Source organism: Symsagittifera roscoffensis, chromosome 1 (genome assembly GCF_963678635.1).
Source record: "Symsagittifera roscoffensis chromosome 1, txSymRosc1.1, whole genome shotgun sequence".
Lineage (NCBI taxonomy): Eukaryota > Metazoa > Xenacoelomorpha > Acoela > Convolutidae > Symsagittifera > Symsagittifera roscoffensis.
Window position 1 is genome coordinate 74,617,307 of NC_087062.1, and position 72,089 is coordinate 74,689,395.

The window sequence follows — 72,089 nt, forward strand, 5'->3', positions numbered from 1 at the left end:
TTTCAAGAATACAAGTTTCTGCCAAAAGGTAATGTGACCGATTTTCATTTCCAGGGGTTGGGCAGGGGAACAAGCCAGTTTCCGGTGTTAATCCCGAGATATTCTATGCAACTTTGTGGTCATAGCGCTCAAAGATCACATTTAGAAAATCTGTTGCTCACTCGGTTGCAAACTTAAAGTTCTCCCAAATTATTTGTAAGGTGACCATATCTCCTTTCCAGGAGTTGGGCTTCCGAATACGCCACTTTGCGGAAGTAATCCTGTTTTTTTTTTGCAATTTTCGGGCCATAATGCCCAATTGTCATATCAAGGTCATTCAGGGGTCACTCGGGGTCAAGCATCTTTGGACAGGTTCAGAGTCAAATTGGGTCTTCAATACCAAGTTTCCTTCATATCCCATTAATACTTTCCAAGTTATTCTTCTTTCATATGACTGGATCAAATCATCTCTAGTACCGCCCTTCTAGTGCCGAGTTTCATGGCATTATCTTTCTCATTTCCCATTTCGGGGGGGGGGGGGGGGGGTTGTTTGCAGATTTTTTTTTGTTTTCTGGCATAGGCTATGTTGTATTACTAAGCATAGTCTGATTGAATTTCTACTAAATTATCATTCTCCAAGCTAAGCTGAGCCCAATAATTACCCTGTCCACTTTGAAATGATTCTACTGCAGCAATGTTGCACTGTAGAAACTATATCATAATCAGCTTCTACTTTAGTTCCTAATATGCAAGTTACCTCCCAAAATTTAGTCAGTTGACCAACTCTCACTTCCAGGGAGTGGCAGGAGAGTGCGCCACTTTCCGGTGTCAATCCCGAGGTTTTCTATGCAAACTTGAAATCATAATGCACAAAGGTCACCTTAAGGTTATCCAGGGATCACTCGGGGTCAAGCATCTTTGGACAGGTTCAGAGTCAAATGGGGTCTTCAATACCAAGTTTCCTTCGTATCCCATTAATATTTTCCAAGTTAGCCCATTTCTAAGGTCCATTTTGACGTTTCCCGGAAAAAAGTATTAACACCAGAAGAAGTTGCCGGATTCGTTTTTTCACAAGGAGTCTTTTTTCGGGCTTTTAATCTAATTTTAATTGCCGCAAAAAACTCAATATGCCCTCACCCGTTAATTTTGTGTAAACTGATAATTTCCTGTCAAAGGGAGTAGTTTTGTAATAATAATATCTTCAAATGAAACCTTTGAAACTGGTTCAAATTAAAACAAGAGATGTAGCTTGCCACTCCTTATCATCCCTACAAGTTTTAGCCGCCTACGATCATTTGAGCAATAAAAACAACTTTGTTTACTTAGGGCAAAAAACCAGAAGTGGGAGTCCTGCGGTTCTAAATTTATGCTATCCTCAACAAGGCCTAAAACATACTAAACTTTGATCCTGTTATTGCCGCTGGTTGCCGAGTTCTGATAGGGCCTTTTAATCTTCCGGTGACTGTTATCGTTTGCCCTCATGGGTCTGAGAGGTCTCATTTTTTGTATGCCCGGGTCAAATCATCTCTACTACCTCACTTTTATCATACCTCCGAATTTTATCCGCTTGAGTTCATTGGCTTACAGAGAACGGCTTCCCTTCCAGTATTTAGGGCAGGTTTTGCTTACTTAGAGCATAAAACAGAAGTGGGGTACCTGGGTTTCTAAATTTAAGCTTACCTCAATTAGGACGACACTTTACAAATATTTGATCCCTGTAATGCCGTTATTTACCGAGTTCTGATGAGGCCACTTACGATTCCCGGGGATCTTTATGATTTGCTCCCATTGGATCTAAATAGTACTGTTTTTTGTGTGCCCGGGTCAAATCATCTCTGGTACCGCCCTTCTAGTACCAAGTTTCATGGCATTAGCTTCCTCAGTTCCCATTTGAGGGAATTCGCTGATTTCGTTGTTTTTCTATTTCCTGGCATACGATGGGTTATTTTTTCGAATAATCAAACTATCAAGGGCTCGAAATTTTGTTTGCTTTACTACTTACTTAGTCTGATCGTATTCCTATTCAAAGATTACTCTCCAAGCTTAGATGAGCCCAAAAATTACCAAGTTCACTTGAATTATTTTACTGCTCCAATGTTGCAATATAGAAATTATATCGCTATCAGCTTCTGCTTCAATTTCAAGTATACAAATTTCTGCCAAAAGGTAGGGTGATCAATTCTCATTTCCAAGGGTTGGACAGGGGAACAAGCCAGTTTCCGGTGTTAATCCCAGGATATTCGATGCAACTTTGTGGTCATAGCGTTCAAAGATCACATTTAGGAAATCTGTTGCTCACTCGGGTCCAAACTTCCTCGGACCTTAAAGTTCTCCCAAATTGTTTTGTAAGGTGACCAATTCTCCTTTCCAGGAGTTGGGGTTCCGAATACGCCTTTTTGCGGAAGTACTCCTGTTTTTTTTGCAATTTTTGGGCCATATCGCCCAATTGTCATATTAAGGTCATTCAGGGGTCACTCGGAGTCAAGCATCTTCGGAAATCTTCAGAATCTCATAGGGTCTTCACTATCAAGTTTCCTTCATACCACAACAAAACTTCCCAATTTATCCCATTTCTAAGGTCCATTTTTGCATGTCCCAGGAAAAAGTATTAACAGCGGAAGAAACGTCGGATGTGTTTTTTTCACAGGGGTTTTATTTCGCAATTTTCATTTATTTTCTATGGCCACAAACAAACAGCAAGCCTTAGCTCAAAATTTTGAGTAAATCGATATTTTTCTGTCTAAGTGGAAGTTTATTTAACGCTAGTATCTTCCGATGCAACCGTTGGAAAAGAATCAAACTAAAACATCAAATGTATCTTGCATTTTACCTATCATACCTCCGAATTTTATCCGCTTGAGTTCATTGGCATACAAAGAACGGCTTCCCTTCCAGTATTTAGGGCAGGCTTTGCTTACTTAGAGCATAAAACAGAAGTGGGGTACCTGGGTTTCTAAATTTAAGCTTACCTCAACTGGGACGACACTTTACAAATATTTGATCCCGGTAATGCCGTTATTTATCGAGTTCTGATGAGGCCACTTACGATTCCCAGGGATCTTTATGATTTGCTCCCATTGGATCTAAATAGTACTGTTTTTTGTGTGCCCGGGTCAAATCATCTCTGGTACCGCCCTTCTAGTACCGAGTTTCATGGCATTAGCTTCCTCAGTTCCCATTTGAGGGAATTCGCTGATTTCGTTGTTTTTCTATTTTCTGGCATACGATGGGTTATTTTTTCGAAAATTCAAACTATCATGGGCTCGAAACTTTGTTTGTTGTACTACTTTCTTAGTCTGATCGTATTCCTATTCAAAGATTACTCTCCAAGCTTAGATGAGCCCAAAAATTACCAAGCTCCTTTGAATTATTATACTGCTCCAATGTTGCAATGTAGAAATTATATCGCTATCAGCTTCTGCTTCAGTTTCAAGTATATAAGTTTCTGCCAAAAGGTAAGGTGACCGATTCTCATTTCCAGTGGTTGGGCAGGGGAACAAGCCAGTTTCCGGTGTTAATCCCGAGATTTTCTATGCAACTTTGTGGTCATAGCGCTCAAAGATCACATTTAGGAAATCTGTTGCTCACTCGGGTCCAAATTTCCTCGGACCTTAAAGTTCTCCCAAATTGTTTGTAAGGTGACCAATTCTCCTTTCCAGGAGTTGAGCTTCCGAATACGCCACTTTTCGGAAGTAATCCTGTTTTTTTTTGCAATTTTCGAGCCATAATGCCCAATTGTCATATCAAGGTCATTCAGGGGTCACTCGGAGTCAAGCATCTTTGGACAGGTTCAGAGTCAAATGGGGTCTTCAATACCAAGTTTCATTCATATCCCATTAAAACATTCCAAGTTATTCCATTTCTAAGGTCCATTTATACAATTTTCGGGAAAAACGTTTTATCACCAGAAAAAGTCAAATGATGCGTTTTACTCACAGGAATCTTATTTTGGGATTTGCATCAAATTAAAATACCAAATGTATCTTGCCTTTCCCTATCATACCTCCAAATTTTAGCTGCCTGTGTTTGTTGGGGGCTCTAACAAGAAGCTTCCCTCAACTAGGCCTGCAACATACTAAAATTTGATCCGGCTACTGCCGCTAGTTGCCGAGTTCTGATAGGGCCATTTAACCTCTCGTGGACCAAGTACTCTTTTTTTTATGACCGGTTCAAGTCTTCTCTAGTACCGTCCTTTTACTACCGAGGCAATACTTCATGGCATTACCTTCTTCAGTTCCCATTTGTGGGGGTTCAAATTTTGTTAATTTGCTTTTTTCTGGAATGGGATGGGGTATCTTTTTGAAGAACAAATCATCTTAAATGAAAAGATCATTCTCCCAGGTAAGCTGGGCCCAAAGTTCATCCATTCTACTTTGAATTAACTCTACTGCTCCAATGTTGCAATATAGAAGCTATACATCTATCAGCTTCTGCTTCAATTCCCAAAACACAGGTTTCCTCCCGAAAATTGGCAAAGTGACAAATTGTCTTATCTAGGGGTTGGGCAGTGGAAAACGTCACTTTCAGAGGTTAACCTCCAGTTTTTCTAGGTAACTTTGTGGTCTTAACGCCCAAAGCTCATTTGAAGTTCATTCCGTGGTCATCGGGATTAAACACCCTCGGACAGGTTCAGCAGGGTACCATGGGGTCCTCACTATCAAATTTGATTCATACCCCATTGAAACTTCCCAAGTTAGCCCATTTCTATTGTCCATTTCTACATTTCCCGGGTAAAAGGTTGTAACAACGGAAGCAATCGCCGGATGCCTTTTACTCACAAGGGTTTTTTCGGGCTTTGCATTTAATTTTTATTTTGTAAAAAATCAGCATGCACTTGCTTTTTATTTTGCGTAAATTGATAAGTTCCTATCTAATGCTAGTATATTTCAATGCAACCATTGGAATTGATTTAAAATCAAACACTAGACGTATCTGGCCACTACCTGTCGTAGTTCCCAATTTCTGCTGCTTCCCTTCATTAGGGTCCAAAAAACGACTTCCGGAAGTCAGGAGTGGTTTTGTTTACATAGGGTATAAAACTAGAAGTGAGGTCCTGGTATTTCTGAATTTAACCTTCACTCAATTAGGGCTAAAAGATATTAAGTTTTGAATTCTTAAATACCGCTAGTTGCCGAGTTCTGATAGGGCCATTTAACCTCTCGGGGACCAAGTCCTCTTTTTTATGACCGGGTCAAATCATCTCTAGTACCACCCTTCTAGTGCCAAATTTCATGGCTTTAGCTTTCTTATTTCTCAATTCGGGGGGGGGGGGTTGTTTGCCAATTTTTTGTTTTTCTGTTTTCTGGCATAGGTTGGGCTGTACTACCAACCTATACTACCAAGTATAGTCTGATTGAATTTCTACTAATTGATCATTCTCCAAGCTAAGCTGAGCCCAATAATTATCATGACCACTTTGAACTCTACTGCTCCAATGTTGCACTGTAGAAACTATATCACAATCAGCTTCTGCTTTAGTTCCCAATATGCAAGTTACCTCCCAAAATTAACAATTGACCAACTCTCACTTCCAGGGGTTGGCAGGGGTTGTCAATCCCGAGGCTTTCATTGCAAACTTGAAATCATATTGCACAAAGGTCAACTTAAGGTTATCCAGGGGTCATCCGGGGTCAAAACTTCACGGTGCGGTTCAGGGTGCAATCGAATCCTTATCTAGGTTCCTTCATATCCCATTAACACTTTCCAAGTTAGCCCATTTCTAAGGTCCATTTTGACTTTTCCCGGAAAAAAGTATTAACACCAGAAGAAGTTGCCGGATTCGTTTTTTTACAAGGAGTCTTTTTTGGGCTTTTAATCTAATTTTAATTGGCGCAATAAAATCAATATGCCCTCACCCGATAATTTTGTGTAAACTGATAATTTCCTGTGTAAGGGGGTGGTTTTGTAATGCTTATATCTTCAAATGAAGCCTTTGAAACTGATTCAAATTAAAACAAGAGATGTAGCTTGCCACTCCCTATCATCCCTACAAATTTTAGCCGCCTACGATCATTTGAGCCATAAAAACAACTTTGTTTACTTAGGGCAATAAACCAGAAGTGATTGTCCTGGGGTTCTAAATTTATGCTATCCTCAACAAGGCCTAAAACATACTAAACTTTGATCCTGTTTTTTCCGCTGGTTGCCGAGTTCTGATAGGGCCTTTTAATCTTCCGGGGACTGTTATCGTTTGCCCCCATGGGTCTGAGAGGTCCCATTTTTTGTATGCCCGGGTCAAATCATCTCTACTACCTCACTTCTAGTTCCGAGATTCATGGCATTCATTTCTTCATTTTCATTGGAGGGGGGGGGGGGGGGCGATTGCCGATTTTGATGTTTTCATAATTTTTGGCATAGGATGGGCTATCTCTTCAAAGATTTAAGCTATTTTGGGCTCGTCATTTTGTTTGCTGTACTACTTAAATTAATGACTAATCATTCCTACGCTCAGGTTACTATGGCATGTAACTCAGTGGAATATGCCTTCAGCCATCCCCACACCAATCGCCCCGTGGTAGTGGCCAATTGAGCTATATCTGTCTACCCCATACCCCCCACCGCCAAGGAAAAAAGGTAAAACACATGAAAAGTCGTTATCAATTGCAAGCAGGTGGTTGACGTTTTCAGTTGCAATCAACTGACCGACTGAAGTTTATTCCATATGAAAGTCGAGAAACGTTTTTCAAAAAAAACGAACAAACTTTTATGATAAAAGTTTTTTTCCGAATTTGTATGGTGGCTATTGCCTTGAGGAAAGCAAGTTAACAGGGTTGGTGCTCTAAAATTGTACTGAAAACCAAAAAGTTCTTTCCGCAGCTCTTTAAAATATTACGCAAAGGCTTGATATTTTTCTTTTAAGACCGAAAAAAATGGCTTTATATCCATCAGGTTTTGTATTTTTCAGATGTGAACTTTTTTTTTCATTTTGATATTGTGAATTTTGGTGTTCCACATTTCTTGTAGATTTGAGCACACGATTTCATATCATTCAAGTTAATCATGCAATTAATGGTTAAAATCATGCCTTATGCACCTATTGAGCTACCCCTCCCCCTTGCGGGAATTGGGCTGGGGAGTGGAGATTGCTCATTTGATCCATCAGCTATGCTCCATCAAAGTGGACTTCACGGCGAGTCAGGTGAGTCGATTGCCTAGTTGCAGCTCAAACAGCACTAATGGCTTATACCCTTTTGACATTAAAGAGATACATTTTGAGGTTACACATGCACGACTGCTTTGTGAAACAGCTCACAATAAAGGAAACGGTGTCGCATGCTGTGATAGTCTATAAAAGAATAAATCCTGATGTCAGGTCAAATAGCGATAGCTTGTTCTACTGATAGTAGTACAAAAAGTAAACCGAAACAGGGCTAGAAATAGGAGCATTAAAATTTAGACATTTAGAAACAAAGTGGAGATTCGCACCTCTTGCGATACAGCACAAACGTCAAAAAATGAAACTCAAAACGAAAGTCGACAAAAAAATGAAATATTTTGGATAAAATTATCATTTGAAAGGGTAGTTCTTGAGAAAAGCTAACTAGTTTCAAAAGATGGTACAATAAACCAATTATTGGCTTTTCCGATGGCCCTTCATTTTGCGTAATAAAAAAATTGGGCGTAGTGGATTATGCAAGGGAATTTTTCGCAACCTGTTGTTTTGATTGAACTCAAAATCTCCGATTTGGGAGGGTAGTTTTTGAGAAAACTCAAAAAAAATTTAAAAAAACGGTCGAAATCTTTTGACTTTTTTGAGAGCCATTACTTTGCCTATAAAAAATTGAACGCAGCCGCGCATGCACAAAGACTCTCCACTAACTTTTCCTAATTTAAACACAAAATCTCAGATTTAGGCTCGTTTCGACAAAAGTCAAAAAGAATTTAAAAAATGATCACAAAATCAACAATTTGATCACTCCGAGGGCCATGACTTTCTGTGAGAAAAAATTTGGGCGTAGCCGTTAAAGCAGGAGAGCTGCTCGTAACCAGTTTTATCCATTAAACCCAGTTCTCAGATTTAAAAGATAGATAGAAAAAAATTAAAAGTAATGGTAAAACGATTGCTTCAAAGACTGTTTTGAAGGCTGTAGACAGTAGCGTAAAGTAAAAAGAGACCAAAAGGTTATGCGAGCGTACCTGGGAGTAGGCGGTTCTTCCATTGATACGCATTTTGAAATTCAAAAGAGTAGTTCTCTGCTGATTTGAAATTTTACGAAAAAAGGTGAAAAATATATTGAAAGCCTCTAAAAAAAATTAAAAACCCAATCCTATACATTTTCATAATTGATCAATAAGACTAGTACCAGAGAATATAAATGCTAATTTAAAAAGTAAACGGATAATGAATCGACAAAAACTAGGGCGAAAACCACGAATCCGAAAAAAAATCAACATTGGGTTAACGCAAGGGTAAAAAAACAAGAAAATTTACGAAGTCAAGCTTAGTAGAATTATAAATTGCAGGACTAAAAGAAAGCATAAAAAGCTAAAGCAATGAAACCTGCTTACAGCAACAAAATGCTAAGATGTGGCAACTAAGCCGACAAAACCTAAGCAGATAAATAATAAGCCGATTTTTTTTTGAAATGAAGACTTTCCCGTTCGAAAAAAATTGTGGTCAAATTAGAAACCAGGACCTTTGCCCTCCCAAGTGTATTCGTTGCTTCAGGACTAATCGTACCGGTGACGCTCAAAAATTTGAATTCATTATGAACCAAAAAACCAAGTGATTAGTGTTAACCCGGAAAAAACGTTATTCTGATTTGATAACGCTCGCTAATCGCAAAAGAAATAATTCATGGAATTGATAAAAAAAATTTAAGCTTATGAAGCACATTGATTAAATTAAACAGCATTCACAAACTTTTACAGCTGTATCAATTTAATCCATTAGAATAGATTATGATTGGGTATACTGTTTTTTAGTAAAAACTGCGACTTTTTTTTCCAAATTTCGTTATTTTATTAGTGTTGTTGCTATTCAAAACGTTTCACAATATTTTACTGAGCGAATTTAATTTTATTTGCTTATCTTTTCTCTAATTTTCAATTTGGCAATCTAAATTTTGGCAAATCAAAAAACTTGGAGGGGAAGGTGTGTTAAACTGGGAGGGAGGTAAACAGGTGGAGTTCACGTTGATTAATCTTTCCCCCGCTCGATGGCAAAAAAAACTTGAAGGGCGGGGGGAGCAAACTGTAAACTAGGCGGGGGAGGGTGGGTTTGGTGGTAAGTTTTTAAAACATCGGATCACTTCGGTTGAACTTAATTTAATTTTTACGTGTTTTGCTTTATATGACTGTAAAAATGACAAAAAATTTATCGTAAAATTTGCAAAATTTCTGCAAAAATAATTGACTTTAGTTTTAAAAACAGAAAAATATCAATTATATTAGATTATAAATTTTATTTTGATTGATAGCCTTCATTGAAATGCAAACAATTTCTGAGCCAGATTGACTTTCTGTATGAAAATCTGTCTCAAACTGCTCGTTAAAAACTAGAAACTGTCGAATGAAAAGTTTTTCCCGAACACAAAAATTCCATTTTTCCCACGTGAGATCAATTATATAATTTTTTTGTCGGTTGAGTATTATGATAACATTGAAGAGAAGCGGCATTACTGCATTTTGCTTTGCCTTAATATTAATCTAATGAAGTTAATGAGCCTCAAGTTTTAAAAATTAATACAGGTTGGGTTCACGTTTTTGGTGGTTTTTTTTGTAAACATTTTCCAAGCATTTGCGAATTTTTTGTAGCTAATAAAACTGGGCAACAGATCTCTCCAAAAACTCGGATATAGTCCCATTTGTCCTCTTCTTTATTTGTGTAGTCACAATTAAAGGTTGATCAAAATTTGGACCAGTTCAACTCAAACTTGCGTAAAGTGTTTGGCAGATATGAAATTTTATCATATTTTTGGGAAAGCCTTAAGGGTTGTTTGATAAGAAATGCTTTTGTGAAATAAGACCGAGTTGGATCCCTATTGACTGTGGTTTTTCATTCTTTAAAAAAAGAAGCAATGAGATGCCCCGTAACCCTCGTTGCCCCCATTCTCGCTAAATAACAGAACTGGATTAAAACCACTTTTTTGTTGGATTAAAAAAACTACTAATACGTTATTCAATGCAGAGAACTATGCTAGTTCTTCAGTTTTGATTTCCCATGTGAGAAAATCTCCCAGAGCAACGGTGACTGTCATATAGTTAAGATTGCTTCTCGTCTCTGTTGTTGCTGTAGTAATACACAAGCATCTGCTTTACTGTGCAACGAGCCTTCTCTAATTTTTCTCGCAGCCACTCTTAAGAGATCCAAATCACGTTATAGTAAGAGACACGATGTTATTCTGTCTACTGAAACCTTAGTTGAGCGATCTTCATATGATTCAGATTTGCTGTACAAAGAGAGGCGGGGTTTGCCTGTTAGCCAATACAATCAGAAATTTCTACAAGAAAGCGCTCCACAAAAGCGCAACAAAGGCTGGAAAAAGCATCCAGATCTGCCCACGAATAAGATTTTCTTCCTGCGTTATTCTCAATGATTTTGTCTGTGTTGTCTATTTAAATAAAGAAAACTCTAAAAACAAATGATACGCCTACCTAAAATTGCAGAAATTTTGGATTAATAAAAAAATTTTTGACCTGTTTTTTTTCCCCACTATTTGGCCTAGGAAGCAAATTATTTCGACAAATTGGTCTCTCTCTTTCTCCCTCTCTCTGCAGTATTTTGGAAGAGCGCCGAAAATCCATTTGCTCGACCTAAAATACGTGGACACAATTTCCTCCCTCGTAAAATTCCTGCACACGCATCTTTTTAAGCAAACGGCATTGAACAAGCTTTTAATCTGACAACATTTTTTGTGTATTTCATAGATAACGCGGATTTTGGATTTTTCGGATGCATAAGCTTAGCTATGGTTATTTTGGAATACCAAGACTAACGCGGTTCGGTTGGTTTCCCGGATCATTTTGAGCATTCCGCAAAAACCTTATCGAGTCTCATAAATAGAGCCTTTAAAGAACTTTAGTTTGGATCAACCGTACATCCCCAGGAAACTAATTAAATTGTCAAGAATAATTTCAAAGTTTTCGTGTTCATGAGTTTAAGTCAATTCACTACTGTCTTTTTGGAATGTTTTCATTTTCTTGTCGTTTTTCGTCGTGACATATATATGCGTGCAACATCTATATGCCTTGATGTTGTTGAAATTAAGCATCAAACAGTAACGCACTGTACACCTAAGTGAGACTTACAAACCGTAGAATCTCCCCCTAGCCGCGTATTAATTTTGAAAATAGCTTTTGTATAAAATATTCATTAAACAAAAGCGCAGAATAGACTGCTTGAGATAACTTTTCAAAAGTAGTGCCTATTTATACTGCTAATTTAACCAAAATTTTATTCATAGCCTTCTAATTTAGCCCTTTAAGTTAATTTATGAAAACAGTATTTTATGCCCCATAAATCGATTTTTTGGCCCATAAAAAAATTGAGGGTTTGTCGGTTTAATCGAAAATATTTCTTCTAGATATTATACTTTAAAACGCTTAAATTACTAGTTTATTGTCTGAAATTACTAGTTTATTATTTACAGAAATCCTATTGAACAAAAAATACAGAGAGAGTGAGGATAAGGGAAACAAGACTGCTCGCACAGGGCGAAGCCCTGAATGTTTTGACTGCATTTTAAGACCTATAGAGAAGAGTTTGCCTGAAAAATTGATGATTTTTTTTAAAAAAAAGAGAAATTTTCTTTGGCGTTTTGAATCCCCCCACAGGCCATATGAAATATAAAGTGATTGATTTAGCTCCACGTAATAATTATGACAAATAGCCTGCTTCAACCAACTTGGAACGATTTCTAAGACGGAACAAGACTGCTCGCATCAGGGCGAAGCCCTTCTCCGACTATATTTTAAAGTCTATCGAGCAGAGGTTGCCCTGAACAAAATTTTGATGAATTAAAAAAAAAGTTAAAAATTTCTTAAAAATTTTAGATATTTTTTGTCATCCCTCCACACGCCCTATAAAATAAATGATATTGGTTTAGCTCCGAATAACGTAGCAGTTATGACAAATAGCCTGCTTCAACCAATTTGGAGCAATTTCTATGACAGAAAAAGACTGCTCGTATTAGGGCGAAGCCCTGAATGTTCCGACTGCCTTGTAAGGTTTATGAAGCAGTATTAACAGGAAAAAATTATAGGTAATAAAAGAAAACTATTATTATTTTTTAAATTTGAGGTTTTTCGTGAAAGTTATTGCCCCACACACCTTATAAAGTACAAAGTGATAGATTTTGCTTCTAGTGACAAATTAATATTGGCAAATCAGCTTCCTTCAACCAAATTGGAATGATTTCTAAGACGGACGGATTAAATCTCAGCTTACGAGTTAACAGCGCAAAATAAATCGCGCGTTGAATGGCAATCTTTATACCCCCATATTTTTCAAAAAAAGATCCCAGATGAAATATCTTTTTGAATTCAAGCTCAATGCAACAATATCTGTTGAATGATGTAAAAAAACTTGTCAAAAATGATTAGTTGAAAAGTCGATATTTGTCTGAGGAAAAAAAACCACCCCGAGCACAAGTATACCGTTACTCTCATTACGAAAGTCGGAGAAATTACTTTCATAACAAAAATGGAAACAATAAACTATTTTCATTTACTCGTCAATAGCGCGAAAAATATCACTCGTTAGTTGTCCCATATTGGCCAAATTGCCAATAATTAAACCCCCACAACCTAACAAAAAAAGTCACAGGGAAATATCTTTTTAAATTTGAGCTTAGGGCAACAATACCTTTTGGCTGATATAAAAAAAAATCCGTCAAAAATGGCTCGTTAAAAAGCCGAAATTTTCTGAAGAAAAAAAATCACCCCGAGCACAAATATTCCGTCACTATTTTCGAAAGTCGGAACAAAAATTTAGTAGTCAAACAACATGATGGATTCAGCGAGGAACAATTCTTGGTTCAATTTATTTGTTTTAAAACTAAAAAAAGCCACCAAAAGTGACGTCTAAAGAACCTTGCAGAAAGAATTGAGGTTTATAAAAAAAATTTGACGGGGTTCACAAAAACCTATTATTTTGACCGAATAAAAATAAACTAATTCCAATTATCGTTACAACGAAAACCATTTAGTTCGAATTAAGAAAGCATGATTGACGTCAAATCCTGAACTGCCTTCAAAACAACAAAAAAATGAACTTTTCTCATTAATGTGTGATTGAAAAAATGTATTGCAAACAATGACATGATTGTTTTTCAATAAAACTTTGGCGGTTTTCTATAATCATACTTTATGTTCATGTATCCTCGCCATTTTTTGATTTTCTAAATCAGACGTATGAATAGTATTTCAAAACCGAATCACACGAATATCATCTTCAATCAAAAACGATTATTTACAAAAAATTGAAAAACAAGCAAAAAATATTCTATGTGCTACAAAGTTATGAAATCTGAAGAAGTTCGAAGAACATGTTCAAAATTCTTCCCTTAATAATAAAATTATAAGAATCAAGTATAACCAGAACACTCAAGGTTAAAATCATGGGCGGATTTATGGGGGGGGGGAGAGATTGAGTGCGGACGCCCCTTCCCTCAGCGATTCGACCCCCTCCCAATCCAAAGGTTCCCCCTTTGTACTATTTTGAGATATCCAAATCCCAGATAGGGAGATATATTTTGAGATATCCACGCACCCTAAACTTTTTCCAAAAGGCGCAATTTGTTGGTCAAAATTTTCTAGTGCCTAAAAACGCCTGTTTTGGCCTGTTTTGGCTCGTTCTGGCCTGCGGCCCAAAATTTTTGACACCAAAACAGGTCTTTTTAGTGCTCTGGGAGAGCTTGGAAAATTTTTGAAAATTTTTCAAGCTCTCCCCCCCCCTCCTCGAGAAAATCCTAGATCCGTCCCTGCCTCTATCAAAACGAACTTAACCAAGCTGCATGATAAACATAAATCAATTGAAAGCAATAGGATGCAAACACTTCATGATGGACATCATACTTATCAAGGGTCAAGATTTTTTTCCAATGGATTGAAAAAAGTCTATTGTGAGTGTGATAAGTATGAGGCTCCAAGAGCTGAATAAAGAGAATTCTATAAGTGGTAGTTTAATGTTTAATGAAAACGTTACATTATCGCTGTAGAGTAAATTTAATTTTTATGATGCTTAAAAAGCTTATCAATATAAAACTTAAAAAGACATCTTTCAATTATTGATATCAAATTAATGAAGATTTGTTAACTTAGTTTTTATATTTTATCAAGAATAATTTGACAACGAAAGCGCCGTTAGAAGCAATCAGGCTTATTGGGATAGAAGGGATTTTTTGTTAAAAAAAGCATCAAACCCGCACCGAAGTTTCTCGGATGAAAATATATTATATTGAGAAAATGCTGCCGAAAATTTTGCCATTATAATCGATTATGTGTAACCAATTTAGGCAACATTTTCTATTATAAAAGAAAGAAAATAGATTTTTTTCAAGAAGATCATATTGCATTATAATTTCACTAAAATCTATTCTTATCTCCACATAACCTCAACAAAATTTATTTGTTCGGCCTGAAATTGCCATGAAATTGCAATAATATTGATAGTTTTCGCCATAAAATTGCTATAAAATATATTGTTTTTTTTGCCATAAAATTGCAATAAAATCTATTGTTTTTGCCATAAAATTGCTATAAAACCTAGGATCCAAAAAATCGATTATGTTGTCAAAAAAGTGATTATATTGTTTGAAAAACTGATTTTTCTCTTCTTAAAAGAATGCTATTTGAAAACTCAAAACAAAAGTTGAATTCAAACCAAACGACACAAATCATAAAAATGATCAATATAAACAAGAATCTGGGCACAAAAACTTGCAAAAAAAATATAAAAAATCATCAAGGTAAACAAGATTTTGTGCACCAAATTATGCAACAAAATAATGAAAATAAGTATAGTCCCTGCCCGCTTCCTAACACGTTTTAAGCCCCACTCACTCTCAAAACACACACAAGAACAAGAAACCTTCATTCGCTCGTCACTTAATGCATTATGGGATCATTAAACCGATTTAATGCAGGGGGAAATATATTAGGTTAAAAAAATGAAAAACAAATATTAACAAATCGACTAAAATAAACATAGCCAACTGACAGTTGGAAAAGAGTAATGAACGCAAGAAATCACCAACACCTATTTAGGAGTCTTCACTACGTTCATTACTCTTAAAAAGAACATAGAAAACAAAAATTCGAACAGAATGGGTATTTATGAAATTAAAATGCGCAAAATATGTCCTCTAGGATAAATTTAGTGCCAACTGAGGTGTCCAGGAAATGAATCTAGATGAGTCCTATGACCAAAGTTATTTTCGGGAAGAAAGTCTAGTACCCGGTTGCAACACACTTGTTATCGCAAGTCTAACAATAATCAAAGTTGACGAAGTTCTCAAAATATGAGGTAAAAAACCTAAACCTATCAAAATGAATAAAATTAGTTTCGAAATGAAAAATATAGCCATCAGAAGGTGGGAAAAAGTGAAAGAACTAGGACACCGCAATTTTCAAAAATTAGAGAAAAAAATTATCAGGTTAAAACACATTGAATTGCGAGAAATTATGACTGACACCTTCTTGATAAAATTAACTGCGTTTACAAAACTGTAAGAAAAATTAAATTTTTCAATCCGCTGGCAAAATCAAAAACCAAAAACACTTTCTTAACAAGAAGTCGTTGACGTTTTTCCGCACTATTTCCATTCTCGTAATTGCGCAGCGCAATTTACTTCAATTTTAGCAGATGAAATTGAAATGAACTCAAAAAGTCCATATATTAAATTCTTTCATATATTCATTAACTTGTATGCAATGCACTTCGGTAGTCTTTAGAGAACTTGAGGTTTTTCCTGGAAAAACAAAACAAAAATAACGATTTTCTTTATTATTGAAAAGCACTGAGTTCTTTTACAATTAAATAATTTAAAAGAATAATATGTGAAATTAGCATTGAAAGAAAACTTACCAAGCAGTAACAAAGCCGAAAATACCAAAGCAGAAACCCTTTAAGCTGAGTAATTTTTATAGAAGTTTTAAGCCCCCTCACCCTCAAAACACACTTTTATGCGTTTTTTGCGCTTATCAATCATAGCAATATGTGGCCAATAGGACTATGTAAGGCCGGGCAAAAAAATGAAAAACAGTATTTGAAAAATCGAGTCGGTAAAATTAAAAAAACAACAGAAAGCCAAAATTCGGAAAGGGCGGATATTTAGGAAGCCAATTTCCAAAAAACAGGACTTTTATGTTAAACTAAGTGCCAGTAGAGGCTTTTAGGAAATTAGTCTAGATGAGTCCTGTGACCAAAGATATTTAAGGGAAAAAAGTCCAGTTGGAACACACTTGTTATCGCAATTGTATTAATCATCAAGGACCACGAAGGTGTCAAAAACGAAGTGAAAAACCTATATATATATATCAAAATGACTAAAACTGGCTTTGAATTAAATTCTGGTTTTGAACATAGCCAACAGCAGGTAAAAAGTTTTGTAAAAATTATCTCAAAACAAAGCTCAAGGAATTGAAAGAAAAAATATGATTGTCATCTTTATGATAGAGTTAATTTCGTTTGAAAAAACTAGATCAAAAAACAAAGTTTTTATTCCGCTGGTAATTCTAAAAAGTCAAATATACTTTGGTAAACAAAAGTCGCTCACGTTTATTCGCGTCATTTACGATGTCGTAATTGGAGAGCGCAATTTACCTAGATTATAACAGATTAATGTGAATTGAACTCAAAAAATGCATATATACCTAAGTTATTTCATAAATGCATAAATAGCTTTGAATACCTTTCTGTAGTTCTGAGAGCCTTTGAGAATTTTTTTTGGAGAAAAAAATCAACAAGACCTACATAAATGAAAATCACTTCGTTCATTTTAAGACAAAAATTGCAAAAAACGCCCTAAAGGAAAATTTACCAAGCGATAACAAAGGCGAAAAAACAGAAACGTGTCAAGCCGAAAATATTAAACTAAGTTTTAAGTTTTCCTCGCATTCAAAACACACAAAGGCATAACAAACTATATTTGCTTGTCAAACAACGCAATATGAGGCCACTAGGTCGATATAATGCAGCGCAAAACCTATTAAATCGAGAACAAAAGGACAAAAAAAAACAAATCGTGTCGGTAAAATTGAAAACAACATAGAAAGCAAAATTCGAAAAGGGCAGAGAATTAAGAAGCTAATATTCACGAAAAATGTCTGTTAAGTTAAAATTAGCGCCAACAGAGGCGTCCACGAAATGCTTCTGGATGAGCCCTGCATTTTCAACTTTCGAAGAAATAAAAAACTATTATGTTAAAGCCCATTGAAATGAACAAAAAATTAAGATTGACACCTCTGTGATAAAACTAACTTTGTTCAAAACAATTTGACCAAAAAACAAAAAAAAAACAAATTGATAAAAAAGACGTCTCAAAAAAGACATCTTTTTTGATTGTTACGTTAACTTTTTTGGCAACAGATGCGTCCAGCAAGTGGGTCTAAATGAGTCCTGTGACCAACGTTTTTTATGGAAAACTGTCTAGTACTCGATTGCATGAGGTAAAAAACCTAAACCTATCAGAATGATTAAAACTGGTTTTGAATTAACGCAGCAGATTGGAAAAGTGTAAAAGAACAAGGACACCACAAATTGATGGGAAAATCTAAAATACATAATTCCACTCCCCCATTACAGTAAGATGCAAATTAAATAAATTTACGAAGTTTTTCATGCTGAGTTAAGTCATTTTTCATACCCAAGGCTCATCTCGTCGATTCAAATCAAATTGAATATTTCGAGTTCCGTCGGGTTAGAAATTGCGGTCTGTAGAGAGTGCGGTCTGTAATTAGACACGTAAAACAAGACACGTGACAAAACTTGAAAATCTGTACGATAATTAATTAAAAGCTTTCTTTTGCTAATAATCTTATATTTTCATGCTCAGGCAACTAAGAATTTAAAAAAGTTTAAGTCGCACATTTTTGTGTTTTTAATCAAATTTTTTTTGGCCATTTTGTTTAAAATGTAATTTATTTTAATTCCAATATAATCGACATAAAAATAGTTTTTGCTGTTTTTTTTTCACCATATAATGGATTATTTTACTCTGCGACCACAAAATCACCAGATAATTGATTAATAAAAGAATGCTTTTTTGTTCGATCATAAAATTACCAGATAAAAGATAATAATTGGAGAAACTTTGGTGCGGGAAGGCTACAAAAAATTACTCACATTGAGGTTTTGAAAGAGTTCCAGAGTTCACTTCGCGCTTTAATTTGAAAGAATTCATTAAAACAGACAGCTACTAAATGCTTAAAAATACTTCCAAATATTTTAATATCATAGAATAGTACTTTAACTTTGAAATGACACGCGTTATTAGAAAAAAAAATTCGAAAGCATCACCCGAGACTTGCATGTAGATATTAGATTTTTTTCGATTCTACATTTGGAAGATGCTGAGGAGGTATCTTACGGTAGATGCATTAATCTGTGAAACTTGATGAACATTTTAGGAGCTCTATTACCATTTCTTTTTTAAAATTAGGTTTACAAGGCACGTTGCATACTTGGTTTTGATTTTCGGTTAAATAGTATTCTCATTAAAATGCGAGGGACAAAAATTTTGCGGTTAACAGTTTTTAAGCGGAAACTTTTATAATTGTGTATAGTTTTTTAAATGAAATATAGAGTCTGCAGAGAACAATTTAATCGTAGTTACACGGAAGCGTCATTTTTGGAAAAGGCCGACTGTTTACCGAACAGTTTTGGAAAGGCCACAAAAAACAACTATTGTAAATTCTATCATTTTTTTCGTATGAGGTTTAAAAAAAGATATCTGTTTCTGAATAAGGCTCAGAAAATTTTGTAAGTGACCTACCGTAGAGTTTTACCCCAATTGCATTTTGTTTTTGAAACCTAATTGCGTAAAAAGTATGCATTTCAATCAAACAAGAGAGCAGATTATATTGCTCAAGAAAATTTTAAACGCGGAAAAGCTAATTTATACTGTTGATTACCGACATGATTATTCATAACTAAATTTTGATTATTTTATTTTGCTCAAAAAAATTTTACATGCGGAATAGCTAGTTGATACTGTTGGTTACCCACAAGATTATTCATAACTAAATTTTAAGTGTTTGTTTTTCACGAAAGCAGCCTTTTGTATATCATACAAAATCAATCAAAGACTCACTCAAGTATATTTTCATAAAATTAGAAACGTACGACTTTAACACTGAGGCAAAGCTGAGCTTCGCTCCTTCCGCGATACTGAATAAAATGCCAAAAACACAAGATAAGTTGCCTCAAACGAAACTAGAACAACTTGAACGAATCGATGAAAAAAAAAGAGCACGAAAAATTATACTGCAACTGTCAACAAAGCCAATTTCCTACAAAATAAGATGGATTAGGGCAACAAAAATTCACTTCATTTCTTTCTCATACACAATACATCGAAAAGCTCAGAAAAAAAATTTTGTTAAGAAAATCGAGATCTAAAAATTCCTAAAGGTATTCGAAAATTTTGCTAAAATCAACTAGCAACCAAACAATCTGATTATATTACACGAAAAGTTGGCTATAAAAATACATAAAAATAATTGCTTTAAGCGGAAATCTATCTGCAGGACAAAAATAAAAACATTTCAAACAATTTTTTAGAAAAAATAATGTTCAGAAAAACTGAAAAAAAAACTTTCCAACCTTGAAAAACACTTCAGTTACATCAAACTTATCAAATATGATTTCGATACGCAACATTAGGAGAGCTGGATCACAAGAAAAAATTTACAGAGAAAGACAAAAAGGCCCGTGAATGAAAAAGAAAATGAACAAGAAAATTTTTTTTTTCCAAAATTTTAGCCATAAAGAGCCACACTCCTGAAGCTCAACCGACATTAGCTATATATCTTTCTAGACAATCAAGTCAAAATTTACGAAAAACTTGTTAGCATTTGCTTATTGTTTTTCGAATTTTTTTTACAAACGAATACAATACGCTCAGTCATCAATTTGAATCGATTTCAAATATAGAAGCTCAAATCTCAGACAAACCAATGAATTAAAACTTAAATCAATTCAACGCAACAATTAAAATTTCAATTTTTAGATGAAATTTTGCAAGCTCAAATTTTACATAAAAATTAAATCAGAAACCTAGTATCCAAAAAACTAAAAATTTTAGGCTATTTTTTTGAACAGAAAGTTTTGGCGTTTATAAAAACCAAAAAACCATGGAATGTATTTAACTTTTTGAAAAAAAAAAAACAAAAAATAAAAATCTACGAAAAAAATAAGAGGAAATACTAGGCCAGTAACCCGATAAAAACTTGTACAATTTCTATTTGAAAATTTTGTGCAATCCAAAGGTGAGTATAAAAATATGATGTAATTTGAAACTACTAAAAATTAAGTCATTAAGTCAATAAAACATACGGCGAATTCATTTGAACAGAAAAAAATTTTTCCAGCGAAAAAAAAAACAGAAAAAATGTTGGTAAAAAAACGAGATTTCCTAATTGTACTTCCGAAGGCTTGATTTTCAAACATTTTCAAAAACAAATAACTTACAGAAAAACTTTGCCGTCCCAGGCGTATTCCTTACCTCCAGACTAAATATAACGGAGACAAAGAAATTAGAATTCATTATGAATTGAGCCTGAACTTACCATTTCTAATTTTGACCAATCTGTGAACTACGTTATTCACGAGTAAAAAATCTCAACGGTAAAGAATCTGTCATAAGGACGAATGCTATAACTGAAAACAAGAAACTGATTAACAGATGCATATTTCACTCTCAGAAACTCGAATATTTTGCGAACAGCTCGGAAACAGCTCAGGTTGAGTGATGATAATAAAAATTACGACATTAACATTTAAAAAGCCATCAAACTACTGAAAAATGCCAATAAAACCGAAGAACTTTCACTTGCAAAAAAATGCAGAAAAAAACGGATTAAACTTAGTTCGAATTTTAAAACCAAATTAGAGCTCGATTTGAAAAGAAAGGATAAAACAAACTGAATTGAAAAAACCAGATGAAATTATTTTGATCCGCTGAAGTATCCAAAAAGTGAATCAAAATTTCTAAAATTCAAAGATGAACAAAAAACCTCTGCTTATCTTCACATTTCTTAAGAAAAAATTTATCAAAAGGACTATTTAAAAAAGAAAAGTAAATTCGTTCATATATGTTTAACAACTGAATACATCATCCGTAAATTTACACAATACGGTACAAATTATTATCTGATTCTGATATGACTACATGTTCATTTACTAATTTTTGAAGATGTACTTCAATGTTTTTTAAAGCTAAAAGTTTGAGCTTTTGATCAAGACCAACATAGACTGTTTCTAAGATCTCTTCTAAAGTTTTTGGTCCAGTTTTTAGACAATCAACTATATGGTGTTCTCTCTTCATTCGGTGGTTGATGTACTCTTTAATCTTGGCGGCTCCGTCTTCCACCACTGGGCCATGGCCCGGAAATATTTTTTTGACCGGTTTGTCCAAATCCAGGTACGACTGCAAAGTCTGTATAACCAGGAATGAATTTAAGTTCGGTTTTCTTTCTTCATATCAATCAATCCTCTCTTTTATTAGTATCCCCTCTCAAAAATTCGACTCCCTGTCGACCCAAAGGGCCCCCTTTTGTACTCTTTTGAGATATCCATTTTTGGCTGACGGACCCTAAAATTTTCCAAAAAGGGCCTAAAAGCGCCTTTTGAGCCTGTTTTTCCCCACAATTTTGCCTGCGGCCAAAATAGGGTCTTGATAGACTGTCAAAACAGGGTGCTTTGCGAGAGCTTGGAAAATCAAATTAGTCAACCTAAAAAAAGATCGACAAAAAAATCTACAAAAGGGGTCGACATTGATTCAGCTTCAGATTATTTTCATTTTCACATACTGCTACTGGATCTACTTAATAAGAACCCTCTTTCAAGAAAGGGGGGCAAGTGTAAAGTAGATTAAACTATTCCAATCAGAAAGCAGCAAAATTTGAACTTTAGACCAATCAGAAAGCAGCAAAATTTGAATTTTAAATATAACGCTCAAGTGCTAATTTACTGCTTTTTATCTATCGGGGTGGAAACTCTTTAGTAGATACCATAGGGTGGGGAGAGGTCGTTAAGTAGATCCCTGTGACTTAAATATCGCACGCCCCAAAAACCTAGACAAGCTAAATTAATTTTTTGAGGTAAGCCAAAAATTAGGTAAATGACAAATATCCAGTTAAAATTGGTTATCAGCATGTTTAAAAATTTTTACCCTTTTTCAGGCTTGGATCTAAAACTTCTTTATGGTCGACCAAATTGATTTCCCAAGCTCTCTTAAAATAGTTCAAAAGCCTTATTTTGAGAAATTTTTTCTAATATCAACAAGCTAAAATGACAATTTTAGGCACTTTTTAGAAAACTTCAACCAAAAATTTGCTTTCTTTGGCGCACGCAGCCCCTCAAATTTTCTATATAATGGCGCCAAAAGCGCTTGTAGAAAAAATATTTTAGTCGGTGAGTCAGTCTTAAAATAGTACCAAAGCGGGGTAATCATTTTGGTGTGCAGGGTCCCCTTAAAATCCGCAATGCCCTTTTTGCCTGATAGGCTTAGCTTAACATAGCATATAAAACAACGTAACGCTTTTATTCGAGAAATTTTCAGTTAGAGGCGGAGTTTGTATAATTTGTGGGCACCAAATGGGGAGGGTATATTTACTAGATACGATTATAATAAAATCAAATGAAAATCGGAGTTAAATCAGGCATTCCTGCATGTAGCTGGCAAGATCTTCTACGATAGCACTCGTTTCTCCAAGAATACAGTCCCCACTGAACAAGACTGACTCTTCCTCTAGCAAGAGGCTGGCATGATCTGTGACCAGGAACAAGTGTGATATGAGGGCGAAGGGGAAAACCTCATGTCAATTAACCATTCAATTATATGATACGCTTGCCCAAATTAGCCTGTTGCCCAAAATGATCCATCTGAAGATCCACAAAACAACTAAAAATTCTACCCGCATCAATTTAATTCGGATTAAGTCTGCAATTGCTCATTTTTTTTTGGTAGACCAAACACACAAACACATTTGCTGGGTGGTTCTTTCCCTCGAAATCAGTATATATTTGCACCAAAACAAGGAGGAATTGAAATTTTTGGCGTTCAATTAATTACTTATGTTTTGTTTTGAGCTTCATTGGTATTGCTAAACTTTTTCGGTCTCTAGGTTTAAAGTTGAAACCGTTTTTTGAGCAAAACCTAAGCTTCTTATCACTCACTATACATAGATTTTATGAAACACGATTAGATGAACTGAATTTCTGGCTTTAAATTAGCCACTTTTCTTTTTTCTGGTACTTTTTAATCAAGTGACATCCAACCCTTTAATTAATTGATTGCCAACTCTTAATAAGCGTCTTCCCTTATATTATGATGGGCCTATATACCACACTTGTACCTGTAGCGTGTCCAGGCGTGTACAGTACTGTTAGAGTGGCTCCTTCTGTCAGCACAGTTTGCCTATTTCGAATAAATACTAGCATCAGTTTATTACAAACTCACACCAAGCTGATACCTTGGAATGAAGAAAAAAACAGATGAGCTTTAGGCTGGCACACTTTCAGTTTTATTGAAAAATCACTCAACAACTTTCCACCTTCCCACTCCAACTTAAATAAACAACATCTTTTGGACCATTTTTCAATTTGGATTAAAACTGCTCTATAGAAAAAGCATGTATAAAAACTTTGAAAACACCAGTTAAGATCAAACTATCATCCTCTCGAACATATCGTTTTTTTTGTAGGACGAAGATGTCCATATGGTTCAATAGTTATGACAAAAAGTAAGTCACTGTGTTTTGAAATCTGATTGTAGAGAACATTGATTACTCAGCAGGGGAATATAGTTTGAGAGTTTTAAGTAAATGGCTGAAACTTTATGTTTAAGATGCAGAAATGCACCTTCGACTGTTTTTAATCATGTTCAGTATTTGGGTTCTCTCTCGTCCCATCTGCGTGCGAATGCAACGAAAATTGGCATGCGGATTAATTAGGTCGTGGCAAAGTTATTTAGTTTTCAAACTTAGCACAGTAAAACCCATCGTTACAAGCGAGGTGCGGATTTTGAAAAATTTTGTCGACCTTTTATTAAGGTTGAGCAAATTGATTTTTCGAGCGCTCAAAGAACACTATGAAAACCTCATTATGAAGACATCAAAAATTTGAAGAAAAAAAAACAGGTCAAAAAGGCCGTTCTCTTAGGTCAAAAATTTTGGCCAAAAAAGCGTCCGCACCTAGTCATTAACATTGATTTCTGCATATCAAACAATAGCAAAACACACTTTCAATGCTATTGACCTATTACAGTCATATTCAAGTTCGATAATCAAGCCGTTTTCGGCGTCTTTACAATTATGTTGAAAGAAAGTCACGCAATCAAAAACTTTGTAGGACAGAAGAGATGCTGCAATAATTTAATTTTCAGCCACTGAAAACTCACATCAAATCAGGAGAGGATCTAGGATTTTCTAGAGGGGAGGGGCGGATTTTCAAAAAATTTAGGAAAATTTTGTCTACTTTTTTTTTGGTTGACTAAATTGATTTTCCGAGCTCTCCCAAAGCACTAAAATGACCCTTGGCGTTCGCGTCCCCCTCACAATTGGTATGATTTGGCGCCAAAGGCACCTTTAGAAAAATTGTAGGGTCCATCAGCCAAAAATGGATATCTGAAACAGCACAAAGGGGGACCCTTTGGGTCGACAGGGGTTCGGAACCGAGGAGGGCGCGTTTTTTAGATCAATATATCACACATCAATACGCCCTGCACGGTCTATTTTCGCCTTCTAATGAGAACAAACTGCAAAGCAGCAGTAAAAGTCACTTCGCCTTCCTCTGTAATTAATTGACCTCATTTAACAACTTTCAGACCATGCATCGCAGATAAGAGATCATTTGTATCAGATATCGTGGAAAACTGAAATCAAATCCCTCCCAGTATAAAATTTCTAATATCAAATCATTGCATAAAACTGCTAACAACAGATCATTTGCAAAAGATATCGTAGAAAAATGAAATAAAACCCCTCCCAGCATAATTAAAGAACGAAAAAACTGTACCAAGTTAGAATAAACTGAACAAAATAACTAATCAAAGAATTCAGCAATAAAAAAAAACAATTTCCAATCAAATGCTAGAATCAATGGTTGAAAAAAAAAGAATCAAATTGTAAAGGTCTTTCTGATATTATGAAGGCAGCGACCAAAATTTGACCCAAGTTTTGATTGAACATTGCTTAAGCTTTCATCTTTGAATAGATATGTAGTCACTTTTCCGCAGTTCATATACAGGAAAAGATTTGCGGGAACATGTTCGAAGGAGATCAAAAAGTGAAGCTTAGCCAACAGACAATTAAGGATTGACACTTTTTTGAAAAAACTAACTCAATTTGGAAAAAAAATTGAATCAATAAGTGAACTTGATCTTGGGAAAAACATCAATGTTGCATAAAACTGCTAAAATAAATAGATGAAACAAGCCACGAAAATGTGGAACAATGTAATCGCAGCTTCAGTGTAAGTTAGTGTGCCTTGTACTCCTCTTTCCTGTAAATCAGAGGCTTCTTCAGCTTGATATGCAAGGCTGTGTCGATAATCTTCACTTCTTATTTCTCAAGAGCAGAACCACATGTCTGTAAAAGCTCCCCAACCGGACTACTGATTCTGGAATGTTCGTTCAGTATTGTGGCAAGGTAGCGGGTAGTTTGCCCGACATAGCTAGATTGGCATCTAGAACATTCAATTTCGTAAACTCTATACTTTGCTGAGAAATCTAAAAATTAGATTTCACTTTCGAAACTAGAAATCGAAATCGATTTGGTCACATACTGCACTTCACAGGCGCAAAAACGACAGCAACTTTTCAATGGACGCCTCCGTGACGCTTGTATAAAAAAGAATAAATAAAGACAAGTATATCTTCTGTTTTTTGATGCGTGTTCGTTCTTGTGCAGGCGATCCTTTTCTGCTTATTTTCAAAGCCAACTGTTTTTAGAGAGTGAATTGAGAATAGTGTCCTACAGCTGAAATGCAATCATTGGTCTATTAAGGTGCATGCAGCTAAAATAATAAATGGTTAGTGTATTTTATGTCGGTCAAAAACACGTGCAGAGAGCGTTTTAGCTGCAAAATAGAATCAGTTGGGTGTTCGTTCCGATTATCAACAAGGAAAGTGTCGTTCTTTACACAGCGGGCTTTTTTCTGAAGAAGCTGCAACGGTAATTTCTGTTTTTAAAATTTTTCCACAATAATTATTTCCCATTCTATCGTTACTTCCAGAGAAAGTTGGTAGAGTAATTGGTGATGGGAATTAGACGATCAGCAGGTTTGAGAAGCGGATTCAAAAGTAAGGAGAAAGCAAAAAGAAGTAATTATTTTTTAAACTTTAGCGCGGGCAGGGAAAACAAAGCACAACCAACCAGCCGATTAAAACAAAATTGACAACAACTTAAGTTATGTTAAGTTGGTCCCATTCACGAATATCGTCGGTTGGGTGAATTTTTCATTCTCAAACCTTCGTGTAGTTAAATGTACTTCAAAACTGCTAGTTGATATTTCGATTCAAAGTTTTCTCATTTCTCTAACTCCGTTTAAGTAAAGCTCTATAACGGCTGATACCTTGGGAGGCAATCTAATTTTTTAATAGGCAGGTTTTTTGAGATGTTCGTTCTGAAGGTCTGCTGACTGTATTAGGGAGATGCTATCCATATTGACAATAGAGGTCACTAAATTTCTAAAACTCTGCGAGAAGCTGAGGTTAAAATCATTCAATTCAACGTTGAATTAAGAACCAGTTGAAACAGCAACAACGTTAGTAACTGGTTTCGAAACGTTCCACAGTCAAATCTCGATTTAGCGGACTCCCGATTTAACGTAAACCTCGGTTTTACGTAATTCCTTTTCCGGTCCCAAACTTTCCCCTTAGTAAAACCTTCATTTTACCTAGTTTTGATTTAACGTATAACCTTGTTATTACGTAACTGCTGCATCGGACCAAAACCAATGTTTGCAATGTAAATAAACCTTTATTTAACGTCACTCTTCAGTTGAGTAATGTGAAGTTTGCATGCAGTGGGCCAAAATGAACACAGCCAAAAGGAAATCTCGTACAGTGGAAGAAAAGCATGCAATTATCGAAGCATACAACGAAATCAAGACGCACCAGGGAGCAAAAGCCAAAATTTGCAAGCGATTTCAACATTAGACGCTATTCTGAAGAAAGAATTTGAAATTACCAGATTTTTCACACGTGCAATAACTGACAAAACACCTAAAGGCAAGCAGTTACCCGGAGCTTGACCAGAAGTTATATGGATGGTTTCTGCGAATACGTTGCAACAAAGTGGAAATCAGTGGTGATGCGATGTTAGCAAAAGTGAAGGAGTATGCAGAAGAATTGAAACTTACCAATTTTTCGGCTAGCAGAGGATATCTAGCAAATTTCAAAAACAGATACGGTATCAAATTCAAGAAACTACACGGGGAAGGAGGCACATTGTCAATGGAGATCGTGGATAGCTGGACTATAGTGTTGAGATCAGTTATCGAGAGTTATCGCCCGGAAGATATCTATAATTGGGACGAAACCGGATTATTCTACACCCAGACGAAAAATGCATCCCACATCACTGCTCAGGAGTCAAATGACAGCAATATGAGAGGTAAAAAAGAATCGAAACAAAGACTTACTATTTTGGTAGGAGCATCTTTGGCTGGCAAAAAACTGCCACTGATAATGATTGACAAGTCTGCAAAACCACGTGCCTTCAGAAACGTCAATCATTTGCCAGTAAAGTATTACAGTCAAGGCAAAGCATGGATGAACTCTGAAATTTTTGTTGACAAAAACGTAAAGTGATGCTTTTCCTCGATAACTGCAGAGCCCATACTGAAATCACGCTTGAGCATGTTGAACTGAAATTTTTCCACCGAATACAATATCGCGCTGTCAACCAATGGATATGGGAATTATTCAAAGTCTCAAAAGCCATTATAAGAACGAAGTTACCAGACGACATGTTACTGCTTTGGACTGTGGAGAACAACGTGCAAACATCTCCGTGCTGGATGCCATGCACATGCTGAAAAAAAGCTGGGATGGTGGTGTATCAGTTGGAACGGTTCAAAACTGCTTCCGAAAAGCGGGTTTCTGTAAAGAAGTTGACACTGATGTGGAAGAAATAGTGAGCGAGGAGACTACTCCTCCAAATGAAAGGTTTGATGATGACACAATTTCAACAAGCGAACCTTTCGCTGAGCCAGAAGCAGATAATGACGATGAAAATGATGTTTTTTTGGTGGAATCTGGAAGTGAAGCATCAACGACTAAGGAATTTACTGTTCCCGGGATCCAAACAGTTCATCATAGCATCGAAGTTTTGCGACAGTATTTCCAAGCAGAAGGTAAACCCGAGGACTTGCAACAAGTTCACCTACTTTACGAAACTATTCAACAGCACTCTATTGCTAAGAAACGGCAATCGTCCCTGCTCGATTATTTTGATACTTATGTATGCATCACCCATGAATGATGAATAAAATTCATTTAAAACGCCTTTTTTTCAAACCTCCATTTAACGTAGACCTCGATTTTACGTATTTTTTTTTGACCGCCCAAACAGGTACGTTAAATCGAGACTTGACTGTATTAGACAAAGAGGCTGCTGTTGTGGGCACACTGTACAAAGCTAACTTTTGACCAAAAGAAACCGAAAAACAATTAGATTTCGTCTGCCAATTGGTTGTGCAGGAGTTAGTCCTGTAAACTTGAGAAAAGCGCATCATTATTTGTGATGGCTCCAATTTGAAGTTGTTAATTTTTTTCTTTGTCGTCAGAAAATTGTAAATGCTTCAATAGCTACAGTATTCATTTATGAATAAACGGATGCCCAATAAATTGCTCTAAATAACAGTTGCCGAATTTTAACAAGTATCCTAGGTTGTTAGTACAATCAGTATGATAGTCATTGCACCCCCAATTTCTTTTGCAGAATCTGTTTGTGCAATGTTTGAAAATTGAGTCGAAGAGTCCAACAAAACATCAAAAACTGAAAAAAAAACAGATGCATTTTGGCAATCTTTGTCTAAATGGACTGTCGGATGATGGGTAAAAAGACACGCAGACTAAATTATTGAAGATACGACAAGACCAAGTAGATCATGCTTTCTTTTTACTTTGGTCGAGGAAGGAGAGATATCCTGGAGTACCTTGTTGAGATGAGTGTCACTGCGGCACAAACTGCAAAGCAACGGACATTTTTGTCCAGCCAGCCCAACTATTTTCACCAGTGACAAGCAGTTCTTTGTCCGAGTAATAATTTCGCTCCTGATAATCAGGTTCGTGATAGTCTTCGCAAAGTTTTGGATAATCATCAATATCAAAGTAGTCTGTCTGGTCATTGGAGCTCGACAATGTTTTCGACTTCTTCATCACTGTAATACTCTTTATTTTCTGCGGCATTGATTACATACTTTGCTTAAAAAAAGTTCAAAATTTCGACTGCTCTCTGCCTAGCCCAAATATGAGGTGTTGAGTTACATTGAACCTCTTAAGTTTTGGCTATATAACAATATCTTGAATTGCTGAGATTCCGCAGATCACGAATCTTAGAAATTCAAGAACTGCTGAGATTCCTCAGTTTTGATTTTGACAGAATTGAAATTCCGCGTGAATTTTGATTGTCATCTTAAAATCTGGGGAAAATAAAGCACAAGTATTCGACCATACAATGTCGTAAGCTCGGAGCAGGACCTTACTGTACTTCTAGGGAATTCCACCAATTAATTGCTTTCTTAGTCGCTTGTTTTGCTTGTCCTCTCGGATTATTGTTGCGTAGGTGTCATCTAAAATAGCCAAGCTAGCTAGACGATTCAAATAGTTAGAAAATCCGATGCATCCTCAGTTTCGAATATGCGACATCTATTTCGTAACTCAAAGTCATATTCTCAGATTCGGTCACGTCCTGTATCAAGATTTCGCAATTGCTCCAAAGGTCCTTGAAATCATTTTGAGCAGCTTCATCAGGATTTGAATAGAAGTTAAAGACTAGATGAAGCTGTAAATATTGATGGCGCTGATTTTGTTTTTCTGGTACGCGGGTAGAGTGATACAGGCCCGCAACAGTCCTTGGAGCTTGAAACAGTCTTTGTCAGTTTCTCCAGTGAACGCTGAGAACGAAAGTGTTGTGACAAAAAAAAATTAAGAGAAAAAAAAATCATTTAAATTGAATTGAATTATATGAAAGTATGGAAAAAATGAAGCAATTTGCGGTAGCAACAAAATGAAACCCAGATAAAAAAGTTGTCAGGTTTCAAAAGCTATTGAAAAAGAACGCTTTCAAAATTGATTGTAACTGAAATTTCAATTTAAATAATGTTACGTAGTTTGAATATTAAAACGATAGAGGGAATGACTTTTTATAATATTCAAGTGTATTTTTTTCAAAATTAAAACAAAAGCTAATTTAGCAAGATAAGGGACAGTAGCAATGCAGCAGACAATTCGATGGCAATATTTTTTGGGTTGAAGGCTGTGCATTAAGTTTAATAATTAATTGAATCTACAAATTTTAGAGTAAGATAGAATATTGCAGAAAAACGCATTCCGTTTGTTGCCATATAACACCTACTGATTTTTGGCGCGTAATTGCTTTTGTGCAAGCGATCCTTTTCTGTTTTTTTTCAAATGATGAATTGGGGAAAAGTTTTCTAAAGCTGAAAAGAAATACTTAGTATATAGTAGTGGTGCAAACATCTAAAAAGATATAAATCGCCCAGAACTAATTTGCTTAAAATATATGAAAGAGCGTTTTGGTTGCAAGATGGAGTTAGTTGGGTCTTCTTTCTGATTGTCAACAAGGAACGTGTCGTTACTTACAACAAGCAAAAAAACAACTTCACGCGTTTTACAAAAAAAATATCTCGAGAGATTCCATAAACAATCAGGGGTAACCAGTTACCGTAAAGGTAGTTACACTACAAAAAGGGCCAATCAAAGTTGCAAAAATATATTTAAATTTCGAAAAAAATCATGTCCCCTGACCCCTGGTTGTAATTTTTTTTCAAAAGGATCCCCTTTCAGAACTATTTTTGAAAGCCATTTTTGAGACAGAAGACAGCGCCGAGAAACACGCCAAAGAAAGAGCTCTAAAAAAATTGCAATGGATGACATGTCCACGCTACAGTTTAAAAATTTCGGACCAAATGCAAGAGACTTCACTGCAAGTCTCAAGTCACTGAATACGGGTTGAATACCAGCAATCTGGAAAACCAGCAAAGTAATACGCCTTTAAAAACTTGGTAAACTAGCCACAGAAACCGGAAGTAAGCGACCTGTTAGCATAATATCACCCATTGCCAGACTGGTGGAGCATAACAGAAAATATCATTCAAGGTTCCAATCCTAAAAAAACAGCAATAGGAACAGTCGCAGTTGCCTTTTAGATCTAAAAAAAGCCTTCGACACCTTGGATATCGCAGAGATTTTAGACATCATAAAGTCATCACTATGCACCAACACGAAAAAATGGTTAAACTGCTACCTACAAGGACGCGAACAGCGAACAGAGTTTGACGTCCTTCTGTAAATCGGCAAAATAAACACTGGATTCCCACAAGGCGACGTCATTTCACCTAAACTTTTCTCATGGTATTTTGCTCTAAAAATACTGTTATCGAATTCAAACATAAACTCACACTTCTGGGAGGAGTAACACTGGACCAATCACTAACAAATGAAAGAAAAAATAAACAACAGATGCAAAAAGTCAACAATGTCATCAAAGCCGTGACCACATCAACTCAAGGCATATTGAAACACAGAGGTGAAGTTGCACTTCGCATACACAAGCAAAAATATGACCGATAAAGCTACAGGGAAAAATTGAATGAGTAAAACTTTGAGTCTATAAAACTTCTTAAGTAACGCACGCCAATTATGTGTCTACATAAATGCTAAGTGACGCAAGCCAATTATGACGCATTAGCAGTACCAGTAAATTTGAAAAAAAACTTACTGAATAATATGCCTCAGTTTATAGATCGGACGCATTTTAACTAATATACGAAAAAATTCATTAAAACAGCCAGGGGCGGATCTAGGATTTTCTCGAGGGGGGGGGGGGCGGATTTTCAAAAAAAAGAGAAAATTTTGACGACCTTTTTTTTAGGTCGACCAAATTGATTTTTCGAGCTCTCCCAAAGCACTGTTTTGCCCCTATTTTGGCTAAATTTTCTGCGCAGCTTTTGGGCACTGCGCCGTTTTTGAGCACTTTTTGAAAAATTTTGACAAAAAAATCGCGAAAAACTTTAGAAAAATTTTAGGGTCGGTCGGCCAAAAATGGATTTCTGAAAAAGTATCAAAGGGAGGACCCTTTGGGTCGGCAGGGGGTCGAATCCCTGAGGGGAGGGGGGCGTCCGCCCCCCCCCCCCCCTAAATCCGCCCCTGAAAACAGTCGACCCTGCCCAGGTTCGAACCCTCTTATTTTCTTGCGGGTCTCCTTCCCTACCTCTACGCTACAGATCCATGATACCATGAAGCTGAAGTGAATATAATAGTCTGTGTTAATATCTTCAGCATTAGCTGTACTTAATAGCTGGTTATTGATCAAAATGCACACGTTCAAAATGAACGCTAATATTTGCGGCTGAAATGGAAAAAAAATAGAGTTCATACTATCACACAAGCTTTGCTTGTGAAAAAACACAGCTCAATACTATACAAAGCGCTCAGTCGATCAAGCATGCATTACGCTGCAGAGGTTTGGGCACCCAAAGTTGTCAAAACACCTAAGAATAATTTGGAAACAGGACAAAATGATGCCCTGCGCATAGCCACCGGATGCTGACGCATATCGGTGGTAGATGATGTAAGGTTGGAAACGCAATGCATTTCATTAAAGGACCGTTGAAAGTTATTGGCACCCCATTACGCACTTCAAATAAAGCGACAAAGTTTTACCCAATCATTCATGCCACCAACGAGTATTTGGACAAAAATCAGACGACAGCAAAATCGAAATATTCCTCAAAGAGTATTTAACAAAACAATGCATCGAACTTAACATCGACGTCTTATGTCAGCAGGGCCATTACAAATCTCACCCCTAATCGTGTGCTGAATGACTCACCACCATTGAAAACAAAATAAGTAGAGCACCTTGAGTGAAACTTGAATAGGGATGAACAAGTGAGACTGGCGCAACGAAAAAGCGGTTTTTGCAGCAAACTAAACTATTACTAGCTTCGCATCCAAGTATCCGACACAGAAAAAAACCACATTTGTAAAAACACAACAGGGAACGTTCATCACACAATTTCTTACCTGGAAAGCTATCCTGAAATCCTTTGGACAGACCCCGAAAAAGTCCAGAAGTTCACAAAAACAACAAGAAAACGCTGTCAATTCTTTCCAAAAATTGCTAAAAACTAACTTTCTATGTAAAACATTTGGCCAAACAATGGCATTCGGAAGTTTTGGCAGAGCTCGAAAATTTGGAAGTTTTCCCGCCAAAAAAAATCCTATGCAAACCACCAAGTTAACAGAAAGATTTTTTTGTTTTCGAAATTTTGTATATTTCTCCCAACCTTTTCGACAATTTTTGTAAGAAAAATTTAAAACATTGGCCTAAAACAATTTAAAAATTAAATAAGTTTTAACTAAAGAAAAACTAGGAATATTTAATCATTTGAATAAGTATATTTAATCATCCATTTCGTGAGCTTTAATTTATTCAGATGAACATTTTCCCTAAAACTTTCCTCGGCATTAAGAGTTTTTTTGAACAACCTTTACGATCTGAATTACAACTGTAGATTACTCAATTACCTGAGCTTGATTTGAAGTACATGAAACGGTGTGAAAAAACCTCACTAGCCACAGTTCCTTCACATTCAAGTTCCTTGACATTGCTTTATAGTGATTAATCGTATCTTACTTGTCTTGAAGTGTTGAAGTGTACTTGTTAGTGAATGGCAGCTGCTCATCCTCCCCCCTCCTGCAATTGAACTTCATTACTTCCACGCCCGCTGAGACAGTGATGAGGTTTTAAAATATTATTCATCATCGCAAACAGAATCCAAAACATCTTGACTTAGCATGGAAACTGATCTCTAAAGTGATTGTTCTAACCATACACCGTATTTATGGGATAATAAAAATTGAAGAAGTTTCAATGAGCTCAAGAAAATCAAAAATGATACTTGTTTTGAACATTTTAAAACTTTCGCAGAAAAAAAAACATTGAAGCTCTTTCAATTTCATGCATATTTTATAATTGATACTTTTTTTATAAAACTAATTTGAGAAAAATTAGTCATAAGTAATTGGTCCATTGGGAAATCTCAAAATTAAAATCCAGTTCTGAAACTTAAGCTATTCATGTTTTTTTTTTCGCGCCATTAGCAGCTTTGTAACTGAATCGACTAACTCAAACCCCTCATCACCGCCCTGGACAGACTAGATCATGTTTGCTCTGCAGAATGGCCTCTACTCCCCCAGTATGATCTAAAAATCAATTAAAACACTAACAAAAAAACAGAAACTATTTGACGGAGCCAATTCAGAAGGAAATTGCAAAAAAATTCACGAAAAATTACAGTGCTAAATTTATTAGGCACGCGCCGTGTCATTATTATTTCACTAGTTTGGAAATATGATTCAAACGCCAAAGGCTACGGAACCCTCGTAAAACTTTGCGAATGGCTCGGACAAAGACCAGGCAGAAAGCAAAAGTAAAATCTGGTTGACAGCTAAGGTAAAAAAAAATTTAAGATCTATGAACCGTCAAGTTAACTCATAAGCTGATATAAGCTTTGCATACAGCTAATAAGCAGAAACAAAAAAAAACGTTCAAAAACAGACTTTTTAGCATTAGAAATACTTATTATCGAAAAAATTTCACATTTTTAGTCGTGACATATTTGCCTCAATGACAAATAGGTAAAAAATTTACCAAAAAATACAGTGCTGATAAAAACGAAACCATTTTAAGAGTCAGAAGATTCGTCTATTTTAAGGTTATCATTTGATAGTTTGTCGCCACCAAAGACGACCAATTTATACATGATACCAAAAACAGGCGACAAGACAAAATATCCCAAAGCCAAAATTCAAGCATACCAGTAAATCCACATGAACAAAATAGCCCATACCATTGTAGCCAACAACAACCATAACAAGTTTTATTTGGTTTTCAAAAAATTAAAAGCTATGTGGTGATATAAATTAGAGTAACCTTCATCATTTCTATAAGTAATTGAAATGAGCCTCAATTCAGTTAACTTAATTTAAATGAGAGGCTATTAGGACAGTATAACTGGCAAAATACAATTCTTTAGGATTAAAATTATTCATTTAACCTATTGTTTAGTAACAACTTAGTAAATTTTACATAGAGGCGAAGTTGCATTTCGCATACACAAGCAAAAAAATGACCGATAACGCTACTGGGAAAAACTGAATGAGTAAAACTTTGAGTCTATAAAACTTCTTAAGAAACGCACGCCAATTACGAGTCTACATAATTGTTAAATGACTCAATCCAATTATGACGCATTAGCAGTTCCAGTCAATTTGAAAAAAGATCCGACACTGCCCAGATTCGAACCCTCTTATTTTGTTGCGGCTCTCCTTCCCTACCTCTACTCTACAGATCCATGATACCTTGAAGCTAAAGTGCTATGTGTAATATAATGGTTTGTGTTAATATCCTTAGCACTGGCTGTACTTAATAGCTGGTTATTGATCAAAATGAACACTTTCATAAAGAACACATTTTGTCGCAACAATATTTGCGACTTGGGTCGGAAAAAAAAGAGTTTATACCATAATACAAACTTAAATAAATCCACGTTCAAACAAAAAATCCACTATAAAAAAATCCACCATGACTCCAAAGAAAAATTCAGCAAAAAACATTCAACCGAACAAAATTATTTCGAGTCAAAAAAATTTTTAAGACAGAAAATCACTCGCACGTGTCTTGTTCTTAAATAAACTTAATTATCCACTTAGTGAGCCTCAAATTACTCAGATAAAAAAAACTTTCCATAAATTGTTCTCGCCTCAAATTACTCAGATAAAAAAAACTTTCCATAAATTGTTCTCAGCACACAAAGTTTCCTGAACAACATTCTACTATCTAATTTACCACTGTAGAGGTGTTGAATGCGGAGCAGATGCGGAGCAAAGTTTCGCATAACTTCCGATACAATGCAAGCAGAGCATTGGATGCTAGCGAATAAAAATTGAGACGGAAATAACAAAATCGAAAAAAAAATCAGAAAAACAGCCGAAAAACTCAACCAACACTATTAAATAAGCTTTAAGTATTTACCGAGCGGCTACACAGTCGACAAGCCACACAGCTGACAACAATTTGTTAGACGCCCAATGAGCCGGAAAAAAATTCACGAAAAATTGTTGTCATAAAACAATTTTGAGCAATTAGTTTCTAAGACTTAGAAATCTTGCAACTCAAACTACCTGATGTATTGTTTTGAAAATCAATCGTTTTTTGTCTTTGAAGCAATACAAAATAAGGCTAGCTAAGCCGATAAAACAAACAGAAACCATCTAGGCTGAATGAAGCTTTTAAGTAAAAAGGAAAACCAAGGAAATTATACGCCAGGGCTGTTGATTTTACAAATTACATCAGTAAATCAAAAACACTTTCATTTAGAATGAAAAATGTTTTCATTAAAAAAATTCCCCGATGTGACAACTAAGCCAAAAAAAACATAAACAGAAAAACAAGAGCCCGACAATTCAATTTTCAATTTTATACATACTAAAAAACAAGGCCCGTCCGTGACTCGATCCCCAGACCTTAGGATCGGAGGCAACGGGGTTGTCAATGGGGGAAAGTCTAGTTCCCTATTGCAAAACATTTGCTCTCGCAAGTTTAATAATGTAATTAGGTTCAAATCAACACAGCAAAAGAATGCCATCAAAACAAAGCAAAAAATCCAAACAGATGCTTTTGCCAGAGGAGCTGAGCGCAAGTTGTCAACAGTTTGCTAACACCCGGAAAAAAAGTCGCCGGACACAATTTGTCGCCGGACTGACAAATTTACTACTAAGCTCGAACCTAATTGTTTTTTAAATTATTATGGTGAATATTTGTATGGTTAAACATTCACTAGGATAAAGCATTCTACTTCCATGGTTGGTTCTGCACTGAGCAGGACCGGGGGCTAATAAAAAAAAGCAATTTACTGACCTGGGTGCCAATGAGTCAGCAGGATCTTGTCTATCTTAGCATTGCATGCCCCCAGCTCCTTCTGGAGCAGTTCATGGTACCTTAAAAATTATGGCGCACTAGAATAAACATCAAATAGAAAAATGGAAAAATATTACCGACTGCGGGTTGAAAAAGGAACTGATTTCTTCAAGCTATTTTTTCTACGCAAAATTGAGTACCACAGCTTAAAACCTTTGCTTTTAGGACACATAACTGACTATTTAACATCGGTTGGCAATATTGTTATATAATTCCAGTAATTAAAAAATGAACGTTTCAAACTTTAATGCGACTATAATAATAATATACTAGCGTTTAACGCACCTTCGGTGCTTCGAAATTTTTCGACAACTCAGTAAAAACCGCATATATTGGAAACAACATCGGCAAACTTTTAGTGTACTCTGACTGCACCCAATTAAAAACTTTAAATTTTTTTTAATTCTCATTTTAAAAGCGTCATCTCAAAAACTTAAAGGGCCTCTGGAGAAATTTGGAGGCCAGATTTGCAACCACTGAGAGTCCCTGAGAGCACCCTACTATAGGGTAAGGAATCCAAAATTTTGTGAACTTTTTTAAACCTAAGTTTCCCGAAAAAAAAATTGAAAAAAAAACGTCTTATCTAGGAAACTAAAAGGATTTGAGCATTCATATTAAGAGGCAAGATTTGAGACGCCTGGGTGTACGCTGACAATAAGGTTGTATCTTCATCAAGCTGGTAGTTTCAAACTTTTTGAATTTCTTTGTAGATAAGTTCTTTGAAAAATTTTGAAAAAATCAAAAAACGTCACATCTCGGAAACTAAAAGCATTTGAGCAGTCGCGTTTATCATTCGCATGTGGCAAGATTTGCAACTCTTTAGAGTACCCTGACAACACCGAACTATAGCGTTGGGAATTTCAAATTTCGAAAAAAAACTAATTTTAACTTTCTGAAAATTTTGAAAAAATCACAAAAAACCTCACATCTCGAAAACTACAAAGAATTGGGCAGTCATATTTGGAGGCAAGATTTGCAATCCTTGAGAGTACTCTGACAGGACCTAACTACAGGGTTGGGAATTTCAGATGTTTAAAGAATAATAGTAATTTAAGTTTTCTGAAAATTTTTGAAAAAATCACAAAAAACGTCATATCTCGAAAACTACAAAAAGAAAATTAAGCAATCATGTTTGGAGGCAAGAGTAGCAATCTTTGAGATTACTCTGACAGGACCCAACTACAGGGTTGGGAATTTCAAATTTTGAGAAAATTAATTAAAATTTTCTGAAAATTTTTGAAAAAATCACAAAAAACATCATATCTCGAAACCTACAAGAATTTGAGCAATCATATTTGGAGGCAAGATCCGCGATCCTTTATAGTACTCTGACAGTACCCAAGTTCAGGGTTGGGAATTTCAGATTAAAAAAAATCATAATAATTAAAGTAACTTGTATATGTTAAAGTAACTTGTATAAGAAATAATGTATTGTGTAAATCCAATATAAAGGCACAACGTCAATATCTGAATCTGAAAAGTGTTTATGCGTTAATATAATGATACTATCTAGCGAGTGAGTTGGCAGGTTGATTACAAGTATAATTATGCGTGCACAAAATATTAAACGCAGTGAAATACAGTCTCACACACTGCACTCTTTCTGTTAAAGGAATGAATAACAGCGGAGTAGAAGCATGATTTGAATGAATACATTATAATCACACATCAGCTCAGATACAGATTGCATGCATGCTCATTGAGTTTTAGCACGTTGGGATAATCAATGAGAAGTTGAATACTGCTTAAACTGAATCGGATAAAATGCACAAATTATACAAGCTTAAGTGAATAGACACAAGTTGGTATCAGTCAATATTGAAAGTTTTACACGAACATCGCTAATTAAGGAACTGATTTAGCTGAACAGCATGAAATGCATAAATTATAACTACACAAATACATGCACGAATCACAAAATGGAAGGAAAATAGTAAATTGTTGCTAAATATCACCATATTTTCTGTTCTTTTCTCTCTTTCTCGGAATTACCAGACAATGACACACCGTCAGGTAGCTTGGAACTAGCCATAACGTCCAAAAGGAGCTCGGGAATAGCGGTTTTCTTGGTTAGGCAGTCCGCTAATTGCAATTTACCCTCCAACCAATACACAGCAGAAACATTTCCCTGCTCCAACAGCTCTTTTATCGAACTGATATCTACTCTGAGTCTTTTTTCATCCACCGTCTTATTAGAATACAATGCGTGGAACAAGGAAAGGCTATCAGTGAAAGCTAATATCGGAATTCTAACGTTCAGTATATGAAAAATAAGTTCCTGAACATATACTGCAGAGTCCAAAGCATCCTGTAGCGACAATGTTTCGGCAGTAAGTGTGCTTTTTGCAACTCTTTTGATCCTCTTTGAGCTCCAGCAAAGAAAGTGACAATCTTTTGTATCTGAGTCGACCATAAAAACAATGTGACCTCCTTGAGACCCTCCGTCTTCCAGGTTCTGGAAACTTGCGTCAGCAAAAACTACCAGGAACCCAATCTTTAGAGCATTAGGAAACACCATTTTAATTTCACTGTTGAACTTGAGTCTTCTCAGGAGCTTGTTGGCTTCATGTACATGCGACAATGCAGTCTTTTTACCTGCGCCTGATAAAGAATTTGCTCCGAAACACACATCAGGCCTAGTTTGACCGCCAAGCCATTGTAACTTGCCTAGGAGACCTCTGAGGTTTGCGACTTCTTCATCCAATAAAACCCGCGTTTTGTCACCAGTTACACTCATTTCATGCATGTTGTGAATAAAGTGTTCTTGAGACACATTTATAGCATTTTCGCTACAAGTGATTTTCAACCCAGTGAAAGTAAAATCTCTACAGTGCTTCCGTCCGATCTTGAATGTATTCTCAAGCGTCTTGATAATGGTATCATGGAACTCCTGGTCACCGGCATATATAAAATCGTCAACATGTATACCTCTTATACCTCTGCAAGTAGAATTCTTTTTCCAGAGAAACAATGAAGGCTCAAATGGACAAGGTAAAACATGGACTTTCAAAAGCTCTTCTTTAACGCGTAGATACCATTGCATGGATGCATCCTGCAAACCGTATACTGGTTTCTTGAGCTTCCATATTTCTTTCTCGGAGCAATACTCTCTAGGGGGTAAAACATAGATTTCTCTGTCAAGAGATTTACCTTGTAAAAAAGCAGTTTTAACATCAATCGTCGAGGGTGTCCACTTTTTCACCGAACAAATCGATAGAAAAACTTTAACTGATTCCCTAGCAATCACGGGTGACTCTCTTTCCGGCTTTTCAAGGTCTTCATTGTACCCTTTAACAACTAAACGGGCTTTGGGTATAAGTTCTGATCGACCATGTGTTTTTTTCATTGTCAATATCCAACGAGTGCGCATTTTTTTCTGACCAGTGTCTGGTACAACACTATAGACATCGTTAGTTTTCCAGCTCATAACTTCATTGTCTTTTGCATTCTGGAAAACTGTGCTCTGCAAATCAGTTAGAAAAATTTCACTGTCCTCGATAGGTTCCTATGATTCAACGTCTTTTTCTAGGTCCAGACAAGCTTGCTGGCCCTGAGCCCATTCAGGTGACTCATATTCGATGTTATATGAGTTTTTATACTTTCCCGTCGCCTTACCAGCTCGAGAAAGAATTTTTGCCACAAAATCCTGCTCTTCAAAGCCATTTTTATTGCTCCTACAGCATATTCTTGAGTTGATTTTCGGTGGTTTTCCCAAATTCTGATGCGATATCACTTCTGAGCTCTGGTTCTCGTCGTCATGACTTTCAGGTTTGATCAACGGTGCATATCCAATATTGTCGCTACTTTCTTCCTCACCCATTGAATTCTTTTCAGCGGAGAGTGTTTCGGCATCGTTTGACTCTCTAATATTCAGCTTTTCAACATCTGGCGTTTCAATTCTATCGCAGGTTGACTCTGTAGTTTTCGGAACTTTATCACCACTGTACTCCTCTTCTGAATGACCAACTTGAACTTGATTCTGAGAAGAAGTTACGCTGTCAGGTGGAGGACAATGGGCGTTGTGTGGAGAAACGTCAACTGAATTTTCTAGTAGAACATCGGTTTCATGAGCTCTGACTACAGCTGACCCATGACGAAGGAAAATTACTTTACCATCTTTTCCAATTACACGAGCGGGCCCTTTCCAATTACGGCTCTGTTGACGCCTGTAGTACACAATATCGCCACATTCACAGCTAGTACTACCTCGTACGTTATGCCTTAAAGCTCTACGGATTCTTTCGGATGCTTCTGCTTCTGCGAAGCATGATTTGGTCCTGTTGAATAAAGCGAGCAGGTTCTCAACATAATTATGAACACCTTCTCTCTCATTCAAAGCCGGCAGCTTGCAACTGATGACAGAAGGGCCTATTGGGTTTCGTCCGAGCATGATCTGGGAAGGAGTAAAACCATGATTATTGAACTGATTGTTTTTTGCACAGCAAGCCAAGGATAACTTTGTGTTAACGTCGAACGAAGGATACTCCTTAGAAACCTTATTGAAAACTTCTGTCAAAGTTCTATTGTGACGTTCGCACAAGCCGTTGCTGAACGGTGAGTAAGCTGCTGTTGTCATGAGTGAGAAACTGAATGCTTCTGCAAATGTTGCCAACTGCTCATTAGCAAATTCCCCGCCATTGTCAGTGAGGATACTTTTCGAAGGTGGTCCAAATATTGAAATCCAAGAATTTACTAGACCACCGATTATAACTTCAGCCTTTTTTGATCTGATAGCAACCGCCACACTGAATCTGCTGAACAGACAAATAAAATGAAGATACCACAAATTTGTATCAAGTTGATGAAGATCCATGGCAATGACTTCATTCGGTTCACTTGCCAAAGGCAGTGATACAATCGGTTTTCTGCTCGGCAGAGCCTTCTTCTTGCACACTTCGCATTCCCCAATGACTCGCTGAACATCTTCTATGACAAATTTGGCATTTGCACACTTCAATAACTTACTCAAAGAGTTGAGACTACAGTGCCCAAACTGTATGTGAAGTTTTCTCAGTTCCTTCGAAGTCAAGATGTCGTTTTCATGCTCTGATATGAACGCAGTACTCACCAAATCACCAGGTGGTAATAGGGGCAAAATGTAATGTCCTGAAGACGTTGTTTTCAGCTTCACCTTTTTACCAAATATCAGTAAGGAGTCGTTATTCGTGTCAATTACTGCACCAGCCTTTTTCAATGCTGCCTTGCTCATTAAAAGTGGTAAATCACTGGATACCACATCGGCTGCCAGAGTACATAAGCGACCAGCAATTTCAATAGGTAAAACTACTTTAAAATCTGCAGATTGTTTCTTCATGTCTCCGAACATAATGCTTGTGTTTGAATCTTGCAAAACTACTAATTTCCGCTTTTTTTCGGGCAGGCAGTGAAGATAACGATCAAGCCATGTTTGTCCACAAATACTTCCGGTACAAGCAGTATCCAAAATGGCAAAATTAAACGCTTCTTTCAATAGACGAGAGCCTGCAATCAAAGCGATAGTTATAAGCGATTCCTCGGGGCTGGGCTCATCTGCTATATCAGTAGCTTCTGACAAATTAACTTCGCTGTTCTTTTTTCTTGTGGAGTCAGGACAGGAACCAGCATAATGGAAAATGTAACCGCATACTATACATCTCGTCACTTTGCCATCTTTTCCAATGGGATTTTTCTTTTTCGAGACACTGCTTTTACTGAACTTACTTTTGCCCCAGTTTTTTCCGGGGCCCTTAGTAGCAACAAATACTTCAGTTTTCACAGTTGTACTACTCGCACTTTCTCCATCGTTAACAAAACTAAGGGAACCAAATATTCGCTTGAGAGAAGATTGAATTTTCGGATACTCAAGTGCACAAGCAGAGCTTAGAGCCATTTGTTTCTCTCGTTGATCAAGACCAGCGCTCTCAAGGAGTTTGCATCCTCTCACGTTCACAGGAAGTTCCATGTCGTACGTTTTCATTTCATTGTATCGCTTTTCAAACTCTATGATATAATCCAACATGGATTGATCTGGCATCCTCTGGAAACCCTCGAACTTCTTGTACGCGTCAAAAGCAAGATCGCATGCTTCTTTCTTGAAATGTTTGTCCAGTTCTGCCAGGAGTATGGACATTCCATCGTCAGTATTCAACTCATTCAAATTCATGGATATTGCAATATCTCTGAGCGCACCTTTTAGTGACAAGGCTACTGCTGCAGCTTGTTTGTCTTTTTTTAAATCTGTGACATGCTGCCAAAGGGTGACTTCTCGTCGCCATACTTCGTACGTCTTCCCGACGAACTCTGGAGGTGTCTTGTAGCTCGTCATTGCACTCCTGCTACCATTGTTAAAGTAACTTGTATAAGAAATAATGTATTGTGTAAATCCAATATAAAGGCACAACGTCAATATCTGAATCTGAAAAGTGTTTATGCGTTAATATAATGATACTATCTAGCGAGTGAGTTGGCAGGTTGATTACATGTATAATTATGCGTGCACAAAATATTAAACGCAGTGAAATACAGTCTCACAATCATGTTTGGAGGCATGAGTAGCAATCTTTGAGATTACTCTGACAGGACCCAACTACAGGGTTGGGAATTTCAAATTTTGAGAAAATTAATTAAAATTTTCTGAAAATTTTTGAAAAAATCACAAAAAACATCATACCTCGAAACCTACAAGAATTTGAGCAATCATATTTGGAGGCAAGATCCGCGATCCTTTATAGTACTCTGACAGTACCCAAGTTCAGGGTTGGGAATTTCAGATTAAAAAAAAATCATAATAATTTAAGTTTTCTGAAAATTTTTGAAAAAATCACAAAAAACGTCATATCTCGAAAACTACAAAAAATTGAGCAGTCATACTTGGAGGCAAGAGTAGCAATCTTTGAGATTACTCTGACGGGACCCAACTACAGGGTTGGGAATTTCAAATTTTTAGAAAATTAATTAAAATTTTCTGAAAATTTTTGAAAAAATCACAAAAAAACATCATATCTCGAAAACTACAAAGATTTGAGCAATCATATTTGGAGGCAAGATCCGCGATCCTTTATAGTACTCTGACAGTACCCAAATTCAGGGTTGGGAATTTCAGATTAAAAAAAATCATAATAATTTAAATTTTCTGAAAATTTTTGAAAAAATCACAAAAAACGTCATATCTCGAAAACTACAAAAAATTGAGCAGTCATACTTGGAGGCAAGAGTAGCAATCTTTGAGATTACTCTGACGGGACCCAACTACAGGGCTGGGAATTTCAAATTTTTAGAAAATTAATTAAAATTTTCTGAAAATTTTTGAAAAAATCACAAAAAACGTCATATCTCGAAAACTACAAAGAATTGAGCAGTCATACTTGGAGGCAAGATTCGCAATCTTTGAGATTACTCTGACAGGACCCAACAACAGGGTTAAGAATTTCAGATTATGCGAAAAAAAATTTGGTTTTCTAAAAAAATCACAAAAAACGTGCGAAAAAAATTTGGTTTTCTAAAAAAATCACAAAAAACGTCATATCTCGAAAACTACAAGGATTTGAACAGTCATATTTGGAGGCAATATTAGTAACTCCTTAGTAGTAGAGGCAATATTAGTAACTCCTTAGAGTACTCTGACAGCGCCCAACTACAGGATTGGGAACTTCAAGTTTTTAAAATTATTTTGTTATTTGAAATTTCAGATAATTTTTGAAAAAATCTCAAAAATCGTCTTATCTCGTTAGCTAAAATGAAAATGATTCGGGCATTCAAAATTGGAGGCCAAATTGGCAACCCCTAATTCGATGTTGGGCTGCTTAATTTAAACCCGGTAAAATAACCACTAAAATCAAATTGGAAAATAGAAAAAAAATTCTTAACCATTGCAATATACGATATAGCTTAAACATGCAAAAATAATACGTTGAAAAAGCTTAAACATGGCGAGATAGTGAAGCCCGCATTTAAATATATAATATAATAGATTATAATAATAATAATAATAATAACAATAATAATCATAATAATAATAATAATAATAATAATAATAATAATAATAATAATAATAATAATAATAATAATAATAATAATAATAATAATAATAGTAATAATCATAATAATAATAAAAATAATAATAAGAATCATAATATTAATAGTAATAATAATAATCATAATCATAACAATATTTAATATAATAACAATACTAATAATATATAATTATATTAAATTTTAAAGCGACTAACTTTTTCACATTAGCAGACGTATTCTGGTCTGGATTGTCACCTGTGTCCACCAGAAGTCTTCTGGATCCAGTTCCAATGACGTAAGTGTTTGTTCCTTGTAGAGGACCTACTCCTGGATTTTGAGCCAGAACACGGATCACTCTGCTACTTAGTCTGGTGACATCTTCCAATGCCGTCAAAGTCATCTGAAAACATCCATGGCGCGAACTCGACCCCGGGCAACTAAATTCTCTTTCCATGATAAACTTGGATTGTATCTTCAATGAGGATATTCAGTGGCTTGAAGTAAAAAAAAACCAAGTTTCAATTTAGAGTTTACAATCTCCAGAAAAACTAACCACAGCTCAAAATTAATTGTTTCAGGTCAGTTGACTTCCGGGTAGAACTTCGACAAGCGCGCAATGCGCCTTTTGTTTATCCTTTTAAACTTCATATAATTGAAGGTACTGATATCATTTGCTCGAAACTAATTGAAAAAAAAAAGATTTTTGTTTGTTTCAGCATGATTTTGGATGCATAATTTCTTTTTACTCTTTCCTGCTATTTGGGAAGTCACCAAATTGACTCCAATAGATATCGCTACAAACGGTTATAAAAAATAAGCTGAGAAAATTCTGTCGTAATTTTTTTTTCACAGAGGCGTAACAGAGCTTCGCACTACTTGCGATACAAAAAAAAACAGAATGACAGAAATAGCCGATTACTAGCAGTCGATTTTTTTTTTTCGAAAACTACAATAAACCATCCAAAGCACTCATACGTCCCAAAAAACCCATTTGCTCATTTTGATGATAACCTGTCACAAAACACCATTGCCAGGTTTTAACAAAATTTGATACACAATTTATCGAACGGCAACTAAGCAGACAAAACTTGGATAGACGCACGTTAAGCCGGGAGAAATTGGTCAGCCAAAATTTAAGCTTAATCAAAGATATAAGGCTCTGTAAAATTCTAATTTCTATGTTGTCCTCGAATCACACAAACACATATGAACCTGAATTCGCTATTTAAACGACATACAAATAAGGCAACTAACCGAAGTTGAAACCATTTCAGCCGAAGCAATTAAACTTGCGATAAAACACAAACATAATAAAAAACAACAAATTGAATAAAAATATATAAAAAGCTGAAAAACTAGGTGAACCAAAAAACTAACTAAGTTTTTCCAATGTCTCGATAAAAAACAATGGCCTAGTTAAATCTGCTATACTTAAAAAGTTTATCTTTTTTAAATTTGCTATACTGATGAAGCACGAAATGCGTAATTTCGAAATTTTTTAAAATAAGTTAGATGAGTCAAAAATTTTGAGATATTGGAGTTTTCTCATTTTGAGATATTGGAGTTGAACCCCTCATAATAAATTTGATAGGGCAATTTTTAAGAAAAGTCAAAAACTTTCTGAAAAACGATCGAAAGTTCAAAAACTTGACTTTCAAAAATCGATAACTTTCTTCTGCAAAAAGCAGGACGTGGCGGCTCAAGTGATAAAATTCCCAAAGTCGAGTTTTTCCATTGAACACTTAACCTGAGAACTGGCACGGGAAAAATCAAAAAGTCTGAAAAAAATGGTGAAAATTGGGCAATGTCGAGTATGCAAAGAAGCTTCCCACAACCCGTTCTTTAGAATGAACCCGAAAATTCAAATATGGTGGGTAGCTTTTGAAAAATATTAAAAAAAAAACATTCAAAAAATCAAGAATTTGACTTTTACGACGGCGAGAAATTTTTGTGCCAAAAAATGTGAGTAGCCGCTAAGACAGGGAAACTCCCATTAGCCATTATCTCCATTGAGCCCACACTTTCAGATTGAAGAAGCTAGTTTTCGAAAAAATTCAAAAATTGCTTACAAAATCAAAAACTTGGCTTTTTCAAAGGACATAAAATTATGTGTTAAAACAATTGGGCATAGCCGCTTATGCGGTTAAGCTGTTCAAACATTTAAAAAATAAATAAATAAAAAACCAAATCCCATACATTTTCAATACACCTGTTTTTATCAAATAGGAACATTAGGCACACATGCCAAGCGAAGGTTTTGAATTCCAAACACAGAGGCAACCACCACTTGCGATACAAAAATGAATGGCTATGATTAAAATCAAACAAAAAAAAATGAAAAAAAAAAAACTCCAAAAAACCGTTTTGTCAATAAAAATTGCAAAAAACGACCCAAATATCCAAAAAATTACCTGTATCAGTGAAAACCATACAAGGAGCTTTGGGATGGATAGAAAGAAATCGAATATTCAAAAAGCCCTTTCAGTGAAATTAAGCCGACAAAAATAAGCAGACCGACAATCTAAATTAGCCGAAAATTTTATGTTTGCAAAGAAAACAGGTCTCAACTGGAATCGAACTCACGGGCTCTAAGGTGTCCAGAATGGGTGATGCAACAAATTGGAAGAAAGCTGAACCTACAAAAAAAAGTCGGGCTAAGGGAACTAAGCCGACAAAAGGAAACAGACGGATGATTGTCAGAAAAAGCACAAAGACTCTAGTTCACAAAAAAACATGTCCCGGCCAAAAACCTTTTCCATCTCAAGCAATTTTGTTACGTCTAAGCGATATGATCTGGATGGTTGATTGATTTTGAAGTAATAAATACCAAGCCGCAACAAAGCCGAAAATACCTGAGCAGAAACCCTTCAAGACGAAAAAATTCCAAATTAATAAGAAAATTTTAGGGGCCCTTTTCCTCTCAGAACGCACACACGCGTACAAAACCAAATTCGGTCCTCAAACGACGCAAAAAGCCATAAAGTGGATATAAAAAAATTATACGAATTAAGCCGATAAAAAGACGAAATTTAAAAGAACGAACATTTATCAAATTGAATTGGTAAAATTACAGCCAACGTAAATATCAAATTTCGATGCCGACAGATTTTAAGAAGTTAAACGGAAGCCCCACAAATCAGTTTTTACCAGAAAAAATCAATCGCATACATACTGAAAAAAAAACAAGGTCCGGAAGGGACTCAAACCCCGGACCTCATGATGCAAAGGCAACGACGTTACCTCTAGGCCAAGGGCAAAGACATCTAGAAAATTTTATGATTCAAAGCTAAAGCAAGTTGTAACAATAGTTTTTTACGGGAAAAAAAGTCTATTTCCCGATTACAAAACACTTGCTATAGCAACTGTAATAAAAAATTAGTTGAAAAAACTGATCGGATAATTATACAAAGACTATTTCGTAGAAAACTAAAACTAAATTTCCTCCAAGTAGTGAGTACAATTTAGAACATACCTACCTCTGTAGAAAAAAGAACGAAAAAGAATTCTAACCTGAAAAAAATGATAGTTTTTTGATGTTTTTCAGAGGAGTGCCGGAGAAGTAGTTTTGAAGCTTTTGAGAACATTTCGCGAAATTTGAATCAATTCAAATAACGAAAAAGAATTGAAATCTTAAAACACAAAAGGTCAATAAACCAACAGAACTAGAGATGACGCCTTATTAGCTGAAATTAATCCGAAACTTTTCAAAAAAAAAGAACCTTCTTGTATCATCTACAAGTCAATAGCGAACCCTAAATGAGCGGTACATGAAAGATGTAGGTGGTGCATTAGTATCTTACCATTTCTAAGTTCCTTCTAAGTTGACTTTTCTTGGAGCAAAGTTTTTTTCAGGAAAAAAGTGTTGTACCCGGTAGTAATACCTTTGCTTATCGCAATGGTAATGAAAAGCTATTCAGCAGCCCACAAAACAGCGGCAAATCGCATCTTTCGGAGAGGTCAGAAAGCCAATTTTGTTAAATTGACTCATGGAAACTCAGGTTGTAGCAAAATGCTGACTCTGCCTCATCGTCTATTTAATATAACTTGATTCCTCGATCAAAACTGAACTTAGAATAGAAGTCTGGTTTTTTCAGCAGCTAAAATATAACACTGCCTTTCCGTTCCGATCTGGAGCAAAAAAAACTAGCAAACGTTTTTTTTCCGTAGAGAAAAAATTGGGTTGGTAACTGTTCCGGTTTTGGTTGCGACATTGAATGATTGGCAATCTACATATTCACTTCTGCTAGTTCAATACAACAACAAAAAAGAAAATTCGTTTCTAGATAATGGCAAGTATTCCGCGAAGTTCAAATTAATTTCCGACTTCACCCTAATCGAAATAAACAAAATGAATACGTGTATCAACGTTTGAAGAAGATTTAAAGGTGAAAGCTTACTTGTCGAACTTTGGGATCTAGTGGACAACCCCGCCGCCTCCAGTAGTTTATTCAACAGAGGCGAAGCAGTATGCAATGTTTCATTTGTACGCAAATTTTGTATGCAATGTTTAATTAGAGAAAAACCCGTTTAGAAACACAATCGGAGGCGTTACAAATGAATTCAAAATCATTTATCAAGCAGTAAGTGGGCCGAAAAAAAATTACGTAGAGTTCCCTTGAGTCACTAACTTTTGAAATTCTTAATTTATACGCCTCTCTATCCGAGAACATAAGAGCATGAAAATCCGTTTAAATGACGCAACATTAGGTCTCTGAGCGATAAAACATAAATCAAAACATTCGAGGCCAAAAAAACTAAGCGAAAAAAAAAAGAAAATTACACAAAATTACTTTCCAGGTCAAGGAAAATAACTTAAAACACAAGAAAAATCCGTGATGTGGCAACTAAGCCGGCAAAACAAAAGCAAACAAACAAAAAGCCAACAATTTCTACTAAACTGATTTTTTTGTCGTTTGAAAAAAATGTTCTGGTCAGATTTTTGCCGTCACAGTTCTTACCTCTAAACCAACTGCGCCAGAGATGCTAAAAATTTGAATTCGTTACGAACAAACTTATCAAATGCTTCGCGTTCGCGTGATTCTGTTTTACAAGTTTTTAACCCAACAAAGCCTATATTCCGATTTGACAACAATTGCTAATCGAAAGCGTAACGAAGCATATAACTGAATTTAGCTTATCTCAGATGCAGACAAAAAAAGCGATAATTCGCACGAACAGAACGAAATTTAAAGAAATTAAGCAGGATTATTTGAATCAAAATATTTTTAGAGGTGAGATCTTACAGCATGTACCATTGGGGAGATTTCTCAATATATTTTGATATTATAAGTTATAACTTACTCACCGCTCACAACTTTTTTTCAAAAGTTAACAAACTGTGAGAGCTAGCTACAGCTACTGCACAAAGACTTCCGGGCTCTTTTCCGCTACAAATGTGCTGTTCTTTTCCAACACAGAACCAAAAAAAAATGTCCAAACACAGAGACAAAACAAAAGTTTTACACCACTTGCGATACAAATCTAACCGACAGATACTGAGATGAAACAAACGAGTGAAAACAAAAAACCTATGAAAATCGAATAAATCTAGATCTGCTAGAAATATGTTCGGCTCGATTGATTTGTCTTAAGAACACTTCATTTTTCGAATTTCAAATAAAAGATATATGGCCTTAAATCTCTTAAAATTTCAAGCACCATTCATGATTGATAAAAACTACCCCAATTTGGTAAAACTGGATCAATAGATAAAATTTAAATTTTTATTCCACAAATTTAAATCTGCAAATTAAAATCCACTTTCGAATCTTGTTTTTCGTGATCTTTACAGTTTTGCTGTTTCATAGTGGAGTTTGCCTTCTTTTCAACTTCCTTTGAAATGAAGGGAATTTCAAAAAAGAAATCAAAATTCAAACCGCAAAATTCAAACTTTAGTGAGAACAAATTTCAAGGTTTTTTCCTCAGAAAAAAAATCGTGCAGACCTAGATCAAAGTATTCACTACGTTCATGACTCTTAACAAGCTTATGCTTGTGCATTAAGTACAACGTTTAATTTTTTTTTCAAAGTTCATAAGAGGAGGTAGAAAATAACCGATTTTGCACGTGGCGTTCAGCTTGATAATAAAATTCTATTGGTGCTCCGTTATAAAATTTTCTCGATAATAAATTCTAGCTCCATCGTTCAAAAATTTTAAATGCAAACTTTAATTACTATATCAAAATCAAAACCAGCACATGAATCGTAAAACTTATCCTGAGTCTGACCGTTTTTATCAAATTTTCTCGTCAAAACTTTCGTCGAGCTAGAATTGTGACCAATAGGTTCCACGAAGCGGCGAACTTTCGATTACTCCATCTAATGAATCCGCAACTTTCCTCGCTTATTCAACCAACGGAGCTAGACCCAAACTAGCTCTTAGCTTGTTTGTCTCGCTGATACTCAAACTGTCTTTGTGATAATCATCGTCATCTTTTTTTCGCGAAGATTTCTGTTCTTCCTTGCGACTACTTTTCGATTTCTTTTCTTTCTTATCAGATTTCTTTTTCTTCTTCTCAGCTGATTTCGAGCTGTTTCCAGTTCTTTTGTCTTTGCTTCGACTTCTACTGCTGCGTTTTCTGGTAAACCATAAACATGACAAGTGTAATTATACAAAAGATATTTTCAATGATTCCTTAAATTATTTTCAATGAACTTTTCAATGACGCCTTAAAATTATTACCGCACATGAACAAGCTTACCTTTTTGTGGGAATTGGTGATGTTGACCGACTTCTAGACAATACAGCATCCCTGCCTTTTTTAGTCTAAAACGAAGAAAAATAGCATAATAATAACCTAAATCAAGTTTTTTCGGATCATATCATTTCGACGTATATCAATTGACATAACTTTTAAATTTGTTAACCACGTTGAATCTGTTTTTCCCTGCAATCAAAATTCATTTCGAATATCCGAAAAAGCTATAATTTATATCTTTAATTGCATTGAAGTATGGCTTTTAGCTTTTACTGTCTAACATTGCTAGCTGGTTCCTCGTCGCTGCTAGCATCATCCTCTTCAAACTCCAGATCTTCTTCCAGTGCCGACACCTAAGCACGAATAAAAAAAGTACAAATCAGTGTCCAGCTTAGCTTCATTTCTAGATTAGGAGAGCTTAAATTTTTCATATTTGTATAAGAGAAGCAACAAAAGATTTTGTGGGCTATAAGCTACTTACCATCTCCCCCAATCAAGAGCTTGACTCTCTAGTCACCCAAAGGGTCCGATGGTTAAAATTAAACGGTATCCCTTTTGTCCGACCTAATATCAAAATTTTCTACGTTGCTTTTTTGAACGCCAATACGACCTAATTTCTACGGAAAGCGTGCAACCTAAAGATGCATTTTTACGGTCAAGCAGCAGTTTTGCTTTTTACAAATAACTCCCAACGACTCAGACACATTTCATATCTTTTTAATATCCTAGGAAAACAATTTCTTCTACCGTTGGCAATAAGCTTCTGAATTTGTTTTGGATTTTAGTACTGAAAAACAAATTTCAATGTATACATTGTGCTAACTTCAACGAGCAGAAAAATTATACTAAAAAATACTCGGCCAAGGCTTGAGACAAACCTAATTAATTTTCTCCCAATTTCTAACTCCTTAAAGAAAAATCATTTCCGATTATGGCAATTGTCTAGGTATGAAATTGAAAACAAAATTATTCCTATGCAACAAGCCGAAGAACTTTAACTGTATACAACAAGCCGAAGATGTTTATTACAAACCAACGCTCGTAACAAGCCAAGTTAGAGGAACAAACAGTTTTTGGGACTGGGTCTCGTTGATTTTTGAAGTTTCATTGAAACTAGTCAGGGTTTCAGCGCCTTTAAAACTGTAACAAAAAAATTAAAAATGATATAGCTTTTCTGTCCAAATGCAGGCAATTCTCTGCATAATGGAGCTGATTATTAGAAAACGCATGATTTTGATTTTAATGTTATATATCTCATACATCACAAGCCATTACGCAAACAGCTCATCATGATAACTTGCAACTTATTTACAAATTGATCCATTATAGACGCCAAGGCCATAGGAGGGCCCAAAATGATTATCAGTACAATGCAAATAATTACCTTCGGCTGGAGTTGATTTAAATCCTCCAATGCTATTCGTTTAGTCAGGCGCGGCAGCACGATAGAACAACTTTTATCTTCTGTCAACAGCTTATCAATGAACTCATCAACGTACGACAAAACGAACTCTGAAACAGATAGACGCACCTAAAAACAGTCCCTTAAATAGCAATCTTTAAATGTCTGGTTTGGTTTGGTTTGGTTCGGGAGATCTCGTCAACCAGCTTCATTCTGTTTGAAATTGAACAAAAGACTAACCTCCATTTGAGTTCATACATCTGATTTTTCTGTAATCCACCAGCAGAGGTTCCAAGTACTTGTAACATTCTAACGAGGAAAACGTTAGTCTTAAGTAAACAGCTCCCAAACATCTTACGTACCTGAAATAAATAAAGCGAAAATAGCGAAAAACACCTGAAGTTTTTTTAAGGTCACAATGATTCCGATTTTTGCAAGCAACTAGAAAAGCAACTATTCAGTGTTTCATACAATTTTAGGAGCTACATCCGCATGTTATCTTATCGACCCTTGTTTCGGAGGTTCTGTCAACTCTATCCAATTCCAACAATCCGATATTTACAGGTGGAATCCTCGTCAGTTCATATTTTTTGGGTGGAATTGAGTAGCTACAAGCAAGTAGTTTGATTCTCTACAAAAAAGTACAGCATAATACTTGCAGTTAATTAATAAGGTTGTTTCGAAACGCGGTAACGAGAACAACCAATGATTACCAACTTGAAGTCTTGCTGTTTGATGAACTCGACGATGACGTCTTTGTCAGGCTGGATCTGCAGCATCTTCAGGAGCAGACACATGAAGGGGGTCACTTTGATGTTGGCCCCGTAAGATCCCCCGACGTACCTCAATTCCATCGCGCGGTCCACTAAGATCTCCGCTGAAATTCACGCCAACTTATTATGACACATCGATTTTCGTCAGTGACATATTTAACTCGATATTCTTCATATTAGAAGAATATTAACCGCATACTCATATTTTCATATATTCATATTCAAGCTTCTATCTAGGGCCGCAAGCTTAGGTAAAAAGCACAACCGCGAGCACCTTTTGATCAATAGTCAGTACGAAGCTTTGTATCTAGCTCCAAGGTCTGTAGCAAGCTCCTAAGCAATAAAAGATCCAAGGAGCACAGATTCGATTATATCAAATGTAATATCTTTTTATTGGTGCGCAACAAAAGGCCTTTTTATATTTTTTTGAAACCGAAGTTTGCATCAAATTCTTTTAGCGTTGAATTTGACAGCGCGAAACAAAGCCTTACATGTGAGAGCGAAGCAGTGTTCTTTCCAATACTTGCAGTCGTAGATTCGACTGCGTATTATCTTCTCCACCAGGTACTGTGGATTGGTACCATGGATAGTATTCGCATCCTTCACTGTCCTGTTGGCCATTACACTGTCTGAAATAAATATTCACTATTTAAAAGTAACGAAGATCAAAACTAACCATTCAACAAAAGATCGAAAACATAACTAACAGACAGTAGAAGTTTAAACGAACAAGGTCCGGTTGATTGAAAAGTGTTTGAACACTTTTCAATTTACGAAGATATAAAAATATCACGTTGAAGCTCTTTGATTTTCAACAAATAGTGTTTATGATTAGCACTTTCTTCGCTAGACTATCCAATGTAGAGAAAACTATCAATAGGTAAATTTTTTATTAAGCTGGAAATTTAAGGTCATCTTCTCTTTCTTTTGCTGTTCGAGTTCGATAGTGGAGTTTGCCTTCATCTAAGAAGTGGCATAAATCAAACTTCAGAAGAAACCATAAGTCAAACCGCGAAAAATCAAGTTTGAGCGTGAAAAATTTTATGACTTTCCTGAAAAAAATCAAGACCTATACTGGGCGACATTGAAAACGGTGCCAAAAAATCTTTCATGGTTAATTTTTTTGCAAATTTTTATAATTCATATGCTAGCTCTGATAGATTACAGCAGAAAACGACACTTTGCTTGAAATTTTTAATATTTTTTGTATTGGGCAAAAAAAAACATGAAAATGACCTGTTTTACCTGACTCAATTCAAGGAACTAAATTTAGTACCTGGTTTCATTCAGAAATCTGGCAAAACACCTCCTTTTTGAGGTCAACCAATTAAATAAAACAGAAAGATAACACAAAGGTAAAAATGATACAAGTGATTTTTAAACTAATTGTTAATACGAAAAACGTCTACATTCCGGTTTGATAAATCGGTCCACAGCCAGAATCGATCACAGAACTTACTATGAGTTATGATCTTCCGAAAAATGGAAGTTACACACAACGCCAAAAAAACCTGCTAGTAGTATAAAAAATAGCCAACTTTTAGTTGGAAAAGAGTAAGGAACGCAAGGAAACCGAAAAAGAAAGCTGAAAAAAAAAAACGTTCGAATTAAAAAAAAATACATGCCCTCAAAGCGCTTTGAATTTCAATAACAATTTATGATTGTTGCTTTTTAGATAAAGTGAACTCAATTTGAGAAAACTGGATCAATACATAAATTTTTTTTTCCGCTGGGAAACCTATCAGTTAAATTCTACTTCAGAAACGAGAAGTCGTTCACATTTTTTGCGCTTTTTCCACGTTCGTATTTGGAGAGTGCAATTTGCATAACTTTCAGCAGATGAACTTCAAGTGAGCTTTAGAGAGTGCATAGATACCTTGCGCATTCAAAATGCATGAAAATCTATGAATACACATCTGTAATTATTAGAGCATTAAGACTTTTTTCTGAAAAAAAAAATTCCAAGACCTATATAAGCCTTCACTACGTTCATTACTCTAAAAAATACCTTTTAATTACTAGCCCCATAAAGAGTAATCCCGTCCTACTAAATTACATTGCTCTGATTGTAAAATACCATGCACATCAATGAGTCCGACTCGTTAATTTAAGGATGCTGCAACTTGATTAAAAAGAATCAATAACCCGCTGGCGTCACGGGATTTTGATAACGCGATTTTTTTGTTTGATTCAAAAGAACAGTCAGTAATTTAACTTTCGAGTGTTCCCATTTTTCAACAAAGAACCTTCGTTCACGCCCATTTTTGTACGTCTGCATTTTTTGAACGAATTGAAAAAGACAGAGGCAAATTAAGAACCTGAGGTCATTTCTGTCTTTCGAAGCAAGAGTTGTTTTTCGCAGCCAAAATCGTGCTTTAAGTGGGCGGTTCTGTGCCAAAACCACTGTTTCTGCGCACCACTAAGCACTCGAGTGCAGTAAATTGTCCTACCTAGTTCGAAAAAATAATTGAGAGTAGCTTCATAAAATAGCTTCAAAACAAGAGGCAAGCAAGTTCAATTTGAGCATTTTAGGCAATCAAATTTATTTTGAAACAAGTACAAGTATAATCAAGAGCAATAAACCATGCTCTAAACTCATCAACGTTGATAAAAAACGATTACAAAAATTTAGGAATCATCAATCTAGAGTGCAAAATCAGTACAAAAAATCTACATAATTTTTTAGATACAAAATCATCGGAAATTAATTAACCTTGAGCTGATTTTTGTCCCTGTGATACTCTAATGCATCTACAATAGTCTCGTAAAGCCAATAGGGATTCAAGCCGAAAGTGAAAAGAGAAATTCCGGTGATGAAACAAGTGTAGAAAACCACACCACAAGATATCAGTTCTGAAAAGTTAGCCACGAAATAGTACACTGTATACATGAACAAAATCTGGCGAGCAGCGTACTGAAGTGGAAGACTTTTCACGTTGTACTCCACAAACCAGTGGTCATTTTTACCAAACTTTCGAAACGTCACTATGAGACTGTAACTGATGACTACTGCTTCGTTTCCAAAGTTGAGCATGCCTATATAATGAGGTCCAGGTTGATCAGAAGACACTAAAGTGTAAGAGGCACTCATAGCTATCAGATGGTGTATTAGAAGCAACCTCAGACCGTGGTCAGTAAAGAAAGCGAACAGACTGCGATATGTGATGTAGAGGAGGCCTAGTTCGAACAAGATGTAGCCAATGTAAGATTTGAACATAAAATCAGTGACTGAATCGCGATTTAAAACTGCGAGAGAGTCTTTGTAAATGAGCCCATACACGAACCCAAAGATACCCTGAAACATAATAAAATTATTATTACCATTGCTAGCATCAAGAAAAGGAGCGAACGATCAAGAGCTTACGACTGAAATAGATTGGTAGGTAATCACATCTGAGCATTTGGACGCCATGCAAAAAATCAAAATTCCTAGTCTAATTCCTTTTTCTTTAGAGCTTTACACAGAGACGAAGCAGCACTTCGCAAATACAAAAATAACCCTTTTTGAGGCCACTACTTCTCTTTTAAAATTAGCACGTAGCGGTTCCAGCAGAGGAAATCCCAATTACCTCTTTCTACAATGAAACCGTAATCTCAGATTTGGCGAGGTAGACATTGACTCAGATTTGACGAAGTAGACAGGTAGAAAACAAGGAGTTAAACATTCACCCCGTTGAAATGTTCGAAGGCCGTTAAAGGTGGATTAAGGTGAAAAGAGACTAGGGAAATATGCAGACACACATTGTTAAAGACTATAATGGTAACAATTTTTTGAAAATCGGCGAAGTAGTTGTTGAGAATAATTAAAAATTTAGCCAAAAGGGAAAAAAAACCAAATCGTCTCAGAAAATCATAAAAAATCAAATTCTTCACATTTTCAAATTATCTGAGTAGTGAAAGAAAATTTTATGTTCTCAAAACTACGCAAAATTACTTAACTAAGACAATAAAACATCAGTCGTTCACAAGAAAAAAAAATTCAAAATCAGACTTGGTAAAATGACAAAAATTTCAAGTACAGTTAAAAAAAAAGAATGAAGTAAAATCCAAGCTTAACAAAGTAAGCCGATAAACATTAGTACCAGAGAATTTTGAATCCGAAAATATTTGATATTTATTAGAAACAATAATTACTACCAGAAACGGCCTTCACCTATTCACTGCCTGAATAACAGTAGTTGTATTTGAATTTTCAAGAAAACGATCAGGTTTTAAAATTAACCATTCGTACCAAATTGATCAACCTCTAAACAAATTACTTCCAGGAAAAAGTTTAGTACCCGATTGCAGTATTCTTGCTTATCTCAAGAGTAATCAGCAATAGGATATGCTTCACTTGTTTCTCTACCAGTCGCGGCATCCAGCAATGTCCTCCAACATGACTGTGGAAGACATGTCAAAAAAAGCATCATACAGCTCATGGAAGTTGTAGCCAGACTAATGTTCACCTCAAAGCGACAATAGCTGCTCTTCAAATCCTCCGAACTGGAAGCATCACAGTTCTATCACGGGCAAACGTCAAATTTTGATCTCAGAACGGTCAAAACCATTATTTGAGGGTTCTCGTTGACAAGTGTGCTAAGACGAACGTCATCAGACTACAAGCCATGCACCAGCTTCGTATCAAACTAAAAAAAGCGCTAGATAGCATGGTTGGAGTGAACAAGAAGAACAGGTGTAGTTGATACTGATCAAAAGTCCCGAGAAAAAAACTCGCAGCGGAATGGAATCAACTTCCTTGACAGCCGATCAACCACACTTTTGGGAAATAGAAGATTCGGCCAGATTTTGGGCAAATGAAGATATTCCTTCATCTCCAAAAAGCCCACATTCATGCAAAGAGCTTGAGTTCAACCCACATTTCGATCAAACTACGGCATATGGCTCAGATGGACCAGATTAAAATGAAATTGCCCGTCAGTAAATCACAGGGGAAATACGAAATGACCAATGAATGCATGCCCAATATGGTCACTCAGCACGCAGAGATTTCCGGCAATTCAATTCTTACGCAATGAAGCTACGACAGAAATGTGAAGCCATGAACCAATGCAACGACTTCTTTCAAGAGATGATTGACATTCGCCAAATCAAAAAGTACATGTGTCAGATCAATTTCAGCCAGTCGGAAGGCACCTAGAAGTCGGATGCATGAACAACAAACTGCAGAGCTGTTTTCAACGGATCAGCTCCAACTTCAAACAAAGACATTAAACGACTGTCTGCTGGTAGGTACGGAACAGCAGTCAGATCTCTTAATCATCGTTGTCCGGTTCCAATTCTAACAAATTGATGCTCTAATGCATCTACAATAGTCTCGTAAAGCCAATAGGGATTCAAGCCGAAAGTGAAAAGAGAAATTCCGGTGATGAAACAAGTGTAGAAAACCACACCACAAGATATCAACTCTGAAAAGTTAGCCACGAAATAGTACACTGTATACATGAACAAAACCTGGCGAGCAGCGTACTGAAGTGGAAGACTTTTCACGTTGTACTCCACAAACCAGTGGTTATTTTTACCAAACTTTCGAAACGTCACTATGAGACTGTAACTGATGACTACTGCTTCGTTTCCAAAGTTGAGCATGCCTATATAATGAGGTCCAGGTTGATCAGTAGACACTAGAGTGTAAGAGGCACTCATAGCTATCAGATGGTGTATTAGAAGCAACCTCAGACCGTGGTCAATGAAGAAAGCGAACAGACTGCGATATGTGATGTAGAGGAGGCCTAGTTCGAACAAGATGTAGCCAATGTAAGATTTGAACATTGCGAGAGAGTCTTTGTAAATGAGCCCATACACGAACCCAAAGATACCCTGAAACATAATAAAATTATTATTACCATTGCTAGCATCAAGAAAAGGAGCGAACGATCAAGAGCTTACGACTGAAATAGATTGGTAGGTAATCACATCTGAGCATTTGGACGCCATGCAAAAAATCAAAATTCCTAGTCTAATTCCTTTTTCTTTAGAGCTTTACACAGAGACGAAGCAGCACTTCGCAAATACAAAAATAACCCTTTTTGAGGCCACTACTTCTCTTTTAAAATTAGCACGTAGCGGTTCCAGCAGAGGAAATCCCAATTACCTGTTTCTACAATGAAACCGTAATCTCAGATTTGGCGAGGTAGACATTGACTCAGATTTGACGAAGTAGACAGGTAGAAAACAAGGAGTTAAACATTCACCCCGTTGAAATGTTCGAAGGCCGTTGAAGGTGGATTAAGGTGAAAAGAGACTAGGGAAATATGCAGACACACATTGTTAAAGACTATAATGGTAACAATTTTTTGAAAATCGGCGAAGTAGTTGTTGAGAATAATTAAAAATTTAGCCAAAAGGGAAAAAAAACCAAATCGTCTCAGAAAATCATAAAAAATCAAATTCTTCACATTTTCAAATTATCTGAGTAGTGAAAGAAAATTTTATGTTCTCAAAACTACGCAAAATTACTTAACTAAGACAATAAAACATCAGTCGTTCACAAGAAAAAAAAATTCAAAATCAGACTTGGTAAAATGACAAAAATTTCAAGTACAGTTAAAAAAAAAAAGAATGAAGTAAAATCCAAGCTTAACAAAGTAAGCCGATAAACATTAGTACCAGAGAATTTTGAATCCGAAAATATTTGATATTTATTAGAAACAATAATTACTACCAGAAACGGCCTTCACCTATTCACTGCCTGAATAACAGTAGTTGTATTTGAATTTTCAAGAAAACGATCAGGTTTTAAAATTAACCATTCGTACCAAATTGATCAACCTCTAAACAAATTACTTCCAGGAAAAAGTTTAGTACCCGATTGCAGTATTCTTGCTTATCTCAAGAGTAATCAGCAATAGGATATGCTTCACTTGTTTCTCTACCAGTCGCGGCATCCAGCAATGTCCTCCAACATGACTGTGGAAGACATGTCAAAAAAAGCATCATACAGCTCATGGAAGTTGTAGCCAGACTAATGTTCACCTCAAAGCGACAATAGCTGCTCTTCAAATCCTCCGAACTGGAAGCATCACAGTTCTATCACGGGCAAACGTCAAATTTTGATCTCAGAATGGTCAAAACCATTATTTGAGGGTTCTCGTTGACAAGTGTGCTAAGACGAACGTCATCAGACTACAAGCCATGCACCAGCTTCGTATCAAACTAAAAAAAGCGCTAGATAGCATGGTTGGAGTGAACAAGAAGAACAGGTGTAGCTGATACTGATCAAAAGTCCCGAGAAAAAAACTCGCAGCGGAATGGAATCAACTTCCTTGACAGCCGATCAACCACACTTTTGGGAAATAGAAGATTCGGCCAGATTTTGGGCAAATGGAGATATTCCTTCATCTCCAAAAAGCCCACACTCATGCAAAGAGCTTGAGTTCAACCCACATTTCGATCAAACTACGGCATATGGCTCAGATGGACCAGATTAAAATGAAATTGCCCGTCAGTAAATCACAGGGGAATACGACATGACCAATGAATGCATGCCCAATATGGTCACTCAGCACGCATAGATTTCCGGCAATTCAATTCTTATGCAATGAAGCTACGACAGAAATGTGAAGCCATGAACCAATGCAACGACTTCTTTCAAGAGATGATTGACATTCGCCATATCAAAAAGTACATGTGTCAGATCAATTTCAGCCAGTCGGAAGGCACCTAGAAGTCGGATGCATGAACAACAAACTGCAGAGCTGTTTTCAACGGATCAGCTCCAACTTCAAACAAAGACATTAAACGACTGTCTGCTGGTAGGTACCGAACAGCAGTCAGATCTCTTAATCATCGTTGTCCGGTTCCAATTCTAACAAATTGTATTATCTGTCGTCATTACCAAGATGTACCGGCATTTAGAACTTAACACTAGATAGAGAAATCCGAAGAAAAGAAGAAAAGGATTCAATAGAGAAGTACCGATGACTCTTGTCATCTACGATATAGCTTCTAGTTGCTATCACGCCATTCAAGTTTTAAAAAAAACAGATGAACAGACAGCTAGCAATTCGCAAGTCCTTCTATGTGGCTGATTACATTGGTGATGCAGATACCGAGGAGCAAGACATCAGAATGCGCCAGAAACTCGCGAACACTGCGGGCAAAATTTTCTGACAGATTCTAAAGTGGGCAAGCAACAGGAAAATAGTCATGAACAGCAAGATAGTCATTTCAAGAGGCCCCAAATCAAACTGTGGAAAAACGTCGGCTGCTTGAAAAATACTGAAAACAATGCGCGAAAGTTTTCCGGACGCCAATTTTTATTAAGATCTAGAATTAACACCAAGTTTTATCAATTCGCAGAAAACAAAAAACATGACTCCTTCCAGTATCCCGTGGCCACATAAAACGCGCTATAAAGAAGAGGAAAACAGAGGAAACCATCTTAACTTCTTGGGACCATCTCAAAAGCCTATACATCTTTGTCCGAAAACATTGAACTGTCTACTATCACACGTTGGAAGATAGCAAGCCAATTGAGACAAATTTTTGATCTCCTTGGACTATGAAAAATGTCACGATAATAACAAAGATTATTTCATACATGGAATTGGAAATTTGGAAAGGAATGACTGGGACATATACTAACAAACAGCAAACCAAATCAAACACTGGATAGAGAGCTAATGTATTGTTTTTCCTGGCTGTAGCTCGTTACTTGGCCAAGAATAACTTTCAGCGAGGCATTAGAGATGGCTTACAACGCAGCTAAAAATGCCAGAACAACTTCAGACGCAAGAACCCACACTTGATAACCGCCAAGTCACGACTTGCACCAAAGAAGACATTTTGCATTCCAAGACTTGAGTTCAGTTCAATGGTTCCGGTCTGTAAACTCGAGATATGTCTTGAAGTGAAAATAGCACTTGGTTGGATCAGATCAACTTCAATGAGGTTTTTGTGGCCTACCGTATTTCCAAGGTTCAATAGAACATACCAGACGAAAAAAGGAAAAACGTTCCGGCTCATCACAACCGAGCTGATCATACAAATCGACAAGTGGCAACAGCAGAATTGAAAAATTTCCAATTTCAGCGTTCCGGACCCTATTGGTTGCAAAAAAAAATCAAGTTTTTACTCCTGCACAAAACAAAATTTTCGAAGCAAAAGTAGTGAATAACGAGCTCAAACGATCATTTGACAAAACCATCTTGGTGACTCAGACAGCTCGTCAGGAGGAAACCATGAAAGCGGCAAAAGCAACTAAGTCTAAAGGTCAGACACACAAAACGAGCGGAAACGATGGGGATCTTTAGGCATTGGAGCTTTAGTAGCAAAATCCGAACTGAAGTTTCCGAAAAAGAACATAGAAAAACGCAATCAATTTTACCTTTGATGTTGAACCAAAAAATAGTATTGAACCTTCAAGAGGGAGATGTTCAAGAGCAGCATTTCGACAAAGAAATGAAAGCCATCAAAAACAGACAAGATAGTCGCTGGATTCAAGCATCCATCAGCTATATGTACTCATACAAGATGATGGATTCCAAAAACTTAGCTGACCACTTAGTCTGATTACCTAAACGAGAAATCAAAATTTTAGATGATCTTGCCTCCGAGCACTCATTTCTCGAGAATTGTCATTCGCCATAGTCGCCATGTTCAACCACTGTGGGGTGAATGCCATTGTGGATCACATTCAACAGCGGATCTGAATCATACGAACCAAGACAATGGCGCGAGCTATGATAGGCAGCTGCATCACTTGCTACAGGTTTCATAGCAGAGCAAGGAGTCAGCTAATGGCAGAGTATCCTGGTGAGATAGTCAGCCTATCACCATCATTCTCCCACGTTGATATCGACTTAGCCAAACCAATTTTTTTTTACAAAGAAGCCGATCAACTTCTTGAAAAAATTCAGCAAAAATCATTGTGATTAGTCATAAACGTCTATTATTCAAACTGTTACAAAAAATAATTTTTCATTTTTTGAGATCAATTCAAATAAAAAAAGGCCAAATTTGAGAGCAAAATTTTCCTACCAAAAAAAAGAAAATCCTTCACTGGTTTGCATTATTGACAAGACTCATTTGCAAGTCTCATCCAGATGCAACCTATAGAGTTATTCACTATAATCAAGCCGGTTTCACAGGGGCCATAATTTGGTCAACTTCGAAAGAAATTTCCAGAGTGAAAAATCAAAAATCAACCAGAGTAAAAAAGGCCAGAACGCGTTCTAAAAATACGCAAAAAAATTTGTAAATTTAGAGTTAATTTAATCAATTTGTCGAATATCAACATGGATCTTTCCAGTATCCTGCGGCCAACTAAAACAAGCCAAAAAGATAAGAGAAAATCATCTCAATTTATTGAGAGAAACTCATACGCTTTGCCCAAATGCATGAAACCGCCTACGATTACTCGCTGACTGATAGCGAGCAATTCAGGACTATTTTTTGTTCCCTTTGGACACGTGACACATGTAACGATAAACCCCAAGATTCTGTTCTGAAAAACATGGACAGAATGACGATAATTGGGCTAAAATAGAAAACAAATTACAACACTGGTTGGAGCGCTTAAATGTTCTGACTTCCCTGGCTATACCTCGAAACTTGATCAAGGATAGCTTTCAGCGACGCATCGGAGATGGCTTACGGAGCAGCTAATTACGCGAGAAGAGCTTCAGACGCAGGAACCTCCACTTGATTGATAGCAACCAAGTCACAACTTGCACTAGCACTCCAAGACTTGAGCTTTGTTCAAGGATTCCTGGCTGTAAACTCGTTGTATATGGCTGAAAGTGAAAAAAAGAACTTTCTTGGATGAGATCAACAAGAAGTTTCTGTGGCCTACCGTATTGTCAAAGTTCAATAGATCCTACCACACGACAAGTGGAACACGTTACGACTCCTCCCAACCGCGCCGATCATACAAGTCGACCAGTAGCAGCAGCTGAATTAAAAAAAATTCTATCTTTCTTTTTTCAATCTTTATCTTTTTCAATCTTTCTATTTCAATCTTTATCTTTTTCAATCTTTTTTTTTCTATCTTTTTCTATCTTTTTTTTCAATCTTTTTCTATCTTTTTTTAAATATTTTTCTATCTTCTTTTTTCAACCTTTTCTATCTTTCTTATTTCAATCTTTTTCTATCTTTTTTTTCAATCTTTCTTTTTTCAATCTTTTTCTATCTTTCTTTTTTCAATCTTTTTCTATCTTTCTTTTTTCAATCTTTTTCTATCTTTCTTTTTTCAATCTTTTTCTATCTTTCTTTTGTCAAACTTTTTTTATCTTTTTTTCCAATCTTTTTTTCAATCTTTTTCTATCTTTCTTTTTTTCAATATTTTTCGATCTTTCTTTTTTCAATCTTTTTGTATCTTTTTTTCATCTTTTTTTCATCTTTTGTCATCCTTTTCAATATCCTAATTCAATTATTCAATTTCAGATCGTTTAATATTTCTAGAAAACTTAAATCTGCGCTTTTTAACTGAAATTTTTTATCTGACCATAATGCCGCCCAAGAGAACACCGAAATACCTCGAAGAAGCGTTCGCCAAAGCTGAAAAAGGATTACGGATGCTTTTGCAGACATCTACAAAGAGCAAGAATTAACTATTGCGCGGGCTGTCATATCACAGGATGCCGCTCAGATGTCCCATCTGAGGAGTCTATTTCAAGCGACAGGCTCAATGACGAAGTTCATGCTGCAAGCCGTGCCAGATGCCTTGAGGGACTTAAAAAAGGATCTGACATGGTGGCACACCACTATGATGGATTTCGTCACCCTAAATACCGACCAAACCACCCTCAAATCCACAACTGTTCATATCACTTTGTTCATATCACTTTGTTCATATCACTTTGTTCATATTACTTTGTTCATATCACTTTGTTCTAATCACTTTGTTTATATCAGGTTGTTTATATCACTTTTTATATCACTTTATTCATATCACTTTGTTTATATCACTTTGTTTACATCACTTTTTGTATATCATTTTTATATCACTTTTTTATATCACTTTTTCTAACTCATTTTTATATCACTCTGTTATATCACTTTTTATATGACTTTTTTCACATCACTTATTTATATCACTTTGTTCATATCTTTTTGTTCATATCACTTTGTTTATATCACTTTGTTTATATCACTTTGTTTATATTACTTTGTTTATATCACTTTTTTTAATCACTTTTTTATATCACTTTGTTTAGATCACTTTATTTATATCACTTTTTTTATATCACTGTTTTATATCACTTTTTTCTATCACTTTGTTAATATCACTTTTTTATATCACTTTTTTATATCACTATTTTTATATCACTTTTTTATATCACTTTGTTTATATCACTTTGTTGATATCACTTTGTTTATATCACTTTGTTTATATCACTTTGCTTATATCACTTTTTGTAAATCATTTTTTCACATCACTTTTTTATATCACTTTTTTTGTAACTCATTTTTATATCTATTTTTTATATATCACTTTGTTATATCACTTTTTTCATATCACTTTTTTCATATCACTTTTTTATATCACTTTGTTTATATCACTTTTTTATCTCACTTTGTTCATATCACTTAATTCATATCACTTTGTTTATATCACTTTTTTAAATCACTTTTTTATATCACTTTGTTCATATCACTTAGTTCATATCACTTTGTTCATATCACTCTGTTTATATCACTTTGTTTATATCACTTTTTTATATCACTTTTTTATCACTTTTTTATATCACTTTTTTTAATCACTTTTTTATATAACTTTGTTCAAATCACTTCGTTCATATCACTTTGTTTATATAACTTTGTTGATATCACTTTAATAATATCACTTTGTTTATATCACTTTGTTTATATAACTTTGTTTATATCACTTTGTTTATATCACTTTGTTTATATCACTTTTGTATATCATTTTTTATATCACTTTTTTACATCACTTTTTTTGAACTCATTTTTATATCTATTTTTTATATATCACTTCGTTATATCACTTTTTTTCATATCACTTTTCTATATCACTTTGTTTATATCACTTTTTTATATCACTTTTTTATCTCACTTTGTTCATATCACTTTGTTCATATCACTTTGTTTATATCACTTTGTTTATATCACTTTGTTCATATCACTTTGTTTATATCACTTTGTTTCTATCACTTTGTTTATATCATTTTGTTTATATCACTTTTTTAAATCACTTTTTTTAAATCTTTTTGCTCATATCACTTTATTCATGTCACTTTGTTTATATCAATTTGTTTATATCACTTTGTTTATATCACTTTGTTTATATTACTTTGTTTATATCACTTTTTTGTATCACTTTTTATATCACTTTGTTTAGATCACTTTTTTATATCACTGTTTTTAAATCACTTTGTTCATATCACTTTTTTTATATCACTTTGTTTCTTGCACTTTTTTATATCACTTTGTTTAAATCACTTTGTTTGAATCTTTTTTTATAGCACTTTTTTTATATCACCTTGTTTGAATCACTTTGTTTAAATCACTTATTTATATCACTTTTTTATATCACTTTTTTATATCACTTTGTTTAGATCACTTTATTTATATCACTTTTTTGTATCACTGTTTTTATATCACTTTTTTTCTATCACTTTGTTAATATCACTTTTTTATATCACTTTTTATATCACTTTTTTATATCACTTTTTTTGTCACTTTTTTTAGATCACTTTTTTATATCACTTTTTTAGATCACTTTTTTATATCACTTTGTTTTTATCACTTTGATTTTATAACTTTTTTATATCACTTTTTTAAGACTTTTTATATCACTTTTTTATAATACTTTTTTGAAATCACTTTTTTCATACCACATTTATATATCACTTTTTTGGTATCACTTTTTCTATATCACTTTTTTTAAATCACTTTTTATATCACTTTTTTATATCACTTTTTATATCACTTTATATTTCACTTTTTTATATCAGTTTTTTATCACTTTTTTCTTCAGATATCATGTGGTTCAAGCATACAATTATTGAGAAGTTTGCAGCGGCGGAAGCTGATACTTCCAATGCAATAAGATGTTATGAAGAGAACTTGAAAAGCTATATCGCAGAAGTTGTGTCGTCTGAGATATCTGCAGAAAAAAGATTGGAGAAGTTAATCCGTAAGCTTCAGCAGTCGAGTGAGCTGGCTGTTCTGAAAGGTAAAAAAAAGACTTCCCTGAAGTCATGCAAGCTTCAGATCTGCTCTGTCAATTCATCAGTGGTCAAGTTTTTTGCTATCAATGTGGATCAGGAAAAGCCTGCGCTTCCTAAACTCTTGGGACTGAAAGCCGAGACAACGGATAAGTCGGTGCACCCATCTGCACCTCAGAGCTCAGAAAAACCAGCTGAAAGAAATGAAAGTATGTCATACCTTTTTTGTTTTGATGTTTCTGACGAGAATATTTATCACATAATTGAATTTTTTTAGAACGTGACAGTGACATTAAAGATATGTTCAAAAAAGTCGCTCCAAAGGAAAGAAGAACATAAGGAAAATAGAAAGCGATATTATTGTTGTATCTCCATAAAGATTTAAAAGAGAGAGTTTAATTGGAAGTTCTGATTGTAGAGGTATGTTATTTTTATTGAATTCGTTTTCTACATTATGTTTCTTTTATTCTTTTTTAGGGGTAAAGGCGACAGAAAATCGTATTAATCACAAAATTAAACTTCTTTTTAGAACGTCACAGTGACGTTAACGTTAAGTTCGAAAAATGTCACGCCAAAGGAAAGAAGATAAGAAAAACAGCTAACGATAGTATTGTTGAATCTCCAGAAACATCTAAAAATGACAGTTTGGTTGGAAGCTCTCTTTGTCGATGTATGTTATTTTATTAAATTCGCTTAGTATATTCTGCTTACTTTTCATTGTTTTTAGGGGAAAAGAGGAAAAAACATTCTATCATTTCGATTATCGAAAGCATGCCGGAAATTATAGAAGCAAAAAATTCCAAGAACTGCGAGTACAAAGAAAACCCAAATGGACACCTTGGATCAATTCAGAAACGGCCTAAAATGCCACTCAACCAAATGAGTACCCAAGAAGAACCAACAAAACTTACAGATCTGTTAAACTATGAAGTCACACATTCTAACTTTTCGACCACAGAAGTCCCGGTGTGCCCTTTTTTGGTATGAAACTCTTGATACAGGTTGGTTTGTTTAGTCCAAAAATCGATTTTAAAAAGTGATTAAAAAGTAATTGAGTTAACAGAAGAGTTTCAGTTTTTGATCTCAACCGTATCGCCAAAGTTCTAATCCATTCATTGAGTAGATTTGAAAAATGATCATGTCAAGCAATTGAGTTGATAGTAGTGAAAGAAATCCAAATGCCTGACAAAATTTTTGATAATGATGCGAAGTTTTCCAAGTCTGTTTTAATTGAGCTAATCGCTGACAGAAATTTGGACGTTGAAAAGCTTTCATCATCGGACTACGCATCGTCTGATGTAATCCTGAAGGGAACGGGAGAAGCAAATACCGGCTTATTTAACTCACGCTCTGGATTACGACCGTGGGCTACCGACATTGACGTTGGATTCAAAAAAAATGCCAAAACAATGGCGGGTGACTGTGCCTTAGGAACGAAGAGGTCAATCTGTGAGAAGTGATCAGGAAAGAAAAAATCAGGTTTTGAGCATGAGGTTTTTCTCTACTACGAGTGAAGAGCTAAGTTCCAATAGTGAGTTACTTGGTTCCGTTATTTTTTCCTTAAAAAATTTGCTTAAATCATGAAATAATTTGGCATATTTTCCTAGAAGAATTTGTTTAAATCATGAGTTATTTAGGCAGCGATCAAGAGCCCAAAACGAGAAAAATAAAAGTCAGAAAATGTAGAAAGACTCAGCTAAAGCGCAAATCACTGAAATATTGACTGGAGAGAAACCATGTCGTGGTCAAATTTGGTGTTTTCAAATCCATAACATTTCCGTTGATGGTCAATTTCGTTCTAATTGTTCTGTAATTGATGACTACTAACTTTTCTGTTCAAAAAAGAAATATATCAGTTTGGTTCAACATTGTTCGAAACTAAGTTGATTGTTTGAAACTATGCATTGCCTGAAACTAAGCTAGCAAAGTCAAAGAGTGAGATACAAATTTTCCATGTCATATTTCACAAAAAGAAAATTCCAGAATATACTTGAATTGGTTTGATGAGAGATCAGAATGATCCAATTTTTTTTTTTCAGATCGAAATACCTCTATCTGCGCAAATGAAAGCAGCCTTTTGCGAAACTGAGAAGGTTCTTCATTCTGCTTGGCAGCAACTTTTGGAGAAACGATCCGATCAACCAAAGTTTTGCTGCAATAATTTTCCAGGTAATTAAGTCAGAAAATGGGTTGTTCAATTGTTTTTCGTCAATTGAGTGAAAGTTGTGTTTTAGGCGAAGCAGTTAACTGTTATAGCGCAGACAGTGCTTGCACGCCCGATGATCAGTGCAGATACCCATCCGAGTTTCTGAATTCAATTGAAATTTCTGGGCTATCGGACCATCATCTGACTTAAAATTGGCATGCCCATCATTCTAATTAGAAATATAGACCCTAAGAATGGTTTATGCAATGGAGTTCGTTTGGTTGTTGTCGAAATGGTTGGAAATAGACTAATCGTTGCGCGGACATTAATTAGCACGGAGCTTCATTATATTCCTCGAATAAATCTAATTGTTGAAGAAAGCGAGAATGCTCCTTTTAAATGCCGCCGAAGACAGTTTACAATTAAGCCAGCTTTTGCGCTCACTATTAACAAGAGTGAAGGGCAGAGTCTGGACAGAGTTTTAATATGGCTGTGGGACATGGTATTCTCCCACGGTCAGCTCTACGTTGCTGCTTCGAGAATCCGCGACCCCATGAACATCAAGTTCTTTATCCGTAGTGATGACGAAGAACTGAAAACTAAAAATATAGTTTATACAGATATTCTTATTTGAGCAAATTAACGACAACGAAGTTTTTTCTTTATGGTGAAAGGAGAACGATAACGAAGTTTTTTTTATAGTAAAAGGATGTTTTTAATGACATTTTCGTGAGATTCAGAGCAGCTTGATCATTTGTGCAGCTTTGTGATCATTTTTTATATCACTTTATTATATCACTTTTTTGATTACTTTTTTATATCACTTTTTTTATATCACTTTTTTTATTAATTTTTTTATATCACTTTTCTTAGATCACTTTTTTATATCACTTTTTTGTATCACTTTTTTAGTATCAATTTTTTATATCACTTTTTTAATTAAATTTTTATACCTCTTTTTTATATCACTTTTTTATATCACTTTTCTTATATCACTTTTTTATATCAATTTTTTCATATCACTTATTTTATATAACCTTTTGATATCACTTTTTTTATATCACTTTTTTAAATCACATTTTTATCACTTTTTTATATCACTTTGTTTATATCACTTTTTTTATATCACTTTTTTATCTCACTTTGTTCATATCACTTTGTTCATATCACTTTGTTTATATCACTTTGTTTATATCACTTTGTTTATATCACTTTGTTCATATCACTTTGTTTATATCACTTTGTTTCTATCACTTTGTTTATATCATTTTGTTTATATCACTTTTTTAAATCACTTTTTTTAAATCTTTTTGCTCATATCACTTTGTTCATGTCACTTTGTTTATATCAATTTGTTTATATCACTTTGTTTATATCACTTTGTTTATATTACTTTGTTTATATTACTTTGTTTATATTACTTTGTTTATATCACTTGTTTATATCACTTTTTTGTATCACTTTTTATATCACTTTGTTTAGATCACTTTTTTATATCACTGTTTTTAAATCACTTTGTTCATATCACTTTTTTTATATCACTTTGTTTCTTGCACTTTTTTATATCACT

General features: G+C 35.4%; 3 protein-coding genes across 3 annotated transcripts in view; 1 reads left to right on the forward strand and 2 right to left on the reverse strand.

Moving 5' to 3' along the window:
• Positions 1-21,232: 21,232 nt before the first annotated feature.
• On the reverse strand, positions 21,233-45,769 carry LOC134839835 (endoribonuclease LACTB2-like). The gene is made up of 7 exons (XM_063855462.1): positions 45,585-45,769; positions 37,318-37,397; positions 34,541-34,601; positions 34,033-34,143; positions 23,500-23,561; positions 22,810-22,913; positions 21,233-21,578 (listed from the first exon to the last, which is right to left on the reverse strand). Exons 1-7 carry the CDS (start codon positions 45,767-45,769, stop codon positions 21,267-21,269), a joined length of 915 nt encoding a protein of 304 aa, XP_063711532.1. The 3' UTR covers positions 21,233-21,266.
• On the forward strand, positions 27,127-28,607 carry LOC134848813 (jerky protein homolog). Its single transcript, XM_063866328.1, has one exon. It carries the CDS (start codon positions 27,462-27,464, stop codon positions 27,954-27,956), a length of 495 nt encoding a protein of 164 aa, XP_063722398.1. The 5' UTR covers positions 27,127-27,461; the 3' UTR covers positions 27,957-28,607.
• Positions 45,770-51,519: 5,750 nt separating the features above from the next.
• The window catches only part of LOC134848889 (pre-mRNA-splicing factor 38A-like), a 273,870-nt gene continuing 253,300 nt past the window's right edge, over positions 51,520-72,089 (reverse strand). The window contains exons 2-8 of the mRNA XM_063866416.1: positions 54,733-54,868; positions 54,186-54,345; positions 53,709-53,830; positions 53,451-53,578; positions 52,348-52,419; positions 52,070-52,134; positions 51,520-51,946 (exon numbers count right to left, since the gene is read on the reverse strand). Of these exons, the coding sequence (XP_063722486.1) occupies positions 51,712-51,946; positions 52,070-52,134; positions 52,348-52,419; positions 53,451-53,578; positions 53,709-53,830; positions 54,186-54,345; positions 54,733-54,862 (912 nt within the window). The 5' untranslated portion in view covers positions 54,863-54,868 and the 3' untranslated portion in view covers positions 51,520-51,711. The remainder of the gene's footprint in view (positions 51,947-52,069; positions 52,135-52,347; positions 52,420-53,450; positions 53,579-53,708; positions 53,831-54,185; positions 54,346-54,732; positions 54,869-72,089) is intronic.

What these genes read in the sequence shown, in the direction of transcription:
- LOC134848813 (XM_063866328.1), top strand. Translation starts at nt 27,462, where the DNA reads ATGTTAGCAAAAGTGAAGGAGTATGCAGAAGAATTGAAACTTACCAAT.
- LOC134839835 (XM_063855462.1), bottom strand. Translation starts at nt 45,769, where the DNA reads ATGACTTTGACGGCATTGGAAGATGTCACCAGACTAAGTAGCAGAGTG. An exon ending in GCTGACTCATTGGCACCCAG is followed by an intron (nt 34,602 to 37,317) that starts GTCAGTAAATTG and finishes ATTGATTTTTAG; the next exon opens with ATCATACTGGGGGAGTAGAG. An exon ending in ACTTCAACACTTCAAGACAA is followed by an intron (nt 23,562 to 34,032) that starts GTAAGATACGAT and finishes TATTCGAAATAG; the next exon opens with GCAAACTGTGCTGACAGAAG.